Source organism: Helianthus annuus, chromosome 15, assembly GCF_002127325.2.
Source record: "Helianthus annuus cultivar XRQ/B chromosome 15, HanXRQr2.0-SUNRISE, whole genome shotgun sequence".
Taxonomy (NCBI): Eukaryota; Viridiplantae; Streptophyta; class Magnoliopsida; order Asterales; family Asteraceae; genus Helianthus; species Helianthus annuus.
This window is the reverse complement of record NC_035447.2, coordinates 169,072,162-169,144,250: the sequence shown is the minus strand read 5'-3', so window position 1 is coordinate 169,144,250 and position 72,089 is coordinate 169,072,162. Positions and strand designations below refer to the sequence as shown.

The window sequence follows — 72,089 nt, the reverse complement described above, 5'->3', positions numbered from 1 at the left end:
TACATCCACTGTTTCATTTCATTACCGTTGTAACTACTGATGATTGTACCATCAGTAGTTGTCAAAACAACTGTCCTCCATTATTTACCATTTCATCAGGGGTTGGCACGTGGTCAGTTTAACCGCTCCCACATCAGCATTCACCTTTTTCCTAAATAAAACTCTGCCCTAACACCAAAACAGGGTTTTACTGTCGAATTGAATTCCAAAAGTTCTCTCCTCATAGCAGTTTCCCTCTCATAACTCCAAAAACCTTCTTCGATCTTCTTCATCTAAAATGACGAAACCAAAATCGAAAACAAAATCAAAACCATCATCTTCCTCCACAACAGCAGATGCCACTCAAATGGCCGCTGAAACCACAGAGATTCGCTACAAAGCTCCACACAACTATGTGGGTATACTCACAAAACCTACCGATAACCACACCTTCGACTCCATCATTGACATCCTTTCTGCGTCAAAGTACAAAACTTTAATAACAGCAGACGCTCCCATTTACCTTGATACCCAGAGAGAGTTCTGGAAAAATGCCACCCTTGAAAAACAAGGAGACATCATCACCACCATCAACTCCTCGATACAGGGTAAGAAGGTTCAAATCTCTCCAAAATCCATTTCTGAAATCTTTAAACTCGATGATTTGAAAGGAAAAACCTCATTTACTAAAGACGAGTTGAAAAAGGATTTCCTGAACAGGGGCTATGCAGAACAACCGAATAGGGATACCCTACAAAAGGGTTATTTCCCTTCTGCACCCAGATTTTTATTTCACACACTACTAATGTGTGTTTCTAATAAAACAACGTCTTTTAATGAAATACCAACGAAAATTCAATGCCTGGGGTATGCAATTTTAATCAAAGTAAACTTTAATTACTCCCAGGAAATTTTTGATGATTTGGTAAAAAACGTTGATAATAAAGCATTTCTGCTCTTTCCAAGATTTCTAAGCTACTATTTTGAACAAATATTTGTAGAGAAAGATGCAGATTTGCCCAAACAAGGTGTCTCTTTCAAAATAAACTGCTTAACAATTGAAACATTTTCAAGAATGATGGCACCAATAAAATTAAAAGCAAAGGTGCCTGAGCAGGTTTTAGAAACTGCCTCTGATCCTCAGGCAACCTCTGTTGAGCCCACTGCTCCAGGTGATCAAAGCAGCACACCCACTGTTTTGAAACCCACACCTGCCACCAAAAAGACAAAAAGAAAATTATCCAGAAAACCCACCAAACCCGCACCAAAGGCAACTCTGGAAGATGAGATCCCAGAGTCAATGCCAGTGATAACACAAAAGTCACAAGTAACCACTGCTGCTACTTCCTCACAGCAGTTGGAAGAAAGATCTCAACCCCAGCCTAAAACTCCTCCTGCATCCTCACAAATGGATCAGGTTGTAAGCACAGGGACACCACAATATGAAGCTCTGGACCCACTCGGATCCATCTTCCACAGTCCTGATCCCAAGGACATGTCTCTTTCAACACCCATACCCTCACCAATCATATTGCCACAATCAATAATACCCCTGTTGCGTGCAGTTGATATGGCACAGACACAAACCAGTTCCTCTCTATCACCTATTACTGAGAGTATACCTCCACAAGTGACTGAGTCAGATGCTTATACCTCTGTTATCCCAGCAACAGCTGAGGAGGTTACACCCCCTGAGCTACAAGTAACTCTCGGTGGTAGTTCAACTGGAGCAGCAACTACAACTGATGGATCAACAGATCTTCAGTTGGACAGTTGTTACATTACTAAGACTCCCTTGAAGGCAATTTCTTCCATGGCAACATCGGTAACCACTGGTTAGTTAATTTTAACCACCGGTACCATCAAAGGTTTATCGATTGCTGAAGAAAGAAGTCCCCAGTACCAAGAAAAAGGGGCATCAATGGATGATTTTTGGGACTCAGCTCCTAAGTCACACATTGATACAACCACCACTGGTGGGGACTCAGATGATCCTACCAATGTAGGTGATGATTCAAATTATCAGGAATTGACGAATTGTCACACCCTGGCTTTGCGGAAGCGTGGTTAATTTTTGGTGTGACTTCTTAATACCATAGCTTAATCATAACAAGCTATATGAAATAAAAAAAAAAAAAAAAAAAAACCATGCAAGATCATCCATTTAATTAAGTTTGAAAAATAAAGAACCACAACATTGTCTTAACGGATATTACATCCTAACAAACATAAACAGTGTTCAAACGACACAACACCAACATGAAATAAACACGGTTTAAGAACTGTGACTCGTCCAGGAAAAAGTCACATCCCTTAAACTCGGATGACCTCGAAACTAGTGCAGCGGGAAAACGTGTCATACCGCGCCAGATCCTTTAATTCCCTGAAATACATGTAAGTTGAAAAATCAACAATAATATTGAGCGAGTTCATGTGTAAGTGAGTAAATAAACCTTTGTATGTATAAAATCCTGGTATGTAGCAAATAAGGAAAAAGAGATCACCAATGGTTTGCAAGGCCATTGATATGTGTGAAGTGTAAGTAGGAAGACTCAAATCTAGCGGATTTATGCGTTGGGCACAAAGTCACCCCGAGGTCCGTTATGCTGGGCCTGGGGCTGGGCTCGCTACACCCAGATAGATCTACCGCTCCTGTCCCTCGGTCCTACCCTGAGGATTAATGGCCTCAAGTTTCCGCCTACCCACTCACATGATCTAAGTAGTAAACCTCCTTACGCTAACCATACCATGTATAAAGTATTCCAAATCAAAGTAACATGTATTTCACCCCCGCAGTTTAGAAAACTGAAAACAGTTAAGAGAAAAGGGGGACATGAACTCACAGTGGTGCGTCTCTACCAAGTATACCTCCTGATCAAGCAGCTGTGCGACGACCTACACGTACTAACTCTATTAGACGGACGGTCGTGCCTTAGCTGCATGGTTTATGTTTTTGGGAAATAGTTAGACAACTATTTCGTGTTTACATTTTGTAAATACTTGGTAATTATTTTCCTTCCCAAGGATGGGGGATTTAATACATGTGCGTTCGGATAACTTTGAAATATATTATTAAGTCTCACTTAAAATATATTTTAATCCTTTATCCAAAATATAAATATTTTTCCCAAAAATATTATATCTTAATACATATGATTTTCCCAAAATAATATCTTGACAAAAATACGCGTTCATAAATATTTTCTTTAAAATGCGTAAGTTACGTTTTAAAGGTCGGGTGGTATTAACCATACCATTGTAACTTAAGTATTTGTTAGTATTATTTTGGAATCGTTAACATTCGGTAATATTATTTTTACCCTAAAAATAATATTTGTATAGTTCACAAAATAATCATAAAAATTCACAAGTGTTGTTACGGAAAATATATACTAAATATATTTATCGAGCTTTTATTTTGTGAAAATCCCACCTCCGTCATTTAGAAATTTTGTAAATAAAGTCGTGGCGAACTCTATAATTTGAAAACAAGTCAAAATGTATTTCTAACACTTACAGTGAAAATATTTCTAAGTGTTAGGTTTTTGGAAAAATTTCGCCAGAGTTTCCCCTGTAACTGGAGGTGGCCACGCTTTCAAGCGTATTATTTTCTTTTAAAAATTCAATTCAACAATTTTCTCATTCAATCAAAACAATATCCAAAGCATCAAACTAGTCAAAATATATGTAATTCGCAAAAATCACATGAACTTGTAGTTTATCCAAAAATATGAAGTAAATCCCATTACTTTTAGTGGATCTTTGTATAAATCAATCCGGTTTCGTAAAAGCCTCGCTTTTAAAGAAATTCCATCTTTACAACTTCTTGTAAAATTTGACAAAACTAGTTCTTTGTCGAAACTTAGTGTTACACAAGTGTTTACACACTTGTGTGTTTTAAAAAAATCATTCTTGTTCATGTAAGATCCGGCTTTAGAAAATATGATTTCTTTGACACTTGGTTCTTTGTAAATACCACTTGTAGATCCGTAGATCTACTAGTTTTAAACACTATTTCATAAGTAAAGTCGATTTTACACAAGTTCATGTTTAGTGTGTGGTAGAGTTTCATCACTTAACCTTTTTTACACTTAAACAAACTCTATGTCATGATCCATGATCATGACCAATCCGGGTTAGACGATGATCCGAGCTACCACAACATAGATCGGCCTCAAATAATTACACAAAACAAATCTTACAAGATTTACACAACAACCTAGCTTTTAACCATCATCTTTAGCATTTTTAGTAGACTTTTACATATCATCTTGTATGTTCACGAGTTTTAACCGTCATATTTCATTTTAACCATTTTAAAATAGATCGAGAGGGTGTTTATAGTAACTTACTACTAGCTCGAGGCTAGGGAAGATTCGAGTCGAAGAATGAGTGGATAAAAGAAATGAGATGAGGTCCTTCGCCTTCCGAATGCACCAAGCCTCCTCGTATGTGATCCTTAGCACTTGTATACACTTGGAATGAGATGATCAAAGCTCGAAAGATGGATGGATGGTGAAGGGGGGTTCGGCCGAGAGCTTGTAAAGAGAGAGGGAGAGAGTGTGTTGTGATGTTTAAGTGGTGAAGTGATTAGTGTGTCAAGGCTTGTTCTTATAGGCAATGTTATAGTTCATTAACCAATGGTCACCATGTCTAATAGATATTAGACGCATTAGATTATTTTAATCAAAATAGGACAAGGGGTGTCCCCCTTGGGGACGGTTTGGTTTGGGGGGGGGGGGTAACTTAGTTAGGTTTCAACCATTTAGTTAAGTATTAGTTAAGTATTAGGAGGTTAACTCGGTTATTAATGCGTTATGTGTTATAGCGGGTGTTAGGGTATTCAGGGACCCTAACTGGCTCAGAAAAAGATAAACAATATTAATGGCAATATTTTTATGTTCCGGGTATAGTCCGGTTGTTCGGTTGGATAGTGATCCGTTAAAGTGCTTAACAAAGCTTTAAAGTGTCGTTATTACCATTTTTAGTGACACAACTTATTCCCGACACTTTAGAAAGTGTCTAGTAATATTTTTCTCATGTTTTGGCACTTTACTAGTTAACCAAATGCTGAATTTTTAGTTAGAGTGCTGAATTTTGTACTTAGAGTACATTTTAGGCACATCCGGTCACTATAACTTATATCTAGTGACGCAGTTCTACAACCCTTGTATCCCTACACTCACTACTAGTGTAGCAACTATCTCTGGCTCATACAGGCCTTAGAGGCAGTGTCTGCCTGATGCTGGCTATATCAGCACGTTCAATAGGTTATCCGTTCATTGTGCTACTGTGCTTTTGTGCATCAAGATTGTCACTAGAGTCCAACATGTAATAATGGAGTGACAGCAATAGAGTATGATGCAAGTATGTACATGTATCAGTATTACAAGTAGTAGTTATTCACAAGTTCAAGTAAGCACAGTAATTAAGCAGTAATTAATTGTTAATTTAGTCGTACGGATACCTGGTTTAATGAGGGTTGTCACATTCTCCCCCCGTTAGAAAAATTTCGTCCCGAAATTTTAAGTTCTGCTTCTAGATGCAGGGTTCTTGGGAAATAAGTGGGGGTATTTCTCTTTCATCCGGTCCTCACGCTCCCAGGTGTATTCAGGACCATGTCTGGCATTCCAACGAACTTTGACGAGTTTGACACTGCTCCGGCGGGTCTTGTTGACTTTCCAATCCGTAACCTCAACAGGTTCTTCAACGAAGTGGAGCGTGTCGTCAATATGAATTTCGTCGGTAGGAATGACAACTGTTGGGATTGAACCCTACCAGAGGAACAGATGATGTAAAGCCAAAACTGGTTTAGAACAGTGGATTCATCATAAGCAGCGGTTTACACTAAACTTTCCCCTTGACAGTGGCTCCAACATCTGATGCAACTCAAAGTACTGATATTCTACAACAAATGTTGACCTACAACAACTGCTGATTCCTAAAGACTGCTGGAGACTAAACACTGATGTCCAATCTACTGATGTCTCAAAATACTGCTGAGGACCAAAGCCCTGTTGAAGACAAGCACTGTTGAACCAAAGGCCTGATCAACCAAAGGTGAACCACTGCTCAACCACAACAATGGCTTAGTATCAACAGCAGATTCAACAGCAGCAGTTTAACTTATATCTTGTAATCAGTTGTTTAGTAAGCAGGGCTTGTACTAGTCAGTAGTTACAGGTTGTTAGGTTGTTAGATGTCACTTTCATGGTGACGTCAGCTTTGATTCTCAGTGGTTTGATCTGCACTATAAATAGAGCAGTACCTGTACTGTTCTATTTGAGCTTCGAGCTTTTTGCTCATCTCCTTTCATCTTGTACGATCAACCAGGGAGTATCAGGCTGAGGGGGAGTTTAGTTATGTAAGCATGCTTGTAATCTTTTGATTTGCTTTGTAACCATTCAACTTGATGAAAAGCAATTGTTTATCACACTATTCTCTTTTTTGATTGTGTTTACAAAGTTTGTATCCATTTCCGCTGCACTTTATATCATTTCATATATTCTGAATGTTCAAATTATACAAACAAACACAATCACAGACAGCCACAGATCCTAACAATTGGTATCAGAGTTTGGACAGTCAAATTCGACTAACAATCAATTTGACATAACAGTTCAGCTCAAAATTCATTGATACTAAGGTTGATTGTACTCAGTTGAAAAACAGAGCAACGAGAAATCATGTTCAAAATGATGGATCTGATACTCTGTAAAACAACCAAGATGTCATATGACACACAAACTTCATATAACAAGTGATATCATGCATAGAACACATATAGTGCTCAGATCTGAAAATATGTCTGATAACTATGGTATAATCTATTTAGTTTACAAATTGATTTCAATTGTTTCTATGAAGGTTGTGATGTTTTTATCATGACTGCTTCTAAAGTGTTTGCCTCATGTTAACAAAAATCTATGTTCGAATGATAACATTAGTGTTTTTGTTAGCATAAAAAGAGGGAAATTAAAACTTTAGCTATTTAGATCTTATGTATTGAAAAACAGGTTGAGGTTTCTCTAAAAGGACCAAAATCAACTATGTTAAGAATACATTAAGAAAATCAGCAGTTAAAATATCCAGATCATGAGTAATGTGGAATTTGGCATAAGCAAGTGCAAAAATGTCCAAATCTCTCAAAACGTTGCTGAAAATGATTTCGGATTGAGTATTCTTTCCTTGAAAACCTTCCAGTAAAAAGTTTCAATACTTTTCTATGGAAAGGGCAAAAAGGGAAAGAAGAAAAATTACAAAAACTCAAAAGTGTGTTTATCTCAAAACTTTTGAATTCAAAAGAAAAGAGTATAAACCCAAAATACTTAAGAGTCCACCGGTTAATCCTACAAAAGGAAAACCAAAAATAGATCTGCATTTTTGGTCAAACATAATGTCATCAATCATCCATGCACAATCATTGTTTCAGGGAAGTTCAGGTAACAAAAGTATCTCCAGATATCTTTCAATAAAGAGGAATAGGCCAAATTTTTCAAAAATTATTCACATGGTAATAAGGTTCACAAAGAACTTTCAAAACCCCTGTGAACTGGCTCCTCATGGTAACAATCAACTGACAAGGAAATGGTACCAAACAGTGGTTACAGGACTTTGGTTCAAACCACTGACCATTGTCCTAAGCTTGAGAATGAAGTGATTTTGACCTTATTCAAAGTTATTTTAACTCTTGAGACACACCAGATCTAATTGACTTTATTTTCAGAAAACTTTTACTTTTTTTGTAAAGTTTTCTCAAAATAAAACAGGATATATTATTCTTTTTTTTTTTGGAATGATATATTTTGTACTCTACTTGTTTTTTATAGCAAAAGTTCAAACACCTGTCAGGATGTAGACCCTTATTTTTTTTGGTGATACTATCCTTGAAAATAGATCAAAAGGAAATGGTGCAAGTGTCAAGGTCATGTCAAACTCAAGTTTGTTTTAACACTGATCAAAGATTGGTTGCTAACAGACCTTAAAATACTTGGATGCTCATGTTCTAATGACACAAAATGAGTAGCCATAGTAAAAAGGTTTCCATCATATGGGGTACTAAACCACTGTCAGGAATCTATAAAGTGTTCAAAACTTGAAATAGATAAACATGTGGTAACACCTTGAATGCTGAAACAAGTAAATTTGCTGCATTAAAAATCCCTGTAAACCCTGCTGTTATGATTAATTCTGATAAACTTGCATTTAAAATGTGTTTGTCAAGTATTTGGTTCTGCAGGTGACCCACATTCATCATCAACAGATCTTGGACATGATACCAAAATCGTTTCCATCATCAGAGCAGCAGATGTACAAAACAACTGTTAAAGCTCATCCACTGATGTACAAATAGTGTTTGATCTAAGTTGCTTTCTAATTCTCTACCACCACTTCACCAAACCACTGTTGATAAATATTCATCAAAAGTGGATAAAAAATCTTCAGTGTGCCAAACCCCTCCTTCAAATCCTTTCACATCCATTTCAAGCTACTGCTGGATCATCAAAGTCACCAGCAGTGGTTAGCTCAGATGATTCACATCTGCAGCTCCACCTGTTAAAACATCAATCCTCCTTAAAACTCAACCATTTCACCATTCTCTTGGCAACATCAATGAAAAGGATTCTTTTAAAAAGACTATCCTAAAACATGTGTCTTCTTGCTGACTCTCTACCACTCCATCAACAAGTCAAAGTGCCATAAAGCATTGAAAAACAGAAAGTTGGGTAGTTGTCTCCTAAGAAGAGCTTCAGCAGTTCAGTGACAACAAGCTTGAAAAACTTGTGCCACAGCCAAAGGATGAGAATCCTTAGGCAAATAGTGGGTCCTCAAAGAACATTGCATATGCTAGGAGCATGTTTGTCAAGATTTATCGTACTCAAACAAGTACAGACACCAAGAGTGTGAAAAGACTACATCAGGGGGATATCAATTCCTAGGCAATAAGCTTAGTATTTTGACTGTACACATGCAGCAGATGTTTCCACAACACTGATTGAAGAATATTATGATGCTGTTGTTGTTGCTGAAAAGTCCAACTGTTTGTAACGTCAAAATATGTTATTGGATTTTGATATAAATTGCTCAAAAGACTTCTTTTATGCAGGGATGTCAAGTAGCTGAAATATATCATCAAAAATCCAGTATCTCATTCATCCATCATCACTGGACATCAGACACCACTGTGTGGGGGATTACTATGAAGAAGGTTTGATTTCTTTGCATCATGTCCATCCTAAAGATCAGTTGGCAAATGTACAAACCTAAGAATTTGATACATCTACCTTTGAAAACTTCATCTCTAGGATTGGAATGCTAAACATGGATCAAAGCAAGCATTCTTGTGTTTCATGTGTAAATAACATCAAAATGTTTTCAGAAAATCAAAATAAAACCTTAAAAATCGTTTAAAATTGAATTTTTCAATAAATCCTCAAAGTCTGTTTCCAAAACACAAGCAGAGGTTCCTGAGCAGACTTTAGCAGCTACCACTGCTCCTTAGGCACCTGCTGCTGAGCCCACTGCTCAAGGTGATCACAGCAGCAAAACAACTGTTGTGAAACCCACACCTAAACCCACCAAAACAAAAAGAAAATTCAAAAGCCCCCCAAACCTACAATAAAGGCAACTCTGGAAGATGAGATCCCAGAGCAACTGCCAGTGACAACACAAAAGTCACTAGAAACCACTGCTGCTACTTCCTCACAGCAGATGGTCGAAAGATCTCAACCCATGCCTCAAACTCCTCCTGCTTCTTCTCAAAAAGAACAGGTTGTAAGAACAGGGACACCAAATTATGATGCTCTGGAATCACTTGATTTCATCATCCACAGTCCACTGCCCGGGGCAAATTCACTTTCAACTCCCATCATCATTTCACAAATACCACCATCAATAATAACCTTGTTGCATGCTTTGGATATAACTCAGACATAAATCAGTTCCTCTCAAACACCTATCACTGAGAGTACACTCCAACAAGTGACTGGGTTTGATGCTTATACCTCTGCTATCCCAGCAACAACTGAGGAGGTTATACCCCTTGAGTTATAAGTAACTCTTGGTGGTAATTCAAGTGAAGCAGCTACTACAAGTGCTGAACCCACTGGTTTGCATTTGGACAGTAGTTTCATCAATAAGACTTCCTTGAAGGCAATTTCTTCACTGGGAACTCGTGTGTATCCAGTCTTCACTGGTTCACTAAAAGGTGTTTCTCATTATGAAGAAAGAAGTCCCCAGTACCAAGAAAAAGGGGCATCAGTGGTTAATGTTTGGAGTACACTCCCTACCTCAACTACTGATAAAACCACGGCTAGTGGGAAATCAGATGATCTCATTAATTTGGGTGATGGTTTAAAGTACCTAGAATTGACGGAACATGTCGAAAAACTGGATACTTCTGTTGCAGAGATCAAAGAAACACCGCAACAGTTGTTAACAGTACAAATGGTGCAACCCACTGCTGTTCCAACTCAAGCACTTGTTCCACCACAAGCACCTGCGGCAAATGAGTTATGGAATTTATTTCAAACCCTGCACATATCTTCGAAAGAGTTGATGATGCCAAAAAGGGAAAATGACTCTGAGGAAAATCTCTCAGTAACTTCTGCTGAAACATCTGTCAAAGAAAAGGAAAAAGGGAGGTGATGAAACCCTGAAAATTCAAGCAGATGATGAAGATACACAAATGAGGATCGTTCAAGTCAAATTAATTCAGCTGGTCCTAAAACCACTGCTGATGTTAAAAGGGTAAGGGATGCGAGCAGAGCTTTGGTTGAGAAAAAGATAGTTCTGCAAAAAGGAAAAGAAGAGGTTGGTACTTCATTAAAGAAGAGTCCTGTTAGAAAAACAAGGCAATCAACCACCACAGCTTCTAAAACTAAGCCAGTTACTACTTCAACCACAACTTCTGTTCTCACAAAATCACTTACTCCTCCACCATTAACAACATCTGTCACCCAAACAACTGCCACCAATACCACATCAACACACACCACAACCACTGCCACCCCCACTAAATCAACCACTGTCATCCTTTATCAAAAAGGGAAACAAAGCAGATGGATGCTGAAATACCAAAAGAAGACCAAGCTTCAGAGAATATATCATAAAGATGGTTCTTCAGACACTTAGAGCAGAACTACAAGAAACAGCAAAATCTCAAATTACTGCTCAAAGTTGTCATTACTAGGCCTCAATCTCAAAACTCATCGATCAAATAAACCTCTCCCAAGAAACCCATTGGAGGTGATGAAACCCTGAAAATTCAAGCAGATGATGAAGATACACAAATGAGGATCGTTCAAGTCAAATTAATTCAGCTGGTCCTAAAACCACTGCTGATGTTAAAAGGGTAAGGGATGCGAGCAGAGCTTTGGTTGAGAAAAAGATAGTTCTGCAAAAAGGAAAAGAAGAGGTTGGTACTTCATTAAAGAAGAGTCCTGTTAGAAAAACAAGGCAATCAACCACCACAGCTTCTAAAACTAAGCCAGTTACTACTTCAACCACAACTTCTGTTCTCACAAAATCACTTACTCCTCCACCATTAACAACATCTGTCACCCAAACAACTGCCACCAATACCACATCAACACACACCACAACCACTGCCACCCCCACTAAATCAACCACTGCCATCCTTTATCAAAAAGGGAAACAAAGCAGATGGATGCTGAAATACCAAAAGAAGACCAAGCTTCAGAGAATATATCATGAAGATGGTTCTTCAGACACTTAGAGCAGAACTACAAGAAACAGCAAAATCTCAAATTACTGCTCAAAGTTGTCATTACTAGGCCTCAATCTCAAAACTCATCGATCAAATAAACCTCTCCCAAGAAACCCATTGGATTCAAAGATACTAAAGTGAAAGTCTGATCAAAAGACCCATGTATCGACTTTGCTCAGATCCAATGGTGAGGTGAAGCGTATATCAAGGGAAACAACATTTGGCCTGGGTGTTGAAGATTTGCAAGATCTCCTTGAGCTTACACTGTGCAGGGATGAGGGTGATAAGGATTCCATGAACTTTAAATTATAAATCAAAGATCAAGTAAGGGAACTCCTGATGAGACAATAAAGATCCTGAATAATGAAGTGTTTTGGCATCATCTGTTCCAGGGGGAGATTGTTGGGATTGAACCCTACCAGAGGAACAGATGATGTAAAGCCAAAACTGGTTCAGAACAGTGGATTCATCATAAGCAGTGGTTTACACTAAACTTTCCCCTTGACAGTGGCTCCAACATCTGATGCAACTCAAAGTACTGATATTCTACAACAAATGTTGACCTACAACAACTGCTGATTCCTAAAGACTGCTGGAGACTAAGCACTGATGTCCAATCTACTGATGTCTCAAAATACTGCTGAGGACCAAAGCCCTGTTGAAGACAAGCACTGTTGAACCAAAGGCCTGATCAACCAAAGGTGAACCACTGCTCAACCACAACAATGGCTTAGTATCAACAGCAGATTCAACAGCAGCAGTTTAACTTATATTTTGTACTCAGTTGTTTAGTAAGCAGGGCTTGTACTAGTCAGTAGTTACAGGTTGTTAGGTTGTTAGATGTCACTTTCATGGTGACGTCAGCTTTGATTCTCAGTGGTTTGATCTGCACTATAAATAGAGCAGTACCTGTACTGTTCTATTTGAGCTTCGAGCTTTTTGCTCATCTCCTTTCATCTTGTACGATCAACCAGGGAGTATCAGGCTGAGGGGGAGTTTAGTTATGTAAGCATGCTTGTAATCCGTTGATTTGCTTTGTAACCATTCAACTTGATGAAAAGCAATTGTTTATCACACTATTCTCTTCTTTGATTGTGTTTACAAAGTTTGTATCCATTTCCGCTGCACTTTATAGCATTTCATATATTCTGAATGTTCAAATTATACAAACAAACACAATCACAGACAGCCACAGATCCTAACAACAACGGTATCTTGAGTTGGACTTTTCTTCAAGTTGGATACATGAAATGTATCGTGAACCCCATTCAGTTCAGCAGGTAAGTCCAGCTTGTATGCTACTAGCCCAATTCTTTCCAAAATTCTGAACGGACCAATATACCGCGGGTTCAACTTTCCACGCTTCCCGAAGCATGCCACACCCTTCCAGGGTGATACTTTCAACAAAACCATATCACCTACCTCAAACTCTAGAGGTTTCCTTCTTTGATCCGCGTAACACTTTTGACGATCACGAGCCGCCTTGATGCGATCTCGGATCTGTGCGATCTTATCCGTGGTTTCCTGGACCATATCAGGACCAACCAATTGTCTATCACCTGCATCAGACCAACAAAGCGGTGATCTGCACTTGCGGCCATATAGAGCTTCAAATGGCGCAACACCAATACTGGTGTGGTAGCTGTTGTTGTATGAAAATTCAACCAATGGAAAATGCTTATCCCAGCTACCGCCCAATTCCATAACACATGCTCTCAGCATATCTTCCAAAGTCTGAATAGTCCGCTCGCTTTGACCGTCGGTCTGTGGGTGAAACGCAGTGCTCAGATTTAATTGTGAGCCAAAAGCTTCTTGGAAGGATTGCCAAATCCTTGATACGAACCTTCCGTCTCTATCAGAGATGATTGAGAGAGGTACTCCATGGCGCGTAACGATTTTTCTCATGTAAATTTCAGCCAACTTTCTCGTGTTATCCTTCTCTCTGATAGGTAAGTAATGCCCAGATTTCGTTAATCGGTCCACTATTACCCAAATAGTGTCGTGACCTCTTGGTGTTCTTGGCAACTTTGTAATAAAATCCATGGAGATTTGTTCCCATTTCCACTTGGGAATTTCTGGTTGTTGCAGAAGTCCTGAAGGCTTCTGGTATTCCGCTTTCACCTTAGCGCACGTTAGACACTGGCTCACAAAAACAGCAACATCGCCTTTCATCTTAGGCCACCAATAGTAATCTTTAAGATCCTGGTACATCTTATCCGCTCCTGGATGGATAGAGTACCGTGATTTGTGAGCTTCATCAAAAATAACTTTCCTCAAACCACCAAACAGAGGAACCCAAATCCTTTTCTCAAAACATAACGTTCCTTCCTCGTTTGGCACCAATTGCTTCTCCATCCCACGGAGATATTCTTCTTCAAGGTTCCTTTCCTTAAGAGCTTCTTTCTGCGCGGCATGAATGCGCAAGGAAAGATCGGTTTGGATAATCATCTCTAAAGCCCTAACCATTATGGGCTTGATCCTTTCTTTTCGACTTAGGGCGTCGGCGACCACATTCGCCTTCCCTGGATGATACTTTATCTCGCAGTCGTAATCATTCAACAACTCAACCCATCGTCTTTGTCTCATATTCAACTCATTCTGGTTGAATATGTGTTGTAGGCTCTTATGATCTGTGAAGATTGTACATTTCGTACCATATAGGTAGTGTCTCCAGATCTTTAAAGCAAATACCACTGCGCCAAGTTCCAAGTCATGTGTGGTATAGTTCTTTTCGTGCACTTTCAGCTGACGCGACGCGTAAGCAATAACCTTTTGGCGTTGCATCAACACACAACCCAATCCTTGACGCGAGGCGTCGCAGTATACCACAAAATCATCTGTACCTTCCGGTAGTGCTAAGATTAGCGCATTGCAAAGCTTATCCTTTAATAGCTGAAACGCTTCTTCCTGTTTGATTCCCCAATCAAACTTCTTATCTTTCTGGGTGAGGAGCGTCAATGGTTGAGCGATCTTTGAAAAATCCTCAATAAACCTTCGATAGTAACCAGCTAAACCCAAGAATTGTCGAATCTCGGTTGGCGTCTTTGGCGTTTCCCAATTCTTAATTGCTTCGATCTTGGTGGGATCCACGTGGATTCCATCTCCATTCACCACGTGTCCAAGAAATTGGACTTCGCGTAGCCAAAACTCGCACTTAGAGAATTTGGCGTACAGCTGTTCTTTCTTCAGCAACTCCAAAATGGCTCTTAGATGCTGTTCGTGCTCAGCCTTTGTCTTTGAGTAAATCAAAATATCGTCGATAAACACAATCACGAACTTGTCGAGATATGGCTTGCAAACTCTGTTCATCAGGCCCATAAAAACTGCAGGTGCGTTTGTCAACCCAAACGCCATAACTAGGAGCTCGCAGTGTCCATAACGAGTTCTGAAGGCTGTCTTCGGGATACTCTCCTCTTGTATCCTTAGCTGATGGTATCCAGATCGAAGATCGATCTTAGAGTAAAAGCTTGAACCTTGCAGTTGGTCGAATAAATCATCGATTCTTGGCAAAGGATATCTATTCTTGATCGTCAGCTTATTCAACTCCCGGTAGTCGATACACATTCGAAAACTACCGTCCTTCTTCTTGACAAACAAAACTGGAGCTCCCCAAGGCGAGAAGCTTGGTCGGATAAATCCCTTGTCTAACAACTCTTGAAGTTGTGTCGACAGTTCCTGCATCTCAGACGGGGCGAGTCTATAAGGTGCCTTAGCCACAGGAGCGGCGCCTGGAACTAAGTCGATGCGGAACTCCACTTGCCTCTGAGGTGGTAATCTAGGCAAGTCCTCTGGGAAGACTTCTGGATATTCCCTCACGACAGGGATGTCTTCGATTCTTGGTTCTGCAGCTTTCTTGTCTACAATGTGTCCCAGGAAGGCAGCACATCCCTTCTGTAAACACTTTCGCGCTTTCAAGCAGCTGATAATTCTCAAAGGCGTATCACGCTTCTCTCCATGAACCACAATGGTCTCACCATCTTCGGTTGGGATACGAACGACCTTTTCATGACAAACTATTTCTGCCTTGTTGCCTGATAACCAATCCATTCCTACTACCACGTCGAAGCTTCCCAGCTGGACTGGTAGTAGATCCAAAGCAAACTCACACTCTCCCAATTCGATTACACAACCTCTGACAACTTCATTGGCTTCTACCAACTTTCCATTAGCCAATTCGATCGAGTACGGAATATCTAACTTACTAGCGGCTAAACCAAGCATATTCTTAAACTCTAACGATACGAAGCTATAATCGGCACCAGTATCAAATAAAACGAATGCATAGCGTTGATTTACAGGGAACGTACCAGTAACGACATTGGGATCCTGGCGCGCTTCTCTTGCTTCGATATTGAACACTCTTCCACGAGCTTGGTTCAATTCTGGGCAGTTTCTCTTGTAGTGCCCAACATCACCACAGTTAAAGCATCCAGGTCTTTGCCCGTTTCCACCACCATTTCCAGCTTGATTATTCCTTTGGTTATGATTCACAACGCCCGCTTGATTTGCATTGTTGCCTCGATTCCCATTACCTTCATCGTTTCCTTGTGGGCGATTTCCATTTCCACCCCGGTTATTGTTTCTGTTTCCAAATCCTCCTTGGCCTCCCTGGCCAACAGTTGCCCAACAAGAATCCTTCAAGTGGCCAGGTTTCCCACACGCTTCACATACCTTTAAACCACACTGGCCAGAATGGTGACGCTGGCAGGTGTTGCACTTGGGCTGAGTGCCCATATACCCCTTTCCTTTCTTCCCACTACCAGCTGTAACCTGAGCCGGCGCGCTTGACTCTCCTTTCTTGACAACTCCACTGGTGCCTTGCTTGAAGTTCGAGAACTTCCGTTTATTACCTCCGGATGACTCGACGTGAGTCTCTTTCTTCTTTGCCTCGATCTCATCGAACTTGTTCAGGCGGATAGCCTCCTCAGTGAGAGCCACGCTCAGATCAATTGCCTTAGTGATTGTTGCAGGCTTGGAGGAGGTCACCATGCTTATGATTTGTGGAGCTAATCCCCAAATGAAGCGCTCAATCCGCTTGAATTCTGGAGTGACCATATAAGGTACCACATGAGATAAGTAGTGAAACCTCTGAACATACTCCGCGATCTTCGGACCTTCCATCTTCAAATGCCAGAACTCAGTTTCCAATCTCTGGATTTCAGCGCGAGAGCAATACTTTTTGCGCATAAGTTCCTTCAGTTCGGTCCAGGTTAGTGTGTAGGCAGCAGCTTCACCAAGTGTCTGCACTTGCAAATTCCACCAAGACAGGGCTCCATCCAAAAATAGCCCAGAAATGTAGGTGACTTGCTGGTCTGGTGCACATTTGCTCATGCGGAGAACAGATTCAGTCTTCTCGGCCCAACGAACAAAGGCGACAGCACCTCCGGTGCCATCAAAGTTGACTGGCTTGCAGTCTAGAAACTGCTTGTAGGTGCACCCTATACGTTACAACATATGAATGGCATTAGCATCTTGCTGGAGATATCCAATTAGATCATGGTATGTCTTAATGACTTAGTATTACCATGAGGTGGATTGTTGTTGCCAGTATTGCCAGAATTACTTCCACTAGTCCCTCCTTGAGAGGCGGCGTATTGCGCGATGGCAGCTGGAGTTCTGCCTCATTGGTAGTCATCGGCGTTTGACGTCTCGGCATCTTCTAAAAGATGTGTTCACGTGGGTCAGGTCGTATATAATGATAGTAGTAGTACATAACATCTCATGTTATAAATAGACTAATCACATAACATCCCATGTCACAATTATATCAATCACACAACATCCCATGTCATAAAACATAAATAATCAATCAAAACATCATATATGATGAGAATACTGCGATTGCCATATATCGAGACCACATAGTAAAGTGTACAGGTACATAATAGTGTCATACATCATCAATGACTAAGGGCTACATCACCCCAGTCCAAAACTATATCAAATCAGTGTCAATACATCCATATACATGTCAACAAAAGTCAGAATCAGAATATAGTCTCCAAAAATGTTGTGTGGTCAAAGCAATCGCCGTCTTCTCAACAACGTCTACCCATGCTGTACTAAAGATGCCCTAAACTGATGGCGGTGGAGGAGGGGGAAAATGGGTGTAGAACAAACGACGCAAATGGAGCCAGGCCTCCTCCATGGCTCTCTGGGTACGCAACCAAGAAGCAACCTGCTGCTCTAGTGCCAAAAGGCGTGCAGCATAGTCAGGTAACAACGGTCGAGGGTGCTGCGAAGAAGCAGGGTGGGTCTGACCCTGACACTGGCGGTGGCTGCGCTCTCTCAAGCTCCTGAATGCGCCATGTGTGTGCCTCGTGCTGGACAACAAATGACATCAAAACGTCCTCAATGGAATGCCCCATGTGGAAAGGATGGTAGGGGTCGGTCGGTGGCATAACAGGCGGTGATGTCCAAAGGAATGGCTCACTGGCTGGATCAAAAGGTGATACAGGAAATGGAGGAACAGGGGGAATAGCAGGTGTAAACTGTGGCATAACTGGTACGGATGTCGGCACATGTCCAAAGGGATGAGCCGAGGAACCCTCTCCAGGTCGAACTGGAGGTGTGTACTGTGCAAACGAAAAAGAGAAATCCACGTGACGTGCATCGGTGGCATGAGGGGGAATAGGTGGAATCTCATCATCAGCAGGAATCCACCCATGCTGGGCGTGCTCATCTCGTGGGTCAATCTGTGCCTCAAAAAGTGCTCGATCAAACTGCACAGGCATAGGGTCAAGATGGGGTGCAACAAGAGGGTCAACGGGTACATCATCGATAAGTGGGGGATCAACATGATCAGCAGCAACAACATGGTCACCCTCCAGTAGTGGAGCATCAACAGGGTGATCATCAATGGGTGGGTCAGCAATCACAGGATCAATAATGGGTGCGCCAGCATGAACAGGGTCATGCTCAAACACTGGGTCAGGAGCAGCTACCGGCTCGAGGGCCACGGCAGGCTCGGGGTCAACGAACTCCATGTCAAAATCTGCATCTTCAGCGAATGCAGGGTCAACTGGGTCTACTGGGTCAACCATAGGCTGATCCAAGAGGATGAACTCTATCTCCTGGTCTGGGTCGAATCCTGGTGGAAAGACAGGATCGGAATCCTCCTCAACATCGTGATCGAAAGCAAAGCTAGGAGCAGGGGCAACAGAGGATGCCCTATCAGGATCTGAACCGTGAGAGAAGTGCTGCGCACTCTGAGTGTGTGATGGTGCGGAGGCCACAGACTCGAAAGAGTCTGGGACCGGTGAGTGTGCAGGTGACTCCCCAGCTGGAGCATCTGCGAGTAACAAAAGACCATCGTCAGCTAGAGGGCCTCGCCCTCGTCATCGTCCTCCAGGGTCTCATCATCAAACAGATCGACGTCGTCGTCAGCGTCGGCATCGAGGAGCATATCGTAGGCAGGATAAACGGCCAAAGGTATGGGAGCAGGGATCTCTACGAGCGGTAGGTACCCAGCAAAAGGGCCATCAGCGGGCTCATCGACAGCGTCGGGCAGCGCAAAGGGCTGGAAGTCATCCTCGTCTATGCTGGTAACATCTGATGTGTGGACCTCGTGCTCTGAAGACTCTAGGTCGTCTGATACTATGGGTCTAGGGCCCGTGGTGTCCGAATCACCAGTGCTGGACGAGTCCATGGTGTCTGTAACACAAACACAAATATGCACAAATAATCAGTCATACAATCAGGTAAACACATTAGTCACCAATTAAGCAATCAAATAACTCTCCTAGTCCCACTAGCTTCCCAGCCTCCCAGACTGCTCTTCCTAGTCCCACTAGCCTCCCAGCCTCCCAGACTGCTCTTCCTAGTCCCACTAGCCAAATTCTCCCAGCCTCTCAGACTGCTCTTCCTAGTCCCACTAGCCAATTCTCCCAGCCTCTCAGACTGACTCCCTAGTCCCACTAGACAACTACCTCGGCCTCCCAGACCGAGCCTCGGCCTCCCAGACCGAGCCTCAGCCTCCGAGACTGAGCCTATAAATAATAAATAAAATGTGCTCAACATTTGTTTATAAAAACGTTTTGGATCTCGACTTAAGTGGTATGCAGTAAAAATGTTTTCGTGAGAGCCCTAGTGATCATAGTCTAGACTCGAGAAGGAATCCTAGTTCGCTATGATCAGAGCTCTGATACCAAGCTGTCACACCCTGGCTTTGCGGAAGCGTGGTTAATTTTTGGTGTGACTTCTTAATACCATAGCTTAATCATAACAAGCTATATGAAATAAAAAAAAAACCATGCAAGATCATCCATTTAATTAAGTTTGAAATGTAAAGAACCACAACATTGTCTTAACGGATATTACATCCTAACAAACATAAACAGTGTTCAAACGACACAACACCAACATGAAATAAACACGGTTTAAGAACTGTGACTCGTCCAGGAAAAAGTCACATCCCTTAAACTCGGATGACCTCGAAACTAGTGCAGCGGAAAAACGTGTCATACCGCGCCAGATCCTTTAATTCCCTGAAATACATGTAAGTTGAAAAATCAACAATAATGTTGAGCGAGTTCATGTGTAAGTGAGTAAATAAACCTTTGTATGTATAAAATCCTGGTATGTAGCAAATAAGGAAAAAGAGATCACCAATGGTTTGCAAGGCCATTGATATGTGTGAAGTGTAAGTAGGAAGACTCAAACCTAGCGGATTTATGCGTTGGGCACAAAGTCACCCCAAGGTCCGTTATGCTGGGCCTGGGGCTGGGCTCGCTACACCCAAATAGATCTACCGCTCCTGTCCCTCGGTCCTACCCTGAGGATTAATGGCCTCAAGTTTCCGCCTACCCACTCACATGATCTAAGTAGTAAACCTCCTTACGCTAACCATACCATGTATAAAGTATTCGTAATCAAAGTAACATGTATTTCACCCCCGCAGTTTAGAAAACTGAAAACAGTTAAGAGAAAAGGGGGACATGAACTCACAGTGGTGCGTCTCTACCAAGTATACCTCCTGATCAAGCAGCTGTGCGACGACCTACACGTACTAACTCTATTAGACGGACGGTCGTGCCTTAGCTTCATGGTTTATGTTTTTGGGAAATAGTTAGACAACTATTTTGTGTTTACATTTTGTAAATACTTGGTAATTATTTTCCTTCCCAATGATGGGGGATTTAATACATGTGCATTCAGATAACTTTGAAATATATTATTAAGTCTCACTTAAAATATATTTTAATCCTTTATCCAAAATATAAATATTTTTCCCAAAAATATTATATCTTAATACATATGATTTTCCAAAAATAATATCTTGACAAAAATACGCGTTCATAAATATTTTCTTTAAAATGCGTAAGTTACGTTTTAAAGGTCGGATGGTATTAACCATACCGTTGTAACTTAAGTATTTGTTAGTATTATTTTGGAATCGTTAACATTCGGTAATATTATTTTTACCCTAAAAATAATATTTGTATAGTTCACAAAATAATCATAAAAATTCACAAGTGTTGTTACGGAAAATATATACTAAATATATATTTATCGAGCTTTTATTTTGTGAAAATCCCACCTCCGTCATTTAGAAATTTTGTAAATAAAGTCGTGGCGAACTCTATAATTTGAAAACAAGTCAAAATGTATTTCTAACACTTACAGTGAAAATATTTCTAAGTGTTAGGTTTTTGGAAAAATTTCGCCAGAGTTTCCCCTGTAACTGGAGGTGGCCACGCTTTCAAGCGTATTATTTTCTTTTAAAAATTCAATTCAACAATTTTCTCATTCAATCAAAACAATATCCAAAGCATCAAACTAGTCAAAATATATGTAATTCGCAAAAATCACATGAACTTGTAGTTTATCCAAAAATATGAAGTAAATCCCATTACTTTTAGTGGATCTTTGTATAAATCAATCCGATTTCGTAAAAGCCTCGCTTTTAAAGAAATTCCATCTTTACAACTTCTTGTAAAATTTGACAAAACTAGTTCTTTGTCGAAACTTAGTGTTACACAAGTGTTTACACATTTGTGTGTTTTAAAAAAAATCATTCTTGTTCATGTAAGATCCGGCTTTAGAAAATATGATTTCTTTGACACTTGGTTCTGTAACAACTCTCACTAAAATTAATACCTAGTGTGTTAATTATCTATTAAGGAAACCCTAATTGAGGAACCCAAGTAATTCCGCATAAACCTTAAAATTTTTAGAACAATCGGAAACAGGATTAGGGCCCCTAAAACTCAGGGGGGGTAAACCCTAATTGATAATTATCATCAAAAAATCGTTGTCTAAATTGAATTTATCAAAACTGTCGACTCACCTGAGCTAGTTGGACACGTACCTACCCTACCCTAAAAATGACACCCCAGGCGATACGCGGGAGGTGCCACGAATTCTTCCGCGACACGCGGGAGATGCCAATTTTGGGTATAAATAGAGGGCCTTGGGACTTGAATTCTGACACTGAAACGACGTTAAAATTCGAATTATGCTTTGAGATATCATAGAAATCGTTCACAAACACACACGATTCACGAAGTGCTGCCGCAATCAGGGTAATAACTCAATCGCTATTACGATTCATTTTCCGACTGATCAATATATCCAATGGATGTTTAAGTGCCGCCCACATAGGGTTATACTTTGTCGTTCGTCGTTAAATCGATGGATGTTTAAGTATCGCACTTTGTCGTTCGTTGTGAGAATTTGATCTCGTGAGTTATCGTAAAATGCTGTATTGATCACTAACCCGGTTGTGTGTGTGCATTATTATTTAAATTAGGTTAATCACAGGCAAATCAGTAAGGCTTATACTCTGCTCGTTAAATCTGCAATGTGAGTCATTCTCTTTTTATCAACTGTTTTACAATACCTCAAATTATTTTCAAAGTGTTATAATTACAGGGACTAAGTCGTGGATATCTTGATTTATTGGTTAGTGGGGTATTGTGCACATTACTATTTCTCCCAGTTAGGTTCATTGACCTACTAGGGAGGAACGTCACTATTAGAGTTCATTGACCTAATAGTGGTATGACCATCGTCACCATTGTGACTTGTCACCATTGTGACAGAAGGCCGGATAAAGATAGGATAGGAACCATTGTAATCGCTCTTATGCTGTAATTTATAACTATGGGTCATTTCCTAAAAACTGAATGAACTCACTCAGTATTTCCCCGCTGACAAAACCTTTTTCAAACATGTTTCAGGTGATCTGTTGTGAGCAAAGAAAAGTGCCAGGAAGCACTACCAGCTTAGAAAAGTGGCTCATTGTAAATAAATAAAAGAAACATATTTTGAAAATAAAGATTTCCCGGAGAAATCACATTATTGTAAATTATGGGATTTATCCCCCATTTATAAAACGGGCAGTTTGAATTATTAAAAGATCCTGTTTAAAAAAAAAAAAAAAACTTCCGCTGTCGCCTAAAATTTAAATACCGCAGGATTTCTGTCCCGCGGCTCCTGAAACGGGTCAAACCGGGTCGGGGGCCGTGACAGGTTCTTTGTAAATACCACTTGTAGATCCGTAGATCTACTAGTTTTAAACACTATTTCATAAGTAAAGTCGATTTTACACAAGTTCATGTTTAGTGTGTGGTAGAGTTTCATCACTTAACCCTTTTTACACTTAAACAAACTCTATGTCATGATCCATGATCGTGACCAATCCGGGTTAGACGATGATCCGAGCTACCACAACATAGATCGGCCTCAAATAATTACACAAAACAAATCTTACAAGATTTACACAACAACCTAGCTTTTAACCATCATCTTTAGCATTTTTAGTAGACTTTTACATATCATCTTGTATGTTCACGAGTTTTAACCGTCATATTTCATTTTAACCATTTTAAAATAGATCGAGAGGGTGTTTATAGTAACTTACTACTAGCTCGAGGCTAGGGAAGATTCGAGTCGAAGAATGAGTGGATAAAAGAAATGAGATGAGGTCCTTCGCCTTCCGAATGCACCAAGCCTCCTCGTATGTGATCCTTAGCACTTGTATACACTTGGAATGAGATTATCAAAGCTCGAAAGATGGATGGATGGTGAAAGGGGGGTTCGGCCGAGAGCTTGTAAGGAGAGAGGGAGAGAGTGTGTTGTGATGTTTAAGTGGTGAAGTGATTAGTGTGTCAAGGCTTGTTCTTATAGGCAATGTTATAGTTCATTAACCAATGGTCACCATGTCTAATAGATATTAGACACATTAGATTATTTTAATCAAAATAGGACAAGGGGTGTCCCCCTTGGGGACGGTTTGGTTAGGGGGGGGGGGTAACTTAGTTAGGTTTCAACCATTTAGTTAAGTATTAGTTAAGTATTAGGAGGTTAACTCGGTTATTAATGCGTTATGCGTTATAGCGGGTGTTAGGGTATTCAGGGACCCTAACTGGCTCAGAAAAAGATAAACAATATTAATGGCAATATTTTTATGTTCCGGGTATAGTCTGGTTGTTCGGTTGGATAGTGATCCGTTAAAGTGCTTAACAAAGCTGTAAAGTGTCGTTATTACCATTTTTAGTGACACAACTTATTCCCAACACTTTAGAAAGTGTCTAGTAATATTTTTCTCATGTTTTGGCACTTTACTAGTTAACCAAATGCTGAATTTTTAGTTAGAGTGCTGAATTTTATACTTAGAGTACATTTTAGGCACATCCGGTCACTATAACTTATATCTAGTGACGCAGTTCTACAACCCTTGTATCCCTACACTCACTACTAGTGTAGCAACTATCTCTGGCTCATACAGGCCTTAGAGGCAGTGTCTGCCTGATGCTGGCTATATCAGCACGTTCAATAGGTTATCCGTTCATTGTGCTACTGTGCTTTTGTGCATCAAGATTGTCACTAGAGTTCAGCATGTAATAATGGAGTGACAGCAATAGAGTATGATGCAAGTATGTACATGTATCAGTATTACAAGTAGCAGTTATTCACAAGTTCAAGTAAGCACAGTAATTAAGCAGTAATTAATTATTAATTTAGTCGTACGGATACCTGGTTTAATGAGGGTTGTCACACGAATAGAGTTGAAAAACTTGAAGATTCAGTTGCTGAAATTAAAGAAATGGTGCAAGAGATCTTAAAATCTCAAAAAGCACAAGCTACTGCAGTTCCTGCTCAAGCATCTGCTCCACAAGCATTTGCTGCAAATGAGCTATGGAATATTTTCCAACCCATGCTTGAAAAACAGCAACAAATGGCTGATCAAAAACATGCCATACAAGTTCAAATGCTGACCAACATGGTGGAATCTAGGTTCAAAGACACTCAAGCAGATATCAAGGCTATAAAGGCTAGCATACAAAAGACTGCCCAGAGTGAAAAAGTTCCATCTACCATCTTCTTCATGGATACACCCCTGGCAGATAATGCCAAAAAAGGGAGAAAATCAAGTTGAAAAAGAAAGGAATAGAAGATGAGATGTATATTGAACCAAAAGAAGAAAAATCCAAAACTTCAAATCAAACAGCTGATACATCAGTGGTTACAAAAACTGCTGACTGTAGCCAAACAGCTGCCATATCATCAACACACACACCTCCAACACACACCACCTCATCACACACCATCACAACTACTGTTCCACCACCACCACCTGTGTCCACAGCACAAAAACCACCATCAAAACCAAAAACTACCAAACCATCATCACCCCCTGCCAAAAAGCAGAAGACAACAGGTGTCACAACATCTGTTGTAATGGCAACAGTGGTTGAAACACAAGTTATTTCAACTACTGCTAGTCAACCACTGATCACCACCCAAACAACTGCCACAATAACCCCTGCTCAAAAGCAGAAGACATCTGCTGATACATCAGTAGTTGTAATGACAACAGCAGTTGAGACACCAGTTGTTTCAACAGTTGTTAGTCAGCCATCCACCACTGCTCTATCCTTTCCTATATCACAACCACAGCTCTTTAGCAGAAAAAGAAAGCCAATCATTGCCAATGAAGGGATACATGATCCAAATGCTGCAAAGTATCCATTGGAACTTGAAGCCATCAAAAATGAGATGAGGCAATTCTATACAGAAGAAGATCCTTCAAAAAGAAAGTTTTCCTCACTTATAGGCTACATGGCACCAGAAGATATGAATGATTATCTCAAAATAAAGGCAAGACAAGCTAAAGTAAAAGCTAAGGTTGACAGTGAAAATGAAAGTCTAAGCGAAGAAGGCATTGCTAAAAGACTGGAGTTCTACCTTTCAAAGGTAAAGCAGATAGAAGAATTTGCACAAGAGTTAAACAAAGAAAAGGCTGATCAAAAGAAGAAGTTAAGAGAACAATTCTTAGCCTTCATCATGAAAGAGAAGTTCTATCCTGCTGGAGAACAACAGTTTAAAGAATGGCCATTAGTAGCTTTAAAGCATGAGGCTGAAAGGATCCAAAGAATCAAGAATGATCCTTCAAAGAAGAAAAATGCTCCAAACTGGAGCAAATACAAAAAGCTCATTGCTGACCTCACTGCTGAATACAAAGGAAAGAAAAAGGAGCTGGTGGATGCTAAGATGGACACTGCTGAAGCCATATCAAAATGGTCTAGGCAGCAGATTGATAAAGCCTATGAGAGTCTAAAGAAAAGAAAGAAAACTGTTTCAGATGCTTCAAAGAAAAGAGAACAGATGATGAAGCTTGAACAGAAAATTGAAAACCTCAAGACAATGTTAAAATCAGCAGACAGTCCTACTCTTGTGTCAAACCAAGTTAAAGGCAAACAGCTGACTGAAGAAGAGGTCATAGAAAAAGAAGCAGAGTATCTCAAGGACACCATCTTAAAAATGGGTCTGAATGAAGACAGCTCATCAAAGCTTCAAAACCTTTTTAAGAAGGTACTAAACAAACCTGCATCTCCAAACACTGCAAAAGACAAGACTGAAGTTGAAAGACAAGAACTTATTGAACAAGAAACTGCAGAAGATATAGCTGCAGCAGACAAAGTCATTGAAGAAGCTTTCAAAAGAATGTCTGAAAGTCTGCAGGTGTTTTCAAGGCCATCATCCCTCAACTCATCTGCAAATAAGTCTCTCCCAAGAAACCCACTTGGCTTAAAAATACTAAAGTGGATGTCTGATCAAAAGACCCACGTATTGACCCTGGTCAGAGCCAATGGCAAAGTGAAGTACATATCAAGGAAAGAAGCACTAGGCCTTAGTGTTGAAGATTTGCAGGATCTCCTTGAACTTTCACTGTGTAGGGATGAGGATGACCAGAGTGCAAAGGAATTTGAAGCTGAATTCAAAGAACAAGCTAAGGCACTCTTGATAAGTAATAAAGGTCCTGAATAATGAAGGGTTTTGGCATTATCTGTTCCAGTGGGAGATTGTTGGGATTGAACCCTACCAGAGGAACAGATAATGTAAAGCCAAAACCGGATCACAGCAGTGGACTATCAATAAGCAGCAGTTTACTTTTTGCTCTCCCCTTGACAGTGGTATTCTAACAGCTGATGGACCTTAAGTGCTGCTCAACTACAACAACTGATGAACCATACACTTATGATACTCTTAAAGACTGCTGAAGACAAACACTGAGCTCTATCTACTGCTGTCTCATAAGTACTGCTGAAGATTCAAGCACTGCTCATTCAAAGACTGATCACCTTTTGAAGAAAGCACTGATGTTCAAGTAATCAGTGCTTAGGCTACAACAGTGGAACGTGAACAGTGTTAGACTTGTTTTGTATTGTATTATCAATCAGTTGTTTAGACATCAGTAGTTTGTATAGGTCAGTGTTTATAGTTTGTTAGGTCGTTAGATGTCACTATCATGGTGACGTCAGCTGAGGTACATCAGTAGTTTGGTTTGCTTATAAATATGACAGCACTCTGTACTGTGATATTTGATTCGTTTTGAGTGAGTTCTCCTCCTCAATTCAATCCTTTCATCTTGTGCAACCAACTCTGGAGTATCAGGCTGAGGGGGAGTTTAGTTTGTAAGCTTGCTGTAATCATTTGCTTTGTATTGTAATCATTTGACTTAATGTGAAACAATTGTTTATCAAACTATATTCTCCTTTGATTGTGTTTACAAAGTTTGTATCCATTTCCGCTGCACTTTACATTGTTTTACATTCATTGATATGTCAAGTTCATACAAACAAACACAATCATGAGAGCCTCGGATCCTAACAATTGGTATCAGAGCTCAGACAGTCAAATTTGATCTAACAATCAATTTGACATAACAGTTCAGCTCAAAAATTCATTGATACTAAGGGATGGTTGTATTCAGTTGAAAAACAGAGTAACGAGTGAATCATGATCAAAATGGTTATTCAGAAACTCTGTATATCAACCAAGATGTCATATGACACACAAATCTCACACAACAAGTGATATCATGCGCATGTGACTCATAGTTTTCAGATCTGTAAAATATCTGATAAATTATGGGTTCGTTCGATATTTTTCAAAAATTGATTTCAATTGTTGTTTTGATATTTGTGATGTTTAGTCAAAATCTCTCATGTGCTCAAAGGCAGGTTGAGAACCTTCAAAAATGACCAAATCAACCTTGTCCAAAACACATTGAGAAAATAAGGTGTCAAAAGAGTCCTAATCATATGTAATGTAAGATCTGTAATAAAACATGCACAAATGTGGTCAGATCTCTCAAAACATTACCTCAAAGTGATTATGGACATAGTATATTCAAATTAATTTCATACCTGGTCTGTACCTGGGTTTTCAGTGTACCCAGGTTTCCATAAAACTCGTACCCGGGTTTTCGTAAAACCTGTAACCGGGTTTTCATAATACCCGAACCCGGGTTTTCGTAATACCCGGACCCGTTGTGTACAACAACTATTTTTGAACGTTTAGAGCTTGCGTGAGGTTTTTTTGGGCATATGTCAAGGCATATAATATGTATAAATAAAGGTTTCCATTATATTTCTATGTTTTATGTCAAATAAATGAATCAAAAAACCCGATCTATACCCGACCAATACCCGAACCATACCCGAACCCTACCCGGACCCGAAAATAGAGTATTCTAATACTCGGGTATTGAAAACCGAACCCAAACCCTACCCGAACCCGAGTACACAGGGTATAGATTTTCTAGCCAATACCCGAACCCGACCCGGGTATGACCAATACCTGAAAAGTCAAAACCCAATCATACCCGTACCCGAATATATACCCGAACCCGGGTATTAAAAAACCCGGTTTGTGCACATCTAATCTAATCTAAAATATATAAGTAAAAAAAAGAGTTAATTACACAAACGGGTCCTGTGGTTTATACATAATTTCGCCTTTGGGTACTAACTTTTTATTTTATCAGATTTAGGTTCTATGGTTTCAATTTTGTAACACCTTTGGGTACTAACACCAAAATTAGTTAATTAATGACTAAAATACCCTTGCATTTTTTTAAGTTTATCAATGTAACACATTTGGGTACTAACACCTAATTTTATTTAAGTTTAAATCAATTTTACAAAATCTATTTATTTTTTATTTTCATTATTTTATTATATCTCTTAATTAACATAAACTCTATTTATTTTTTTTATTTTCATATTTTTATTAAATTTCTTATTTAACATAAAATCTACTTGTTACACCAGTATTTTTTTAAATAGATTTTTTAAATAAAATCTACTACCTATATAGTTTTATGTAAATTAAATTTTCGTTTTCAATTTTGGATTGAAATGATAGATAATAATAAATATCTTTCATGTAAAAAAATTTAAGCCTTTTTTAATTCGTTTTTTTGTTCATTTACATTTTTACTATTTTAGAAAGATATTTAATTTACATAAAACTATATAGCTAGGTATTTTAGATAAAACTATATAGCTAGGTATTTTAGATAAAACTAAAAAAATTAAACCTTTTTTAACTCGGTTTTTTTTTTTTTTTTTTTGTAAAATAGATTTTTAATTTACATAAACTATATAGCTAGTAGATTTTACTGGTGCAACTAGTAGATTTTATGTGAATTAAATATCTTTCTAAAATAGTAAAATGTAAATAAACAAAAAACGAGTTAAAAATGGCTTAATTTTTTTACATGAAAGATATTTATTAGAGTTAATTACATAGTTAGTCCCTGTGGTTTGCACAAGGTAACATACTTAGGTACTAATAGTTTAGAATCACATTCTAGGGTATTAACTTTTCATTTTGTAACGTTTGAAGGTATTAACGTTATTTTTAGGCTTAAAATCACATTCTATTAGTACCTAAATATGTTATTTTTTGCAAACCACAGGGACTAACTCTGTTAATACCCAAGAAGTTAATACCTCCAAACGTTACAAAATGAAAAGTTAATACCCTAGAAGGTGATTTTAAACTATTAGTACCTAAGTATGTTATTTTGTGCAAACCACAGGGACTAACTATGTAATTAACTCTATTTATTATTATTATTATTATTATTATCAATGATATATATCCAAAATTCAAAACGAGTAAGGTTTACATTATTTAAAACTAGTAAGAAATTAAATTTACATAAAACTATATAGCTACTAGATTTTATTTAAAAAATCTATTTAAAAAAAATACTGGTGTAACAAGTAGATTTTATGTTAAATAAGAAATTTAATAAAAATATGAAAAAAATAGACTTTATGTTAATTAAGAGATATAATAAAAAGATGAAAATAAAAAAATAAATAGATTTTGTAAAATTGATTTAAACTTAAATAAAATTAGGTGTTAGTACCCAAATGTGTTACATTGATAAACTTAAAAAATGCAAGGGTATTTTAGTCATTAATTAACTAATTTTGGTGTTAGTACCCAAAGGTGTTACAAAATTGAAATCATAGAACCTAAATCTGTTAAAATAAAAAGTTAGTACCTAAAGCCGAAATTAGGTATAAACCAGAGGACCTATTTGTGTAATTAACTCTAAAAAAAATTAAGAAAACTTGGTTTGTGCACATCTAATCTAATAAAATATAGAAGTAAAAAAAAAAAAAAAGAAGCCCGAAACAAGCTAATGGGCTTCAACGGCCCATCTACAAGACCAGTCTATATTAATCAAAGGCCACCAGCCCTAGGGTTTCATCATCGTCTTCTTCTTCTTCCTGCTGCTGCTGCTGCTGCTGCTGCTGCTGCTAACCCTAATTTCAAGCAGCAATCATGGTATGTCACGTTATCTCTGTTCATTATTATAACAACAATTAAATTATCCAAATCTCTCAATTTCGTGATTTTTCAGATTATTCCGGACAAGAACCGTAAGGCCATTTCCAAATACCTCTTTCAAGGTATCATTCTCTCTGTATTCATCTATTCAACACTTATTTCCATCAATTTGTTACTTATTACTGTAATTAATCGTTAAATATGTGTGAATTTTGTTACAGAGGGTGTTTGTTTCGCCAAAAAGGACTACAACCTTGCGAAGCACCCGGAAATCGATGTACCGAACTTGCAGGTGATTAAGCTCATGCAGAGCTTCAAATCGAAAGAGTATGTGAAGGAGACTTTTGCTTGGATGCATTACTATTGGTATTTGACCAATGATGGGATTGAGTTTCTTAGAACTTATTTGAATCTTCCATCGGATATTGTTCCTGCTACTTTGAAAAAATCTGCTAAGCCGCTTGGTCGTCCCATGGGTGGACCGCCCGGTGACCGCCCTCGGTAATGATGTAGTGGATTTTGATTTTGATTTGGTTCTGATTGATAATTGTTTGTTAATGTTTGGTTTGGTTTGGTGTGTAGTGGGCCGCCTAGGTTTGAAGGGGATAGACCGAGGTTTGGTGATCGCGATGGGTATCGTGGCGGTCCGAGAGGGCCTCCCGGGGAGTTTGGTGGTGAGAAGGGTGGAGCTCCAGCTGACTACCAGCCTGCTTTCAACAGGGTAATGTCTTGCAACTGTCTGTTTGTTTTTGGTTTATAATTATGTGTTTGATTGATTGCTTTCGGTCTATTACTCAAAATTTGTTTTAATTATAATTTAGCTTATTGAGAAATGGAACGTGACGTTGATCTTTTGAGTTAACATCAATGTTCAGCATTTTAAGGATTAATGCACTCATATGACTACTTTCAAAGTTTGGTTTTGTATGCGGATGGACGGCTTCATGCCATTCACAACCAAATTTCGGAAATATTGTTATAGTTGGTTGTTAACTCGAAAGTTCAAAAAAATTAATGTTGTAATATATTGATACAGTTGGTTGCTTAAGGCTTCCAGTTGTTGAATGTCGATGTTAATTGTTAACTCGAAAGCTACCCTTGATTAAAGAATGATTTTATGCTATCTACATTTTAGTTGTAGACTGTATGTGTGCCTGTTGGTCGATACGTGCACTAGTTGGGCTCTTCTCTTTGTTTGTTCGTGTCATAGTTATTAAAGGCGCATAGGCCTCGCATATGGGGCCTAGGCGCAAAATGCAAAAATGTGAGGGCCTGAGAAGAATAAGTGTATAATGGAAAATAATTAAAAATATAGTGTATTAGAAAAGGAATACTACTCTTCAAATAAAATAAATAAAATCTATTATATAACACTTTATATCATCTATTTAGTACAAAAAGTTCTAAAATATTAGTGCAGAAAAGTAGTTTTCCTTAGATAAAAGTAGAAATCTGGCTAGAATCTTTTCAAAATTTAGAGAATTTAGCTTGGAACTCTCTGGATTTTAGAAATCTAGCCAGAATATGTGCCTGAACAATGACTTAGAGAATAAAAGCACAATTTCCTAGACTTAAAGCGCAACTGCCTCGCCTCGCCTAAAAAAATGGGCCTAGGTGTAAGAGGCGGTGGCTTTTAACAACTATGGTTCATGTGAACCACTAGCAAAAGCTGGTAGTTGATCTGCTGTATAATTTTGTTGATTGTTTTTCAAATGGGTTATTGCTGCAGGGTGCTGGCGGAAGGCCCAGCTTTGGCCGTGGAGGTGGTGGTTTCGGTGGTGGCGCACCACCAAGCTCAAGCTTCTCTTAAACATTAGTAGTTTTTGCCGGTTGAGTTTGAGATTGTCAGGATTATTAGCTTAATGCTACTGTTATAGTACTTGAGTTGTGTTATCCAGTAATTTTGTTAAATCAAGGATGCTGTTCTTTCTTGTTCATCATCATATTATTCGTCATTTGAATTATGTGTTTTTGGTGTTTTCGTATTTTGATTTAAGCATACACATTTTGTTAGTGTATTATTTGCTTTGATGAAAATAATTCAAATGAAAATTTTCTTTTTCCAATTTTTAACACGGTTAATTTTTTTTTTTTTTTTTTTTAAAACGGATCCGATTGTTAATTCGTAAAGGAGCAAACGGCCTTTTTGGCAAATAGGAGTTATCCTAAATGGGCCGTTTGTTCTAAATGAAGTAATCGCTTAGATGAAAAGAGTTGTAAGAAGCAAGGCGTGATATTTAAGGTGGATATTGGAAAAGCTTACGATTCTTTAAGTTGGGAGTTTCTTGAGTCGGTAATGGAACAAATGGGGTTCCCATGTTTATAGAGAGTAGATCAGGGCTGTGGTGACATTGGCAAAAACATCGGTTTTGGTTAATGGAGCGCCAACGCAAGAGTTCAAGTGTTTCTGGGGTTTGAGACAAGGTGACCCCGTGTCTCTGTTTTTGTTCTTAATAGTTATGGAGGCTTTACCCTAAGTTGTGGAAAAGGCGTGTGAATTCAGTGTTAGAATAATGGTCCGTTATTGTCACATTTTTTATGCGCGGATGATGTGGTCTTTTTTAGGGTTGGCATATCGTGTATACCGGTACACGATAAGACACGACACGATAAGACACGATACACGAAATCACATACACGAACACGACACGATAACTTATCGTGTCCTTTTTTTCAAACACGAACACGAACACGACACGATTACACGAAAATTACCTGTTAATACCTGTTAACACGTCTATTCGACTGTTATACACGAAAATTACCTGTTAATACCTGTTAACACGAACACGACATGCTATCTGAGAGTTACAGAGGGAGTTTAGGGTTTTATTTATTTTTTTAATTGAATGAGGAATGAAATAGAAAGGAATTAAGGAACCCACACGCACATGGCTGATGAGTTTTATTTAATTTAATTTCTTATCGTGTACTAACGGGTATTAACAGGTAAACAGGTATTTAACCTGTTAATACACGAAAATTAACAGGTAATCTCGTGTCTACCTGTTTGGTACACTATACCTGTTAAGGTCATACACGATACCTGTTAACTTCGTGTAGGTTCGTGTCGTGTATTCGTGTAAAATTGCCAGCCCTAGTCTTTTTGAGGGAGTGGCCTTCGTTGAACACGCAGAGTTTAAATCGAATTCTTCGATGCTTTTACCTAGCTTCCGGCCTCCGGGTTAATCTCGAAAAGAGTAGTGTGGGGTTGGTGTGGACGTGGGTGAGGTACAAAACATAGCTGGAACTTTTAGATGCAAGGCGAGGGCTGGAACGGATTGGGTGTTGTGGAGTCTAGAGGATGGCATTTTCACAGCTAAAAGTATGAAAAAGGAGCTGGAACAGAGAGGTTCGATGAACGATGGGCACGTGGTTGCATGGAACAATTTAGTCACCATTAAGGTTAACTTCTTACTTTGGAGGGTCTCGTTGGGTCGCCTTTCGATCATGACCGAACTTGCAAAGAGGAATGTTCACTTTGGGTCCTTAAGTGTAAAACTCTGTGGCGAGGCACAGGGGCGGACCTACGTTACGAGGAACGGGGTCCCCGGACCCCAATCTTTTTTTTTAAAGTAGTAGAAACGGTATATAAAATTGTCTATGGACCCCATAAAATAATTTAGTTGGACCCCATAACAATGAAAGTCAACCTAGTGCAGTGGTAAAACCCCCCTTGTTTGCACATAAAAGGTCATGGGTTCGATACCTATTTCTCCGTTTTTTTGTGTTTTATTTTTTTTGGACCCCATTGTCCAAAAATCCTGGGTCCGCCACTGGCGAGGCAGACGAATCATTGGAGCATTTACCGGTTGAAAATAATTCAAATAAAAATTTCTCGAGTCATTTTCCAATTTTGAATACAGTTAAAACGACATTGGTTTTACTTACTAATTGTTACTTACTCGTAATATTACCTGAGAGAATATTCATAAAACATTGGTTTTACTTACTAATCGCTACGAAAATAACAAAAGCATCCTAACATAATAATAACTTGATATTGACAATTTCGGTGTGAGGAATCTCTAATCAAATGCCCATTCATTCTCATGGCGGACTTGTTCTTCTTCCTCGGGGGTGAAGTCATTCTTGATGTTGAACATCTTGCGAATCTCTTTGGTAGTCTTGCCCTTGACCATGTCAGCAACCGTTTTACATGTCAGATCGAGTAAGCTTTTGATGTTGAGATAGTTTGCAGCCTGATTAAAAAAAAAACACACAAACAAAACATTAGCATATCAAAAGAAGACCAAATGGGACGTGTTTTAAAGATATATCAAACAATAATAATAAATCATCATACTCAAAAGTGAATTAACTTTTTGGGTTACATTGTGTGGGGTTGGGGCTTCTCTTGTTGGGCCACTCTTAAGGCCGACGAAGGTGCATTTCATGGTATTTCCCTTAACGGTGTAAATTGTTTTATTGGTTTCTAATATACTTTTGCCGGGGATGCCCTTTATCCAAAATAAAAAAAATAATAATAATAATAAGTGAATAAAAATATAACCTCTAAAAAACTGCATATCCAAACACCCGCTTACACAATATCCTTAACAACCATGGTTATCATCAATCATCAATCTCAAAATTTGTAATTCTATGAATCTTGATTACCCCAAAATAGGGCTGTCCAAAAAGCTCGTGTCTCGGAGCTTGTTCGGATTTAGCTTAGAAAAAGTTTGCTCAGTATGGCTTGTTTGAAACTGATAGTTAGAAAGTGAGACTAGCTCAGCTCGTAACGAGCTGGATTAGCTCAGCTCGTAACGAGCTGGATTGGCTCACTCGTTAGCTTGGTTCGGATTATTCCACTTTTGATATTTTTTTATTTTTATATAAATATACTATTTTGTATCAAAATTGGAGTTGATTAGGATGCTAATGAACTTTTATTGTATTTCATTAAAATTTGACACTTATTTTGTATTTCGTTAAATTTTATTTTGGCTTGTAATGTATTATGCTGAACTAATTAGTTTTGAAAAAGATGTATCAAATATCCTAGCTTAACCAAGCCGAGCTTAAGCTTAGATTTCAGCTCGGTTTTGAATCTGAACCGAGCCAAGCCAAGCCAAGCCGAACCCAAAACCAATGTTTTAAAAACCTGTTCAAACCGGTCGGTTGAACCACCTGGTACATCCGGTCAACAACCCGATACATTTAATTTAACCGGTTCTGAGCCAAATCCGATACACCTAGATTTTAAAACATTGCCCAAAACCCTAGGCAATGTTTTAAAAACCGGTTAAACCGTTTCTGAGCCTAGATACGGTATCACAAACTAATAATCAAGAAACCCAAATGGAAAAACAAGACACTCACCAGAATTAGATCAAAGAGAGTGTCTTGATCGACATTGACAAACTCAGAATCAAAGGCTTTGAGATCGTCATCAACAACAGTCTTCCCCTTGGTATTCGTCGACTGGACATGCTTCTTACAGTACTCAACAACCATGGACATGATCTTACCGGTGACATTAGGTAAAGGGATGGTGGTGTTCGCACAGTCATCTTCGATCATGTGTTTGATCGTTTGCGATTCCAACGCCACCACCTCTTCTATCTCGAACGTTTCTCCGTCGGAGCTCTTCAACATGATGGTCTTTTCCGACGACATGGTGGGTTGATCGGCCGAAAATTAGGTAGGAATTTGGAGGTGAAGTGAACGATAAAGGGGTGCTGCTGCTGGTGCACCTCGTTTTATATATAGGGTTACAAGAGGAGGTGATTAATGTTGTGTTATTTAATAATATTAAATTATTATTATTATTAATATTAATTATCCCTGACTTGTTGCGAAAGTTTTTAACATATTTTAATAACTAGTTTAAGAACCCGCGAGGTTCGCGGGTGAACTAAAACACAAATGAATAAGTTTAATTTATTGAAGTAATCGTTTGAATTAAATAACCGTTGAAGTAATAATAAATTAGTAAACTACAATGAGACAAAGGCATTGTTTAGGACCTCGGTTTGGATTCCCTACGAAATCTACCTGCTTCTGTTGGGTGATTGTCCAACAAAAAGATACAGCACCCGTAAGCTACCAACTACCTTGTCCCTTGGTGTGGTGGTAAAGTACGAATCTTCTATCTAAACGTGGAGATGATTTAAATCCTGCAAGGTGCATATATAAGGACATAGGTTATCACCCGCGAACTTCGCGGGTCGGAAAATTTAATCTACATTATCACAAAGTGTATAAATAATAGTGGGAATGCCCGCACGTTGCCGCGGATAGCGATGCGGCAGCATAAAAAATACGTATCAATTATTTTTGTGATATGTACCGAGAAAATCTCTTTTGTTAATTGATGCCAAAAGTTTATGTTCCCTATAATGATAACCAACATGATGAACAAAGCTAAAAATGCTTCTATTATCCATCATGCCACCATGAACCTTAAATGTACATGTAAGGTGTATACTTTTAGGTAAAATTAATGTACATGACTCCTCAAGTTTTCAAAACGGCTCAATTAAAAAAATTGCTAATTAAAAAAAAGGTTGTAGTAGACTTGGCAAACGGGTCGGGTCATGGGTCAAAACGGCTAAATTAAAAAAACAGGTTGTTTTGGTCAGGTCGAAACGGGTTCGGGCCAAAACGGGTTTTGGGGCGGGTTGGTTAAAAATGTTTTTTTTTTAAAGAAGATTATACATCAAGGGGCAATTTTTCGTGTTGAAACGGGCCCGGGTTGGTTCTGGTTGAGTACGGGTCAATACTTTTTGACACCCAATCCATGCTTATTGGCCGTGATTATAAAATTCCATACCCATGGCTATTTTATTTACCTATGTGGCTATTATGTGAAAATGGGCCAATTCGGATTGAAACTGCAACCAATGTACTGAAACTGCATATGTCATACATCTTCTCCAATTCATATATGCACAAGATCATGTTGCACAATGTTCAGAACTTGAACCTATATAATTAAAAATAACTCCTTTATAGGCCTTAAAGTTGCTATGACATCAGAACCACTATCTATTGCAGATGAAATCATAGCAAAAATGTAAAAAATTAAACCAGAACCATATATCTTTTTTAACGGTAACGGTGTAACCACGGAAACAAAACTAAAGATAACAGAATTCAGGTTACAAGTTACACGTCTAAAGAGTATAAATTAGAGTTAAAAAAACTTAACACATCAGGAGACATAATTACTAACCTGCACAAAATTAAAACGGGCAGCAAATTTGAACCTAACTGACATGAAATGGACCGATATCACCGGTCAGAATCGAACCAGCGATCTCATCAGTAACAGTTAAGCAAGAAATAACCCAATCACTAATCGCCATCCACACCATATCACCATCCACTGTGACACACTCCACGACACTGCCATAATCCTTTGTCCCCTTTTTCATTAGTGAGCCAGAAATGTACTTGTTGGATCTGCATGAGAAAGGCACTTGTGGTCGACTGATTTGTTTCGGTTCCTTGCTATGCCTCAAGCACTTGGTTTAGACCAGTTTTATTTTGTTGGACCAACCAGACCAGTCTTAATACCAACACATAGACCGTATGAACAGGTTATGGTTGGGCCAGCTGTTCTGGTTTTTAGTTCTTAACCATGTAACCTGTAGTCAGAAACTCAGAATCTTCACAGGACCAAATGCGTAACAAAAATGAATAACAGCAAATATTTTGGAAAACATGTTTATTTGATTTAAGAATAACAGTCAATACTTTGATATTTTAAGAAAAATATCAAAGATTACCTTGAAAAGTAGGAGGCAACAACCATAAGGTAAGATGCTCAAACTGAACCGAATCAATTTTGAACTTTGGAATTTGTTCAGCAATAATGGGCTTTGCAATCTCCTTTGCAGTCTTGCATATTGCCTACGAATACAAACGGGTTACTAAAGAAACAGCAAAAACGATCATAATTAGCGTTACTACTTACTAATATACCTTGTCAAGGCCACATGTACTCGATGAACTTGTTAAGCCAATCAACCTACATTGATCCACGAAAACACCATACAGGATTATAAAATGCAGCCATCAGTTAATGTAGGATAGCTTTTAAAGGTGATATACTGATATGCATTCCAACAAAAAAAGCCCATTTGTTAGTTTAATTTAAATGGGTTCAGCTCAGTTTGGATCAGACCCGCAGGTTTGCAAGCTCACTGTTTAACCTCTTTAAATGAATAGTTTAGTTTTTGGAAAACTTTTATAACATAAGTAAAACTAATAAAGTATTTTATGCCAAAATTTACCAGATATAAAAAAAAAGAGTTTCAATATTATAGTTTAGACTTGATTCTTTTATATACCTTACATTTCTAGTTTTAGTTGTAAAATTATAGTTTAAAATTTTGATAGAAGTAAAGTTAAAAGATAAATTCCTTTATACCTCCGGTGCTTCAACCCCACCATCTTTTGACTACCCTTCAATGCAAGCCCAAGTTCCTTCTTAACATGTTTAATAACCAGTTCCTATAAAAGTACTAAATATTAGCAACTGCTCAATTTAAAAAAAAAAAAAAAGAAAAAAAAAACATCACAAGGACAATATTTACATCCACTTCTTTTAACTCTGCAAAATATCTCTTGGGCTACAAGAGCTACACCACTTTTGTCCTAAAAAACAAATGTATTAACATAAACGAAAAACATGTCTAAATGAATAAATTCAAATACATAAAAATAAGCGAATGCGAGGAACAAAACACCTACAGTGGGTGCACGCAGGTCATATGTGGATATGTCAGCAATCCCAACACACTCGGTCCAACCAGTCCTCCATAAGAAGACTCGATTTCAGCATCCCAACAGCCTGCAGCGTAGTGAGCCATCTCATTTGGAAGACACTGCTTGAACCGCAATCATTCTTTATCTATCCCTTATCGTGTCAAAAATAGATATTTGTTGCTTTCTTTCCTTCTAAGCATATAGTAAGAAATGCATCATTTTCTTGAACCATTTCAGAGTCATTAGATGGTTCATGAACAATCTCTGTTTCTAACATTACTCAGAACAGTGAGTCAACAGCTAGAGACACACATCTCTGCACTTCGAGCTTGACCACCGGGCAAACGCCTAAAGATTTCATAAAGAATCTCATCGGGAAGGACTTCAATAGATGGACTCTTTTCTTCTTCAAGATATAGAAATCATGAATCACTGCTTCTTTGACGTTTGCAAGGAGAACAGTAAATGGAAAGAAAACGGGGCGAACCTTTTGAGCATAGTGATCCACCTGTAGGATAGTCGTCATCCCCTGTAAATTAGAGAAAGAAATTATTAGAAAACAGTATTTTCCTGATTCTCATAAGCCGTAGAACCGAATGCATCTATATGCCTTAACTCAAACTCTAGTAATTTGTTAATACAATTTTTAAAATTTACCAGTTAGTAAGAAATCATGTGTGTTTTCCTATAAGATTAATCTTTCAACAGAAATATAACCATAATTTACGGCTTCAAAATCATGATCCAAACCTCAAGTATCATCTCTTATGTATTATTTCCTTTTTAAATCCAATTATACTTGCAAAACTTCCTAATTCCATTCCATTCCATTCCATGAAAATTATAACAACAAACATTAAACTGGAAGAAGTAGAAAACTCCAGCGAATCCCAAATATCACCTAATTTGTTAGCAAATAGATTGTAAATCATACTAAGTTGAAAAGATATTTAAACCCTAACAACCAAAATCTGTAATATGAGGTAACTGAATGGTTATAAACTAAGTTGAGAAAATTATATGTCCCATGTTATAATGAAAAATACTACCTGAAGGGAAAGATCAATTTGATTTGCTAAATAACTTTACAACTTGAAATGGAGATAAACCTAAATCATGTGAATTAACCTAAATCCACAACGAACAATGCTAAAATGCCATCTTTTACATGTGCAAACATAATAAATATCTAATATTTTTTTTTCAAGGATAATTAGTAAGAATCAGTCAAATCTCCGAAGAATTACATAACCAGTTGAACAAAGCCTATCATACAAAGAGCCCCTAAAATCAGCAAAGATGCATACCTGGATGAGAGTTCACCTGGTTCCAATTTAGGGTTTCTGAAAGGAAACGAAAAAAACCCTAATCAAAGAAAGTTACATATAGAGATCGACTTTAGAAATTGGGTGAGAGGAGAAATTGGATGAGAGGTCAAAGGTTCTTTGATACCTGGAGATTTAAACAAAAAAAACCCTAATAAAAGAAAGTTACATTTAGAGTACTAAATATCAAGGGTTCTTGAATACCTGTTGCTTACTTGATTCAACTCGCCATGTAAGGTTACCTGAGGATAAAAATTTCCATCGATGTGATTAGAGATCGAAGGCGGAGAATGTTGTGTTGCTTGAAAGATTTATAGGGTTAGTTTATAGTGAAATAGGAAAGGAGATCGAAGGAGAAGGAATTTCATTCTGAGTGTGAGACCGATGAAAGACATTGGCGAAAAAAAGGAATGTAGAAGAAGCAGCAACAGTGTAAAGAGGAGAGGAAGAAAGAATGTGTGGCATTTAGGGTTTGGAACGGAGAAGGAAAAAGAGCGGAGGTGTGTGGTTTTGCCGCTCATATTGATTCAAGAAGGAGCGATAAGATGCCAGGTGGCAATAAGTGGTTTAAGCAAATGCCAAGTGGCCAAAATTGTTTTGTTTTAATATAAGTAATAGATTTATTTTTAAAACTTATGCGATTTTAAATAGAGTTTTTTTTCCAAAGTGGTGTTATGGGAAAAAAATATTTACCATTTTAGTGTTCCTTCAAAACTATTTACCAAAATAGTGTTTTCTCTTATTTTTTATTTACTTTCTTATTAAGTCATTATTATTAGATAAAAAAAATTTGAAAAAATGGCAAATTTACTCACGTGAAGAATTCAACATTTCGGTGAGTCATTTTTGTTCTTTTATGATATTTTTTTTTATCTTCTTATTATATTTACCATTTATTTGTTTTTTATTTTATTTTTTTCAATCGTGAGTTTTATTTTTCTAAATTTATATTATCAGCTTAACCATATTTCATTTAACAACAACCATGAATAATCTAAAATAAATCTAAACAATGAAATAAAAAACATGATAAAGCTAATCAAATATTAAACTTGACGCATTACCGTTTTCAATATCAAATACAAACAAAACTAAAAATGCCAAATAAAGTCGAGTCACAACCGATCTTAATTTCAAACAGATTAAAAGAAAAAATGTCAAAAAAAGACAACCAACTTAGTGATCGTTATTCGTTCTTCTAGGCTTAGCAGGACATCTTGCCCGGTTATGGCCAGATCGTCTACAAATACCACAAAGCACAATTCTTTTCTTCTCTTTAATATCCATTCCATTCCGTAGCCTTGTTGAGCGAGGACGACCCCTTTTATCTCGTTTTAGATCTGAATTGGGAAGTAATTCTCTAATAGATGATGGTTGTGGCCAATATGCTTCATGAGGGAGTGGCGAAAACTCATACGACCAAGTAGCACAATAATCAACAATTGAGTAGCATTTATGAACATATTGCCAAGTGTTTAAAGAAAGATTGGCACAGGCACTCAAAACATGAGAACAAGGATACTTGAATATCTCCCACTTACCACATGTGCAAGTTTTTTGTTCCAAATTAACTATTTGAACATTTTTTCCCTTTTGAGTTATCACCTCAAGTATTCCTTTTTGTCGGTTAAATTATCTTAAAGAATGTGCACTAGCTTTTGACATCAAAGCTGCCTGTTTTGCAGCAACATGAGGAGTATACACATCTCCGTTAGCTTGAGCACTAGATCCCATAGGACGCCTTACATCAAAATAGTTAACCAATCTATAAAATGTAAGTTGAACACATGTTGTGATTGGTAAAAAACGAGCACCTTTAAGTACACTGTTGAATATCTCTGACAAGTTTGTAGTAAGTAGCCCATATCGCTTACCACCATCATGTGCAAGTGTCCATTTATCAAGTGCATGACTCTCAAGCCATTGACGAGCTTGTCGATTTATTTTCCCAATTTCTTCCATAACGGAGTTGAACTTTCGAATTTGATTTTGACTCCCAGCACGGTAAGCTAAAGTTTTCAGTTGTGAGTTGCAAAACTTATCATTAAAGTTGTTGATAAAATGCCTTAAGCAATACCTATAGACAAGCTTTAAAGTGTGAGTTGTAAAATCAATACGATGAAGGTTACAAAAAAAAATACCTGTGAAAACCACGTGGCTCCAACCAAGGAGATCCTTGCTCATTAACTGCCTTTAAGATTCCCGCATGACGGTCGGATATTAGACATATCCCTTCACGATCTTTCACCACATGTTTCTTGACATGAGCAGTAATACTAATAGAAGGTTGCTCTTTTATTTTATTAGGTGTTGGATCTCTTGAGCAATGAAGCTTGCATCTAGATTTGGATGGTCTTGGGTAATCTTATAATGTAAACAAGTATGCGGACCGGTATACTTTACAATTTGAAAAGTTCCGTTTGCTTGTTTACTTGCACGAAGTTTCCATTTACAACCAGATTGTGAGTGCAATGTACATCTTATGCACCAAGTACCTGGGCGTGATTCCACCACCATAAAATGCTTATGTGCCTTGATACAATAGAGCTTGATAGCTCTAATAAGTTCTTCCTTGTCGCTGAAAGAATCTTTTCCCAACTCACGAGTCAAATCAGTTTTACTCTCAGAGCCTGATACCATCCAGTTGTCATCCGCATTCACATTTATTTCTTCTAAATTGGTGTAAGTTGAAGGGACTTGAATGTTATCATCTAATGTTTCATCTTCAATCTCATCCTCTTCTAACAAATCATCCACATCGGTTTCAGTTTCATCCACATCGGCATTGTTCACAACCGCAATTTGAGAAATTGTGTTAAAATCCTCATTTTGAATCATATGAGATACAACATTAACTTGGTTCATTCTGAAAAAAAAAATAATTATAAAAATTAACTATGAAATAAAGGATTCAAGAAATTTTAATATCTTTCAAAGTGATACAACATTAACTGGCATTCTGTACAACATAGATGAGTTTAACATAATAAATTATGGGTGGTATATTCACAAACAAACAAAATTTACACATGTACTGATCAATCAATCGATGGCAATGTTGTTATTAAAATATAATCAAACTTGGTGGTATATTCACAAACAAACAAAATTTTCACATGTCAGATCAATCGATGGATATATTTATTATTAAAAAACAATCAAACTTTGTGGTATATTCACAAACAAACAAATTTTTCAATGGTAAAAAAATATAAACAAGGAATCATATTAAAATAAACGACTAAAAATTGTGGTTTCAACTAAACCATAATGCAATATTGTTTCATATGAGATGATTATGGAGATACCCGTTTCGCGATCGATCTATGCTCTCGTAAGGACGATTTAGTTGGCTGTGATGGAGTTCAGCCATGGGGAAGAGAACATGGAGGGGTCAATAGTAGATGGAGGTATGGAAGTGATAACTGAAACGTTGGAGGGAGTTTGCCCCTTTTCTAACTTTTTATTCTAATAAATAAATGAGTTATAATAAAAAAATAGATGGAAACACTATTTTGGTAAATAGTTTTGAAGGAACACTAAAATGGTAAATATTTTTTCCCATAACACCACTTTGGGAAAAAACTCTTTTGAATATTTGAATCAAGTTTTAAATAAATAATATACTAGTATTAAGCCCATGCGTTGCAGCGGTTGTTATAAAACTGCGTTAAATAGTAGCAATATTATACCATTGTCAACGACCACCAACACCGGAAAACCTCGCAAAAACAAAATAAATAAAAACGGGAAAAAATAACGCCGAGCGAAAAGCAGACGTAAAATCTTTGAATCACGCACGCCCGTTGCTGAGAAATTAAACCGAAACGTAAAACATAGAAAAAAAATAACCAGGTCCATCCAGGACCCACGTGTTGGACGAACTTGACAAACACAAAAAAACAAAAAATAGATGTGACGCGACAGGCCAGTCAAACGGGAAAAAAATATACAAAAAAATGTTGAACACCACACGCACGCACATTGCGGCGCGTTAACTCACAAAATTTAGAATGGAACGAAAAACTTGGGAAATATGAAAAGCACGGTTGACCAAAATTGAAAATAAAAAAGAGTTGGGATTAAATTGCAAAAGATGAAAAATTTTGGATTAAAAGTAAAAAAACCAAAAGGTTTAATTTGCAAAATTGAAGTTATTTATTAATTTTAGATAAAGATAAAGATAAGGATAAAATAAGTGATATTTATATATTGGTTATTAATTAATATTAATATTAAAAGAATTTTATTAAACAAATATAAATAAAACTAGGTTAGAACCCCGTGTATTACACGGGTTGAATAAATGTAATTTTATATATTAAATAATAAAAAGTTATATCTTTATGAACCTCGTATATTGTACGGGTTAAATAAATGTAATTTTATATATCAAATAATAAAAAAAGGTTATATCTTTAAAAATCATGTGTATTATACGGGTTAAATAAATGTAATTTTGTATACTAAATACTAAAAACGTCGTATCTTTAAAAACCATGTGTATTACACATATTAAATAAATGTCATTTTGTATACTAAATACTAAAAACGTCGTATCTTTAAAAAACCCGTGTATAGTCGGGTTGAATAAATCTACCAAATAATAAAAAAATTACATTCTTAAAAACCTCGTATGTTACACGTGTTAAATAGATCTAAAAAAGAGTTATATCTTAAAAACCATGTGTATTACACATATTAAATAAATGTAATTTTGTATATTAAATACTAAAAACGTCGTATCTTTAAAAAAACCCGTGTATAGTTGGGTTGAAAAATATACCAAATAATAAAAAGAAATTATATCTTATAAACCCCGTGTATTATACGTGTTGAATAAATCTAATTTTACATAGCAAATGATAAAAAGTTAGATCTTTAAAAACTTCATGTATTACACAGGTTATATAAATGTAACTTTGTATAGTAAATAGTAAAAAAGTTATATTTTTCAAAACCCTGCATTTTACACGAGTTGAATAAATATAATTTTGTATACCAAATAATAAACAAAGTTATATTTTTAATAAATTAGGATAACATTTAATATTAATATATTATTTATATATTTAATATGAGATAAGTAGGAAAGAGAGATATTTGTTTTAAAAATATAGTAAATTAACAATTTAGATTTGAAGATAATATTTTATTAAAGGATGGTAAGATTTAATATTAATTTAGTTAATATAAGATAATTATAAATTTGAGGATACCTTCAATGAATGACACATGTCCAAAACTTTGTTTCTTGTATTATAGTAGTTACATATATGAGGTTGAAGGAGAGAATGTCATGTGGCATTATTTGGAGTCTTTTATTATAAGTTAGATTAGATATATTTTTAATAGCTTTTTGGAGAGTAAATTACTTTTTGAGTCCTTATGTTTTAGTGGTTTTAATCATTGAGTTCAAAATCAAAATGTTTAACGCCCTGATTCGTTAGACATTTTTTATTACCATTTGAGTCCTTTTGAGTCCAAATTTTAACCTTTTGAGTCTAATTTTTTTTAACAAAATTGGACTCAAACCATTATAAAATGAACAAAATTGAACTCAAAACGTTATAAAATGAACAATTAGGGACTCAGGACGTTAAACTTTTTGATTTTGAACTCAAGTGATTAAAATTACTAAAACACAGTGACTCAAAAAGTAATTTACTCATGATACTAACTCTCCTTTAGGTCTATGTAGTTTGAAACAAATATCCATTTCGGTTTATTTTTTGATTTTTTGTCCAAAAATTTGATTTTTATATCAGTTATAGTCCAATTTGAATGGTTTTCTGAAAAATATCGGTAAAATAGTTCTAAATGAGTATATTTTGATTTTTCAGGAAAAGCCAGGCCAAAAAGGACATACGAAGCAAAAAAGACGAAAAAAATTACGACATGTCAAAAAATTGACTAGACACGGGTCGTGCCAGGTTGTAATACCCCGAACCTTAATGTAATGGTTATAAACGTATGAAATATGTAATTTATATTTCATATATTGTTAAACGAGTAAGATGATTGTGTGAAAGGTGAAATATCTTGACAATCCTGGGCTAATATAGGAGATCGTTTAATATTAATAATAAAATATATTATTTTTGACCTTACTCCGTTTTTAATGAAACTTAGGTTAAAACGTAGATAAAAATATGCTCGTTCCAATGACATATTCGTCGTTTTATAAAACGTTATATTTTAAAAGTTATACGAGAAAAACGAGTGAAACAGCTGAATTAATATATATATATATAAGCAAGCAAGCTAGCAGGTGAAGCAGGCAGGTAGGCACGTCAGTTGATCCCACCTCAGAAATAATTTGAGGTGCCTGCTTGCTTCTTTTAAATAAAAGTCTCAGTAGTTTGTTTAGGTACCAGTTTCTTTAACGGAAACGCTCTAGTATAGAGAATCCCGAGTATACGATCCCCCGTTGGGTGTTATTAATAGTCGTTTTAGGAGAGCGAGTAGGAGCAGGAGTAGGGAAACTCTACATCAACGTACCGTAGATAGTTTTAAGGTATGCTCTTGTTTACGTTTATGTTTAGTTATTCATTATTTAATTTTAGTAGTTAATAGGAACCGTAGATAGTTTTAAGGTATGCTCTTGTTTACGTTTATGTTTAGTTATTTATTATTTAATTTTAGTAGTTAATAGGAGTATTATTATTATAGTAGTAATATTATTATTAGTAGTAGTAATGTTAGTATTATTTTTAGGTACTAGGGTTATTGTCAGGGGCGGGTATTGGGTAGCCTAGCCTTAGTTAAGCATAGACTGATCAACCATGCTTAAACAAGGCAGCGCTAACCAATATCCAACCATGATAATGACTAGTTAGGTGTACCATTACCTAACCTAGGATTATGTAATAGTGTCAGGACCTTGAGATATATCCCAATCGTACTAGCGGCTGTTAAACAATTGCTATTCAGGTGAGTCATCATACTTGTCTTTTAAACTGTGATAGTATACTCGTCCATAACTGGTAATAATGAGAATGTTGCAGTATGCATGTGTCAGTAGGGGTATATGGGATCCTATTATGCTTAATGAGGTGTGTCACTCTGGGAAGGGTAATAAAGTGTTGTACACTTGTACCCACAGGCACTTCGTGCTTATAAGGTCCAGCAGCACACACTCATACCTATGTGACAGCCGTATGGGGACACAGCTGGAGGACCAGTATGTCTCTTGTACGGTGGTTTGTGACAAGTCTAATGTGACCTATAAGGTTCAACGAGGTCCAATCTAACTATAATGTGGTCACATGCCCATATTGTGTATGCATATAATGTAAACTGTGGTATGTCTTTATAAAAATTGTATAGTATGAGCTCACCAGTATATATCTGACGTCGTTTTGAGTATACTAATCTCAGGTGAGTCATGAAGAAAGCAATAGGAACTACTTGACAGTTGTGGAGTTTTAGAAGATCAATGAGTTCTTAGTTGCCAAAAGATTGTAAATAAATAAGTGTTGTACTCAGATTATTATAAGTTTTTATGAAAGTTTAGTTTGTTTCCGCTGTAAGTGTATCAATTGTGCATAATCACCCGGGTTACGGGGTGGGTGTTACAGTTGGTATCAGAGCCCGAGGTTTTAGCGAATTAGGTATTGCAGGAATGCCTAAGCTTTAACCAGTAGTTCTCTAAAGATTAATAGCACACTCAGACTAGGCCGAATAACATGCTCTCATGAAAAGTACTTGCATAGTCAATTGAGTGACGCTAGAAGAAGTAAAATATGTTGTGCCTTTTTTATGTGCTATATATATATATATATGTGTGACATATATAGTTGTTATATTATAATGATGTATCATACATACCAGTAACTCTTTATACTCATATTCCTATAGGGAGGAGACAATGTCTGAACATAGAGATGAACAAGGGTCTAGAAATAATCAGAATAACAGTAGGGGAGAGGAAAGTTCTTATAGGACTCGAACTCCCTCTCATAGTGTCAGATCTCGGTCTAGTACAAGCATGCGTCTAAATACTGATGATATCCACAATATAGCCGTGGAAGTGGCTAAGGTAATAACAAATGCACAAACCGGTAATGTTAACCAATCTGGAGAACGACTTGAAGAAAGCTCAGCTGCCTCCACGCCAGTACAAAGGGAAAGAATGGGCGAAAAGAAAAACACTATTGCAACCATGCCACTAGAAGGAAAAGGTGAATATTCCAAATCAAAGGAATGTACTTATAAGCACTTTATGTCCTGTAAACCTCAGTCCTTCGACGGAAGAAAGGGAGCACTAGAAGCTCAAGACTGGCTCAACAGAATGGAGTCAGTATTAGACCTATGTGAGTGTGATGACCGCAACAAAGTACGGTTCGCCGTACATATGTTTGAAGCTGAAGCCCTTCACTGGTGGAACATTGTGGTCCGAACAGAGGGAAAAGAAAAGGTTAAGGAGATGAAGTGGGAAGAGTTTATTCATAAGTTTCTTGCTAAGTATTGTCCTCCCAGTGAGACTGAGCAACTGGAATGGAATTCTTTCAGTTAAAAAGGGGAAATAAAACCTATCGAGAGTATGTTTCTCGTTTCAATGACATATCTCGACTGGTTTCTTATTTAGCATTGACTGAGGAACAACTGATCAATAGGTTTATTTGGGGTCTACCCTCTGAAATGAGGGTGTTAATCAAATCCAAATCCCCCAAGACTTTTGCAGAAACTGTTGAGGCTGGCGCCGTCATGGCTGCCGAGATGATTCTACGGCAGGCTGAATCTCCCGCACCAAAAAGGAAGTGGGAAGAAAGAAAGGGGGACACCCGGAATAACAACTTTAAAAGGCCTAAAACACTTCCTCAATGTCAAATTTGCAAACGTTTTCATACGGGGGAATGTCGTTTTCCTTGTCCAAATTGTAAAAAGACGGGTCATGCTCTTCAAGAATGCAAGGAAAAGAAGAAGTGTTTCGAATGTGGAGACCCTAACCACATGATACCGAATGTCCCGAACTCAAATGAAATAATAAGACACAACCAAATCAGCCAAAAGGGCGTGCATTTGTACTCACCACGGAAGAAGCCAAGACCAATACAGACGTTATCCACGTTATCACGGGTACGTATCTCGTAAATGATGTATATGCGCGTGTGTTATTTGATACCGGTGCAAATAGAAGTCTAGTGTCGACTACCTTTAGACCTTACTTGAACCAGGCGTCCCAAAACCTAGATCATGCCTTTACAGTAGAAATGGCTTATGGAAGTCAAAGAGAGATAGTTGACATTGTTAAGAATTGTAAAATAAGCTTAAACAACCATGTTATCCCTATAGACCTAATGCCTATGGAACTTGGAGAATTCGACATAGTCATAGGAATGGACTGGTTGACACCATATCATGCGGAAGTTATATGTGACAAAAGGATCGTCCGACTCCGATTACCCAACGGCAAACAGCTAACTGTATCGGGAGACCGCACTGAGAAGACTAAGAACCTCATCACGGTAGCACAAGCACATAAATGCCTAAGGAAAGGGTATGTTGCCTTTTTAGCATATGTCGTAAACACTACAGAAAAGCAGAAGGTCGAGGACGTGCCAGTAGTACGAGAATACCCCGAAGTGTTTCCCGATGAGCTCCCGGGACTACCATCGGATAGACAGGTTGAGTTTCGCATTGACCTAGTTCCTGGTACATCACCGATTGCTAAGTCTCCGTATAGACTAGCCCCGACAGAAATGCAAGAACTCAAGAAGCAACTACAAGAGTTTCTTGACAAGGGGTTTATCCAACCTAGTTCGTCGCCATGGGGAGCACCCATCTTGTTTGTCAAGAAGAAAGATGGGACGATGCGCATGTGCATCGATTATAGAGACTTGAATAAAGCCACTATAAAGAATAAATACCCTTTACCCAGGATCGACGACTTGTTTGATCAATTACAAGGGGCAAGTTATTTCTCTAAAATAGACTTGAGGTCTGGATACCACCAAGTGAAAGTTACACTAGAAGACATACCTAAGACTGCCTTCAGGACTAGGTATGGTCATTATGAATTTTTGGTAATGCTATTTGGATTAACCAACGCACCTGCAGTGTTCATGGACCTCATGAACAGGGTTTGTAAACCTTACCTCGATAAGTTTGTGATCATTTTCATTGACGATATCCTTATCTACTCTAAGAATGAGGCAGAACATGAACAACACCTGAGAGCAGCCCTTGAATTGCTCAAGAAAGAAAAACTCTATGCAAAGTTCCCTAAGTGTGAATTTTGGATACGTGAGGTGCAATTCCTAGGCCACGTGATAAATGAACATGGAATACAAGTTGACCCTGCAAAGATCGAGGCCATCAAGAAGTGGGAAGTACCGAAGAATCCCACTGAAATCAGAAGATTTATGGGGTTAGCAGGATACTATAGAAGGTTTATTCAAGACTTCTCAAAGATTGCAACACCATTAACCACACTAACCCAGAAAGCCTCTAAGTTTAATTCGGGACCTAAACAAGAAGAAGCCTTTAACACGTTAAAGCATAAGTTATGTAGCGCCCCAATACTGTCACTTCCTGAAGGAACGGAAGATTTTGCCGTCTACTGTGATGCATCTCACTACGGTATGGGATGTGTACTCATGCAAAGAGGCAAAGTGATTGCCTACGCCTCTAGACAGTTGAAGATTCATGAACGGAACTACACAACCCATGATTTGGAACCTGGTGCCATAGTGTTTGCATTGAAAATTTTGAGGCACTATCTCTACAGTACAAAGCGCACTATCTATAGTGACCATAAAAGTTTAAAACATATATTTGAGCAGAAGGAGCTCAATATGCGTCAGAGGCGACGGATGGAGTTATTAAGTGATTACGACTGTGAGATCCAATACCATCCAGGTAAGGAAAACATAGTAGCAGATGCTCTAAGTAGAAAAGAGAAACCTCAACCAATAAGAATTCGTGCAACCAGAATAGAGGTTAAAACTAGTCTCTTAGATCAAGTTAAGAATATACAACAAGAAGCCTTAGAAGAGAATCATATTGCAAAAGAAAGAATGATTGGGAGACTGAAGCTACTGACAATGGGAAATGATAATATCCTTAGGTTCAACAATAGGATATGGGTTCCTAATTTTGGAGGACTGCAGGATACAATCTTAGAGGAAGCTCATAAGTCTAAGTATTCCATTCATCCAGGCAATGACAAGATGTATAAGGATTTAAGGAGAGCTTATTGGTGGCCGGGAATGAAGCGATCTATTGCCCATTATGTGGAAAAGTGTCTTACATGCCTTAAGGTGAAGGCAGAACATCAAAAACCCTCTGGATACTTGCAACAACCAGAGATTCCAGAATGGAAATAGGAGAAAATCACCATGGATTTTATCACGAAGCTCCCAAGGTCAAGTCACAGTTATGATACTATTTGGGTAATAGTGGACACACTGACCAAGTCTGCACACTTCGTGCCAATTCGTGAGGACTATAAGATGAACAAGCTAGCTCAAATTTACATCAAAGAAATAGTCTTGCGACATGGGGTGCCTGTATCGATCATATCAGACGATAGTCGTTTCACATCTAAATTCTGGCAAAGTTTCCAACAAGAGTTGGGAACCAAGCTTAATCTAAGCACTACATATCATCCTCAGACGGATGGGCAGAGTGAACGGACTATTCAGACATTAGAAGACATGCTCCGGGCTTGTGTAATTGATTTTGGTGGAAGTTGGGACACTCATCCACCACTCATCGAATTCGCCTACAATAATAGCTATCACGCCAGCATCAAAGCTGCACCTTATGAAGCTTTATATGGAAGAAAGTGCCGAACTCCTATCTGTTGGACGAAAGTAGGGGAAAGTCAACTAGCAGGACCAGAAATCATTGTGGATACCACAGAAAAGATCCAGCAAATAAAAGAAAGGATGAAAAGTGCTCAAGATCGACAAAAGAGTTATGCAGATCAGAGGCGTAAACCCCTAGAGTTCCAACTAGGGGATAAAGTAATGCTTAAGGTATCACCCCTGAAAGGAGTGATTTGGTTTGGAAAGAAGGGAAAGTTGAAACCCCGATACATTGGGCCGTTTGAAGTAACAAGCAAAGTAGGACCAGTGGCTTATCGGCTAAAACTTCCTTAACAGCTGGCAGGAATACATAATACTTTTCATGTATCAAATTTAAGGAAGTGCCTGGTGGACGAAGCCCAACAAATACCCCTGGAAGACGTAAAGGTTGACGAAAAACTCAACTTCATTGAAGAACCACTACAAATCGAAGATAGGAAGGTTAAAAAGTTACGCAAGAAGGAAATCCCTTTAGTCAAAGTCAAGTGGAACGCACGTCATAGACCCAACTTTACATGGGAATTAGAAAACATAATGAAAGATAAGTACCCTCATCTTTTTAAGTGATGGCAAATTTCGAGGACGAAATTTTTGTAAGGAGGGAAGGATGTAATACCCCGAACCTTAATGTACTGGTTCTAAACGTATGAAATATGTAATTTATATTTCATATATTGTTAAACGAGTAAGATGATGGTGTGAAAGGTGAAATATCTTGACAAGCTTGGGCCAATATAGGAGATCGTTTAATATTAATAATTAAATATATTATTTTTGACCTTACTCCGTTTTTAATGAAACTTAGGTTAAAACGTAGATAAAAATATGCTCCTTCCAATGACATATTCGCCGTTTTATAAAACGTCATATTTTAAAAGTTATACGAGAAAAACGAGTGAAGCAGCTGAATTAATATATATAAGCAAGCAAGCTAGCAGGTCAAGCAGACAGGTAGGCACGTCACTTGATCCCCTCATAAATAATTTGAGGTGCCTGCTTGCTTCCTTTAAATAAGAGTCTTAGTAGTTTGTTTAGGTACCAGTTTTTTTAACAGAAACGCTCTAGTATAGAGAATCCCGAGTATATGATACCCCGTTGGGTGTTATTAATAGTCGTTTTTGGAGAGCGAGTAGGAGCAGGAGTAGGGAAACTCTACATCAACGTACCGTAGATAGTTTTAAGGTATGCTTTTGTTTACGTTTATGTTTAGTTATTTATTATTTAATTTTAGTAGTTAATAGGAGTATTATTATTATTAGTAGTAATATTATTATTAGTAGTAGCAATTTTAGTATTATTTTTAGGTACTAGGGTTATTGTCAGGGGCGGGTATTGGGTGGCCTAGCCTTAGTTAAGCATAGACTGATCAACCATGCTTAAACAAGGCAGCGCTAACCAATATCCAACCATGATAATGACTAGTTAGGTGTACCATTACCTAACCTAGGATTATGTAATTGTGTCAGGACCTTGAGATATATCCCAATCGTACTAGCGGCTGTTAAGCAATTGCTAATCAGGTGAGTCATCATACTTGTCTTTTAACCTGTGATAGTATACTCGTCCATAACTGGTAATAATGAGAATGTTGCAGTGTGCATGTCTCAGTAGGGGTATATGGGATCCTATTAAGCTTAATGAGGTGTGTCACTCTGGGAAGGGTAAGAAGGTGTTGTACCCACAGGCACTTCGTGCTTATAAGGTCCAGCGACACACACTCATACCTATGTGACGGCCGTAGGGGGACACAGTTGGAGGACCAGTATGTCTCTTGTACGATGGTTTGTGACAAGTCAAATGTGACCTATAAGGTTCAACGAGGCCCAATCTGACTATAATGTGGTCACATGCCATATTGTGTATGCATATAATGTAAATTGTGGTCTGTCTTTATAAAAATTGTATAGTATGAGCTCACCAGTGTATATCTGACGTCGTTTTGAGTATACTTATCTCAGGTGAGTCATGAGGAAAGCAGTAGGAACTACTTGACAGTTGTGGAGTTTTAGAAGATCAAGGACTTCTTAGTTGCCAAAAGATTGTAAATAAATAAAGTGTTGTACTCAGATTATTATAAGTTTTAATGAAAGTTTAGTTTGTTTCCGCTGTAAGTGTATCCATTATGCATAATCACACGGGTTACGGGGTGGGTGTTACACAGGTAGTCACACCCGTACCCCATCTCAGAATAGACAAAAGTTTTGTAGACGACTTTTGATGATCTAACACTTTCTTCCTTCTTGATTTTTGATAGGGCACACCTAAGCTATGATACCCCGTTAGAATCAAAGGGGGGAAGAGCACTTCGGACACGGAGAATTACACAGGGATCATAAAAAAGTTAAATTTTTATTGCAGGAAGTTCCAATCGCGGGCAACAAAGGCCGCATACGTAACACACACTCCTGCCCCATGAACGAAAAATCACGCTTAATGGAAATGTAGAAGCCTGAGATGACCGGACTTGGTAGGACCTTAAACCTCCAAACCCAGGTAGGTAAACTTCTAATTAGGACAAGCCAAAAGAGAGAAAATGTTCAAAAATAAAAGAACAAAGAAAATGTGGAACTCTTAAAGTCACGCCTTTGTGCAAAAAATGAAAGAAGGAAACTGATCGATGCATTTTAGATACATCTAATAAGTTACATTTTAAATGTATTGGTATTATTAATAAAATAAATCATTTTGAATTCTTTTTGTATTTTTTAAGTCTCATAATAAAACAAGCTAAAGAGGTTTAAATAGCGATTTAATGTTATTAATATAATCGACACTAGATTTTAAAAACAAGCTAAAAGTGTTATGAATATCATAATAAAGGGTTAAAGGCAATTAAATTAGAAATTAAATCTGGATCTCAACCAAAAAAAAAAAAAGATTCATGTAAAGAAAATACATGATCTCAATTCTCATGTTGGGATTCACATTTGATGTGGGACAAGTCAAAACAGAGAAAATGTTCAAAAATAAAATAACAAAGAAAATGTGTAACTTTTAAAGTCACGCCTTTGAGCAAAAAATGAAAGAGGGAAACTGATCGGTGCATTAATACACGTTGTTGATATAAGTTACATTATAAAACCACCCGTAGTGGGGTATTATTTGCAAAAAAAACGCCCCCCCCCCCTTACATAGGGTGTTTTTGGGCAGTATTTTTGAAAAAAAATTTGGTTTAGCGTTATATATAAAACGCCTAAAATGGTTTGTGGAATGGTTGACTAAGTTTGACCCACCAATTAGAAACTAGTTTGTTTGTTTTTTTTAATGGTTGGAAGGGGCATTATTTGGGCATTATTCCCTCTACGCCACTTTTGCAATAACGCCCCATGCTGACTGGACTGTCACGTGTCGAATAATGCCCCATGGTGCGTGTATTATTTGGCTAAACCACTACACATGGTCTAAATGTATTGGTATTATTAATAAAATAAATCATTTTGATTTCTTTTTGTATTTTTTAAGTCTCATAATAAAACAAGCTAAAGAGGTTTAAATAGCTATTTAATGTTATTAATATAACGGATACTAGATTTTAAAAACAAACTAAAAGTGTTATGAATATCATAATAAAAGGGTTAAAGGCAATTAAATTAGAAATTAATTCTGGATCTCAACCAAAAAAAAAAAAGATTCATGTAAAGAAAATACATGATCTCAATTCTCATGTTGGGATTCACATTTAATTTGGGACAAGTCTCACATTTAATCGATCCTCCTTACCTTATGGGCCAACGTCCTTGTTGGTCACGACCATGTTGGTCACGGCTGGCTCTCTTCAGGCCACCACTCCGAGTTCTGGCTCTGATACCAATGTTACATACCAAACAAGAGAACTCAACCCAAAAGACTAGTCTGGTGGGTGAGAGAGCCTATTTGGTATATAAACCCTATATCAGTTGCCCATACAACCGATGTGAAACAAGTCTCATACCTTATAATGATATTAGTCCATAACAATCAACTTAAATTGTTGTACCTATAATTTATTCGTAGGAACTGATGAGCAAAAATGGACCTGAAGAAAGAAACTTGGACTTTGGATTCCGAAGGTCCACATGCAAAGTGTTGTACTTGTAGGCAGGTTGCAAAAATAAAAACATATTGTACGAATGGGTTGTATAACTAATATGGGCCATCAGAATGAAACTCGGGCTTGAAAATTGGCAGCATGTGGAGAGTGGTCGAACTTTATTTGATGGGGAAATACTTAAAAAAAAAATCAATATATTTTCTATTTTTTCTCAAAAAAGTCCCTCATTTTTTTATTTTTTTCATATAAAAGTCTCTTAACTTGTTAAATTTGAATATTATTATGAAATGACTTATAATAACTATTTATTGCTGATGTGACATATAAGTAAAATATAAAAAGTTGACATGGACAATCTACGTGTAAAAAAAAAAAAAAAAAAAAAAACACGAAAGCAAATTATTTAGACATTTGGTTTTTTCCACTTTATTATGTGGTTATTATTGGATTTTTTTCTCAGTTTTTAGGCCTTTCATAAAAATATATTTTTGCGAACAAATTATAAGACAAAAACGTCAATTGCAATCAAAATATTGGTTCGGCTATTTTAATAGCGATACAGTTTTTAAGAAAAACAAAAAACAATACGAAATAAAATAAAATAAAACAAAACAAATAAAATACACGACAGCCATTACTTTCTAATATATGTGAAAGGGTGGATTACTTGGCTTTCTTGTTCGAAAACTTCCACATCTTGACTAGGTTCGGCTTCTTCATGGAATATTTAACTTTCTTGTTCAACACATCGTCCTCTCCCACCTGTTCCGCCTCTCCTACCTCTTCCGCCTCTCCCGCCTATTCTAATAATATCTTCTCTTGTCACCCTTGTCATAGGCCTTCCTTTTCTCTTAGGTTCTTTGGGCGGTGATTATGCTCTTTCTCTAAACAGTCGCTGTAAGTCATTTATCTTCCGGTAAATGATACTTTTTTATACTTCAATTGCTTTTCAGTTTCATGTCTTTTTCTCTTAGTTGATGGTCTACCCGACGTTCTTCTCTCTTTTGGAGGAAGGGGTTTAATGTAAGATGTTACCTTCCACATTTTGCAAATCTGGTTATTTGCATCTCGACCTGTTGCTGTTAAAAGTTCCCCTTTACATAACCCTTTTAAAAATGTTCCATCTAAGCCTATTACCTTCCTGCATGCAACCCAACCTTCTTTTAAAGCTTTAAAACATATATAAATCCTACTGAACACATTACTTCCATCTGGCATACCATTTACTTCCACTTTCACAGAACTTTCGGGATTAGATCTTAAATTCTCATGTGCATAATCCCATATCCGCGCATAGTGTTCTTTCAGTCCACCCTCTATTTCGAACATTGCCATAGATTTTGCTCGACAACACTGACCTCTACTTACTTTAACCATGTAGTCACGCAATATATCCGCTTGCATGTCTCTTATTCTAACAATCCATGAGGCTGTCACTAGGGACCCTAAACTGTAATTTCATGAGGCTGTAATCCATGAGGCTGTCACTAGGGACCCTAAACTGTAATTTCTACTACAGTTGTGATTATTATTAAGGCTTTTAATCTGAAAACTATTTCTCAGTTTGCATCCAAGATGCCCATAATCTAAACGGACAAGAATAACCAACATCTTTGTTACAACATACAACTAAGAGCCTTTTTGTTTCATTTTTTTATAACTTAACATATATCCATTTACTATTCCATAACAACATATAACAAACTTCAATTGTGTAGGACTTTCATACCTATCTCCAAGAATCGGTTGCCTGGCACACGTTCATTTGTCATGAAAAATTATAATTTTGTCTCCAGTTTAAAATTATAGTATTTCCATTATTTTAGTTTTTTTAGCAAAAGTATGGTAATGTTTTGTTTTAATTGGTTGAATCTATGTAATTTTTTTGAGATGGTGTTATGAGTAGTCAAACCACACAAGTAACCAAAATACAGATGTATATATTATGAGAGAGAAATATTCGGTTTAATGCCCCACAACACGAGCGGGCAAAAAGCTAGTTCATAACAAATAATGATATTAAAGTATTGTATTCTAAATAAAGGTCAAAATGAGAGGTCATTAACAAGTCAACCATCTGAATGGTAAAAAAGAAAATTTCATATGTTTTTTTAACTACATTCAATGTTCATATTATACGTATACAAGAAGGACGTGAACAATTGTAATTCGCTATTGGCGGGTTTTGACGATGGCAGCACGTGGCATGAGATGGTTGGTCTGTTGGTTTTCTGTTGTATTAACACTAAATGAGAATTTCAACACCGCTGCGAAGCGCAAGGTTAAATACTAGTTAAACCAACAAGTCATGATTGGATGTCTGGATATATGGAATATGATAGATATCTATTATTAATGTTTTTAACAATTGTCGATTTCTGTTATAATATGTGTAACGATGTATGTGTGGTACACCTCTTTATGTGAGAACATAGACGGGTCAAAGATTAGAAGAATGATGATCTATTTGTTTTCATGGGAGTGTCATCCAGTGGGAACCTACGTCTAGGGGTTGCAATTAGGGATATTTTATTTAGCTCTGACAATTTTTATAATTACATAGATATGGATATATATAGAGACTATCTAGGGTTTTAGGCTGGTGAAAAAAAAACCAAGGACTTCATACTCAACACATACAAACAAGATGAGTGCTCATCGGGCCAAATATACATCTTCCATTACCGTCTTTGATTCTTTGTGTTGTTATGGGCCAGTAGAGGGTCCAGCCTCCGGGTCATGAAATTTATTGGGCTTGTGTTTAGGAGGGGCCTATTGGGCTAATCGAAGCTTAATAATCACAATCTAGAGAAACTAAGCAATTTCCATGATCATCCTCATGAATCATGATACACATGGTTTTGTTACTGTTCTTTAGAAATAAATTTGTTTTGTTTTCAACCTTTTCGAGTTGACAAAATGAAATCTATATAGTGTGTTAAGATCGTACATAGATACATATGGAAAGTAGGGGTGGTTATCTTGTTCTCCTATTTTTTTAAGGTTCTTTAGCCATTTCACTCTGTGTGTCTGAAGGATAAAATACAAACTATATTTCTTCTTGAAATATTTGAAAGAAACAACATAGTTGCTTGCTTAAATTAATTTAATGGTTAAAATAAATTCGGTGAAAGGTTTGTAAGTAAGGCCTTTGTCACACCCCGATTTTCACGTGTCTCACCGGTGGGCCCAGTGGGGGATTACCGTGACGTAGTTGGCAACATTATAGTCAAACCACACAATATAAATGAATGCACAGCGGAAGCATAAAGATAAATATATTTCAACTTTATTTGTAATATCAAAGTATCACCATTTGTTGAAATAAAATCCACAGGGGATCAATAATAATAATAAAGTATTGTTCAACAGACTTCAGGCATCTTAAGCTTGCGAGACTTCTAATGATGCTAAGGAGAAATCCCAGCCAATTACGCATAGTACCTGCATTTAGTCTTTTTGGGAAAATACGTCAGTTTACACTGGTAAATACATTCAACTGACACTTTTGTAAAATGTTTAATAAAATTGGTTTAAATGCACCAGGCACAAACTCTTTATAACTTGGGATAATTTATAATTAAATCTTGTAAAGAATTACATGTTTGCTATGCGTTGGTCGCCCGGGTCGTGCCGGGTTAAAGTTTAATAGACACGCCACATAGCATAAAACCGTGGCGGGTAAACCAACGGCTACACTTTTATAGTCATGGACATAATGCCGGGTGTACGCCTACACCCGGATGTCGAGGTCGTGGCCATTCGTAAATGCTGCCAAGGATATCCGGGACATGGTCATTAAGCCCCCAAAGGCGTAAAGCCAACAAAACAAGTTTTTAAACGGGTCACATTGATAATACCCAACTACTAATGAGTTGGGGTCAATTTCCCGACCAAGCGGTATTTTAAATACCGTAACCCAAGCCCGTATAACGGAAAATAAGTTAAAAGTATTTACCTTTGCAAGTATAATTCCTTAATTGAAATAAATTGCAGATAGCTTTTACTGGTCCCCTAATCTGGAACGAAGGTTTAAATTAACCTATTAGAAGAATACTAACGGGTCTTTAATTTAGCCGTAGCCTATACCGGTCAGTTTCGAAGGATAGCTACGGTTTAATCGCGTGAAAGGCGAAAACCGTGAATGGAGTGTGATTTTGACCCAACAAGCTTGAAGACTTGTTTTATATGGGTATAATAATCATACTCTGGATTTTGGGGTCAAAACAACATGGTTTGACCCGTTTCGGCTAATTTATGTAAACTAGTTACATAAGCCGAACCGTGCGCGCAAAAGGCGCAACGGGTAACCGTAAGAGTCCTACACTGTTTTCCTAAGTCAACATGCTTTAAAGAGGTTGTGGTATCAGTATGATACCTTCCATAATGCCCGTAACGAGTTTAAGTTCATAATATGCCCCGTAGGGGTATTTCGGTCTTTTTAAAGATTATAAAAGAGGTTTCTGAGTTCTACAGGAAATCTGAGTTTCCCGAACAGTTTATAAAGTATAAAATACTTTATTTATTATTTAAAATCAGTAGCAACTGGAATCGGGTTAAAAGACCTTATAGAACTCTAGTTATGGCCGAAAAGGGTATATTTGGTATTTACCGAACCGTTGCCATAACCGCAGGTTATGAGCAGGTTAAAAATAATTAAAAATCTTTAAAAATCCCAAAATATTATTTTACATCAGTGAGTAAAAGGTTTGGTGTCGAAATCTGGGTTTAGATAGGCGTTATGCTAATTGCGCTATTATATTACTAAAGTTTCCGTAATTTGCGCTATTTAGCATAACTCCTATTCTGGACCTCGGATTGACGTGAAATTTTAGGGACATGTTTAGAAATCATTAACCAAGGTTATGATCCTTTCACATGTCCGAAATTCTCGTTTTAAATTAAAAAGGGCGTTACGGTCAACTTTTAAACATTTAACGGAAATGTGTAAAAGACTCGGACAAACAACGAACCGGTCACAGAGGGTTATACCATCATGTAACATGGTCCTAAGAGAGTCCTAAGGCATATCTAAATCATACTTTAACGGGTCAGAACCAAAGTCAAAGCAAAAGTCAAAGCTTTTGCGACTTTCGGCTCCGAACCGGGTCAAAACAGAAAATGGTCGGATCAAACAAGCTTAGACTAGTTAATATACTTATTATCATGTTTTATGAGTGTTTAAACAGGTTACATATCATCTACATTACAGATTATGCATGAAATCGCAAAATGACATTTCTGTTGACTTTTTCTAAGCACGTTTGACTCGACATTTAGACTAGTTAGAGTGGGAATCAGAGGGTGCCCTTTTAGGGGTTTAATGCCCACATGATTACCATCATATAACTATCTTTGATTCGACAAATCACTGGACCATTCGTGATTTATCGCAAAGTCAATCGTTAATTACGACGGATTGACTTTTAGGCTAAAACTATGGAAAAATGAAACCACAAAGGGTTAGGCAACTTACAGAAGCTTGGTGCACGACTAAGGATGATAGAAGAATGCTTGGAAGCTCCAGAGATGATCAAGAGAGCAGGTTTTGAGGTGTGTTTCACTTATGCACAATGCCTTGCCTTTTATAGTGAAAAATGGGGCTTAGGATCATTACACATCAACCTACAAGGCATCATGGATGTTCAGCAGGTGGCCTTGGGTGCTAGGGGCATGTAGAGGGCGCCCATGCTTTATTAATTGCTCAAATGATCGTTCACAAGCTCAAACAGCAAGTCTGTCCAAGTATTCTGCATCTGGGACTCGTACGCGGCCCGCATTAGATTCAGGCTACATGCACGCGGGCCGCCTGAATCTTCATGTCAGGAAACGTATCCACAGGTGGCTCGCGGCCCGCATTAACTTGCTTGTTTCACTCAGGCGGGCCGCCTGAGGCCTGAATTTCAAGATTTTCAAATATTTTGTAATGATTAACTTGACCTTTTGGTTTCGAAGGGGTAACTTTGCGATTTGGCCCTCGATTATTTACAATGAAGGGCCTCGTGCCTTTTACCCGTATTGTTAAGTCCTCGGTTAGTTTAATTACTATTCGAAAAGCCTTAACTTTTATTGTTGACGCTTTTAACCCCTCTCATACGAATTTGATCATAACTTTCTCGTTTTAAAATGGAACTTCGCGAAATTTATCTCGTATATTCTAGTGAGCGTATTTTACTGTTACAAAGCCTCGGGTTCGTCAAAGGGTCACTCAGAGGTATAATTAAACATGTTGACACAGTTAACCCCTGTAGCTTGTAATCTCTCACTTTCTTCCGCGTTTCGCTCCGTACGATCCATGATTTATTCGTTTGAAGGTACGAGCATCGTTTAGGGTTACTATACAGTATATTTACCCTTTGTTGACATTTATAACCCTCGCATTTACATACTTTCAAGGTTTGTCAACTTTAGTCCTTTATTTAATATTTAATGCCACGTGTAAACTCATGACACGTGTTAACACATTATTGGACACAAAATTTCGAGGTGTTACATCCTCACCCCCTTAAAATAAATCTCGACCCGAGATTTACTCAAACAAATAAGGGTATTTTTCTTTCATCGTGGATTCAACCTCCCACGTGAATTCGGGACCTCTACGGGCATCCCACTTGACCTTAACAATCGGTACATGCTTCCTTCGAAGCTTCTTCACCTGTCGATCTTCAATCGACAAAGGTTTTTCCACAAATTTTAAGCTCTCATCTATATGCACATCTGTGTGTGGTATCACCAGTGATTCGTCAGGGAAGCACTTTTTCAGATTGCAGATGTGGAACACATTGTGAATTCCATTGAGCTCCTCCGTAAGTTTAACTTATAGGCAACTGACCCGACACGTTCAATAACCTCGAAAGGTCCTATGTATCTCGGGCTTAGTTTGCCTTTCTTACCGAAACGCATCACCCCCTTCCAGGGTGATACTTACGCTTTGGGTGTGCGTAACTCTTCTGCCTATCTCGGGCAGCTTTGAGACGGTCTCGAATCTGGACAATCTTGTCCGTTGTTTCGAAGACTATCTCTGGTCCTGATAATTGGACATCTCCAACTTCCGCCCAACAAACAGGCGATCTACACTTTCTACCGTATAATGCCTCGAAAGGCGTAGCCTTAATGCTGGTATGGTAGCTATTGTTGTAGGAGAACTCGATTAATGGTAGGTTCTTATCCCAACTTCCACCCAAATCGATAGCACATGCACGTAGCATGTCTTCCAACGTGTGAATAGTACGCTCACTCTGACCGTCTGTCTGAGGATGGTAAGCCGTACTAAAATTCAAACGTGTGCCCAAAGATTGCTGGAAGCTTTTCCAGAAATGAGACGTGTATCTAGTATTTCGGTCTGAGATAATAGACACAGGTATGCCATGTAAGGCTACAATCTTATCAACGTATAACTGGGCTAACATGTCGGAGCTATAAGTCTCCTTGATGGGTAAGAAATGAGCTGACTTAGTCAGTCTATCGACTATAACCCATATTGTGTCATTTCCTTTTCTTGTCTTGGGTAACTTGGTAATAAAATCCATAGTTACACATTCCCACTTCCATTCTGGAAGTTCAGGCTGTTGTAGCAAGCCTGACGACTTTTGATGTTTAGCTTTGACTTGCACACAAGTCAAGCATTTGGCTACATAAGCGACTACAGACTTTTTCAAGCCTATCCACCAATAATTTGCCTTTAGATCCTGATACATCTTATCATCTCCCGGGTGAACAGAATATTTGGAACTATGGGCTTCCTGGAGGATGACATCTCGTAGTCCTCCATAAATTGGAACCCATATTCGTCCATTCAATCGTAAAATTCCGTCCTTGCTAAGAGTTAACTGCTCCTCAGTCACCCCTAGCTTTTCTTTAGGATAGTTAGCTTCCAACACAGCTTCTTGCTGTGCAGCTAACAACCTTTCAATCAAATTATTCTTCACTTCAATGCTCTTGGCATTGATTCGGATGGGTTTCACCATTTCCTTTCTACTCAGGGCATCAGCGACTACATTCGCCTTGCCGGGATGATATCTGATTTCACAATCATAATCATTTAAAGTCTCCATCCAACGACGTTGCCTCATGTTTAGCTCCTTCTGATTAAACAGATGTTGGAGGCTCTTATGATCCGAATAGATCACAAACTTGATACCATATAGATAATGCCTCCACAGTTTTAGTGCGAACACAACGGCACCCAGCTCCAAGTCATGGGTGGTGTAATTCTTCTCATGCACCTTTAACTGTCTCGAAGCATATGCAATAACCTTGCCTTTCTGCATGAGCACACATCCCATGCCAATGTGTGATGCGTCGCAGTAAACTACGAACTCTTCGGTACCTTCAGGTAATGTCAGCACAGGAGCGTTGCTCAATTTCTGCTTCAGAATATCAAAGGACTCTTGCTGCTTAGGGCCCCAAACAAATTTTATCTTCTTCTTGGTCAGGGAAGTTAAGGGCGCAGCAATCCTTGAAAAATTTTCAATGAAACGCCTGTAATATCCTGCTAACCCCAGGAAACTACGAATCTCTGTAGGCGTCTTTGGCTCTTGCCAATTCATGACAGCTTCAACTTTAGCGGGATCCACTTGGATACCACGCTCGCTGACAACATGACCTAAGAATTGGACTTCTCGAAGCCAAAATTCTCACTTAGAGAATTTGGCATAGAGTTTCTCATGATGTAGAAGTTTGAGAATACAGCGAAGGTGTTTCTCATGGTCAGCTCGGTTCATCGAGTAGATAAGAATGTCGTCGATGAAAACTATGACGAATTTGTCCAAGTACGGCTTGCAGACGCGATTCATGAGATCCATGAACGCAGCCGGTGCATTAGTGAGCCCAAAAGGCATCACTAGGAACTCGTAGTGACCGTAACGAGTCCTAAATGCGGTTTTATGTACGTCTTCATCTCTAACTTTCAGTTGATGGTAGCCTGACCTCAAATCGATCTTCGATAAATAACTTGCCCCTTGTAACTGATCGAACAAATCGTCGATCCTCGGCAAGGGATATCTATTCTTTATCATGACTTTATTAAGCTCGCGATAATCGATGCACAAACGCATCTGATGTGCGTGAAGTGTGTTATATTTTTGATGTATATTTAAGCCCCTTTTACACTTTTAGCCAAGTTTTAAATTTATAAAACACGATATTTACTAACACTAAACACACATATGGGCAAGTGCACCCATCGTAGACGTAGTATAGTGTTGGTAAGATACCGAGGTCGTCCAAGGACACAAGAGCTTTTAATACCGGTTTATCCTCAACGTCTAACCAAATCAAAAAGTGAGAAAAATGTTTAAACTAAGAAAAATAAAAACTAACTAAATGCTGAAAAATAAAATAAAAACATATAGACAAGATGAATCACTTGGATCCGACACGTGTATTAGTATAACCTTTGATTATTTTTGCACTTTTGCACTTGTTTAAGAGATTATCTTAGTTATTGTAGTAGGCCCCTCTTTTGAAGGCGACGTTACCCTCAACCCAGTAGTTTGAGTCAGCAAGGATACAATCCTAAAGGGTCGGATTATTGAAAGATAATGAATTAAGTTATTAATGCAAATTGTGGTAGGCCCCGCTTTTGGCGGTGACGTTACCCTCGGCTAAGTAGTCTGAGTCAGCAGGGATACAGTCCTAAATAGCCGGGTTATAGTATTAATAGTAGTTAACTTATGAGGGGGTCAAAGAGTTTGGATCCCCGCCATCCAATACCTATGGGCATTGAAGGAGATCCTACTAAATTTGACCCAGGTCCCAAGCAGGACCTCTAAACGCTGAACAAGGGCAAGACCCTTACCAAACCGTTCCCTTAACCCCCGACCAGGTAGCCAACATACCTCCATATAGACCGTGGAGATATGAATGGTGAAAATCTTTTATTTTATATAGACAGTAAAATAATGCCAAGACACCACGGACAAACGATAAGGAAAGATCACCTTCAACATAAGTAACTAGTTGTTAAAGTCATTAATACAAAACCAAATAAAAAGTGCAAAAGATTAAAAATAAAAAGTATTATACTAAACACTTGTCTTCACCAAGTGATGTAAGAGACTTAGGCAAACATGGCCTTGATTGTGTGGTGATAAGCTAGTAGGAACATGCTTAATAGAGGAAGGTGATTTTTGTGTGGTGATAAGCTAGTAGGAACATGCTTAATAGACTTGTACCTCGAACCTTAAATATGATGCCTACCAAGTGTTTGATGAAATGCGTGAAAGATGAATGTATATGAAAATAGTAGAAAGAATTGATAAACTAAGTGAAAGAATGAATGTTCTAATGTAGGCGTGAAAGAAGAAGGTACAAGCACTAAGCAAGCGGAAGGAGCACGAGATCGAGGTATGTTTCGTTTTATACGAATCTTTATTATATTTCCCATTTATATTAAATTTAATGTAAAGCTATCCTTGTATAACGAACGTGACAATGTAGTAAGTAAGCGACAAATCCCTTGTGGATTTGGGTATGTTAACGAAAGTAATGTTGAGTTATGCTAAACCCAATTTCACGGGTTGAAGGTGTATGCTTAACTCTCTACGAGAGTGTTTATGCTAAACCCAATTTCACGGGTTGAATGTGTATGCCTAACTCTCTACGAGAGTGTCTATGCTAAACCCAATTCTATGGGTCGAACGGTATGCTTAACTCTCTACGAGAGTGTTTATGCTAAACCCAATTACACGGGTCGAATGTGTATGTCAAACTCTCTACGAGAGTGGTTATGCCTAACCCAATTATTGGGTTGTTGTATGCTTAAGAGTAAGAAGGTTTTATATGGAAAAAGCTAAAACGTAAGGTTATGATTTTCTATGGCGATCACTAACTTTTTAAATTGTGGATGTCAATGTAGGTAAAGCACCTCTATAGGCGATATGGAGATATGGAACGAGCACATGTTCAAGCCTTATAATACCAAGCGCTTCCGCAACTTATATGCATGCTTTTGGGTTCTTGTTTTGTTACTTGGTTAAACTTTGTTGAATTGTTTTAGGTTTGAAAATTTGTTATTTTCGTTGGAATGGTTTTATGTAAAATGGGTCGTATGTAAACGTTGTATGTTATGTCAAAACAGGGGGTATGTCCGTTTTGCAAACGGGTCATGCCCAATTTTTGTAAAAATTTCTTTAAGTGTTTAAGTGGTATTTTAATTGTCCGAAAAATCTTGTTTATATAAGTAAACTATTATTTTGGAAAAAGCGGTCCTTACAACGATGGACAATGGATGATGGTGGTGGATGATGGTGTTATGGTGGTGGTGGGTGGTGGATGAGGTGTGAGAGAGGTGGTGTGCCAAGGGATGAGAGAGAATGAAGCCAAGCTCCTCTATTTATAGGCTGAACAGAAGGCTAGACACGGCCCCGTGTCCGCTGGACACGGCCCCGTGCCCGTCTGACATTCTCTCACTTCATTAATTGTAATTGCGAATTACAATTAATGCGCCTGCTGTACTTTCACCACGCCCCCGTGCTCGCTGGACACGGCCCCGTGGTGGGCAATGGAAGCTTCTACTGGTTTGTCTTTTCTACTGCTTCCTGGGCACGCCCCCGTGTTCGCTGGACACGGGGCGTGTTCAGACTCTGTTTCTTCTCCTTTGCCTTGGGAGGTGCCGTTGAGGGTCCGGGCAGTCCACTTTTGTTCCTTTTCTTGTATTTTATGGTAGAATTAGTTGTCTTTTTGCTTCTTTTGTGTTTTTGAGCTCATTTCATCCTGAAAATACAAAAGGAAGACAAAAACACTCTTTTTCCAACATTAGTACTTAAAAAGGGTTAGTTTTATGCCTTAATTGATGTGATTTATATGTTGCATTTTACACACATCAGCATCGATCCGTCCTTCTTCTTTACAAACAGGACAGGTGCTCCCCAGGGAGACGAACTAGGTTTGATGAAACCTTTAGCTAGCAGTTCATCCAGCTGGGTCCTCAACTCCTTCATTTCGGTTGGTGCTAGCCTGTAAGGTGCTCTAGCAATAGGTGCTGCTCCAGGGATGATATCGATCCTGAATTCCACTTGCCTATCTGGTGGCAAACCAGGTAGGTCTTCAGGGAAAACTTCTGGATATTCCGAAATGACGGGAATGTCTTCTATCTTCGGTTTAGGCTCTTCAATGATCACCTGTGCCATGTAGATGACACAACCCTTCTTTAGACATTTTGAAGCCTTGAGCATAGTCACTTGATCAGGCAATCCGTACTGGGTATCCCCCCGAATGGTAAGCGATTCACCAGACGGAGTCTTTATCACCACTTGCTTTCTGTTGCAGACGATTTGAGCCTGGTTGTGAGATAACCAGTCCATACCCAATACTAGGTCAAAACCGGCCAATTTAAAGGGAAGTAGAGATAGAGGAAAAGAGTGGTTCTTAATGGATATCACACATCCATCTAACACAGTGGAGACGGTTTCTATGGTGCCATCTGCTAGCTCTACCTCGTAATTCACATTTAAGGTTTTGACAGGCATATTCAGCAATTTGCAAAATTTATGATCTACGAAAGACTTATCAGCGCCCGAATCAAAAAGTACTCTTGCAAAGATATCATTTACGAGAAAAGTACCCGTGATCACGTTATCATCTAGCACTGCTTCTTTCGCCTCCATCCTGAAGACTCTTGCATTGGTCTTCTTGGCCTCTTCAGGCTTCTTGGCATATTTAGGGCAGTTGCTTTTAATGTGCCCCTTCTCGTTGCAGTTATAGCAAGTTGCATCCTTTATCTTTTTACAATCCACGGTCTTGTGGTCCTTGGATTTGCATAACCCGCAAGCATACGACTTCGATTGAGTCTGCGAGTTTGATTCGAGTCTACACTTTCCAAAGTGATGTCTCTTGCAGTTCTTGCACTTGGGCTTCTCACCAGACTGTTGCCCATCCTTCCTTGACTCCGACCCTCTCTTGTTATCACCGTTTCCACGGTGTTTCTTGCCCGACCTCCGTGAAGTATCATCTTCACGCTTTCTCTTCTCAGCTTCTTTGTTCCTCAGCGATCTTTGTCGGACCGCATCCAGAGTGAGGGACAAAGAAATGTCAGCTACAGATCTGAAGGTCGCTGGCCGAGAGGCCTTCACGCTTGCCTTTATTTTGGGGGCTAACCCACCGATAAAACGAGCTATTCTTTTTGGCTCCGGGGTTACCAGATACGGAACCAACCGGGACATCGTGTTGAAGCTCGTGAGGTAAGCTTGACAGTCAAGGTTCGTCATCACTAATGACAGGAAGTCAGTCTCTATCTTTTCAACCTCATGTTGAGGGCAGTAATTCTCTTTGATGAGAGAAATGAGCTCAGTCTCTATCTTTTCAGACTCTGTTTCTTCTCCTTTGCCTTGGGAGGTGCCGTTGAGGGTCCGGGCAGTCCACTTTTGTTCCTTTTCTTGTATTTTATGGTAGAATTAGTTGTCTTTTTGCTTCTTTTGTGTTTTTGAGCTCATTTCATCCTGAAAATACAAAAGGAAGACAAAAACACTCTTTTTCCAACATTAGTACTTAAAAAGGGTTAGTTTTATGCCTTAATTGATGTGATTTATATGTTGCATTTTACACACATCAAATACCCCCACACTTGAACTTTTGCTTGTCCTCAAGCAAAACTCTTTAAATGTGGCTTACACTCCCAAATGGAATAGGTAGAAGAGAAGTTTTTTAGCTTGTCCTAGAGTGTCGGGAATCCAAGGTTTTTATAGGTTTTATTTTTATTTATTTACAATCCTATTCGTTATGATTTATTTTGAACGTTTCATAAGATGAATTACTTATTTGGGCATAGCATGCCTTATTAAAATTCCATTTATATACAAGTTCACATACCTCACGGGAGATCACTCAACACTCGGCCGAAGGTGTATATTTTTAGTGAATCACTCGAGAGCGGCACGGAACTCACGTCTTCCATAGGCTTGCCAAGCAATCAATCCTCCTCCTTTTTAACTTTTTACCTTTGTAAATATCAAGAGGACTTTTTGGGTGAAGGCTTGGGTTTAAAGGTGGGTGGTTGGTTAGTGGTTAGTAAAAAGGGCGAAAATCGTAACAAGCATCGGTTTTCGTGAAGTACCTTGTTTTTAGTGACTTTTTATTTTGAAGTATTTCTCCAAACAAGCTTTTATAGCTTTTGTTTGTTTTTGACTTCATCATCATCATTTTTTTTTTCAATCGTCACATAAAAAGGTGAGTTTACGAAAAAACGAACTTGTTACTAAAAAAAAAAATAAAAAGGTTTTTTGGTGGGTAAAAAGGGTTTTGGGGTAATGAAATGAAAGGTTTAGGCTCAAAGGGGCTATCTAGGGGGATTTTGGGTAGGTAAAAAAAAATGAAAAATAATGGTTTTGAAAGAAAAAATGGTTAGTCCTAATGCCTCCATCATTTACTTACTTGGGTTTAAGTTGGTAAGGACCGGGAATGTATCGTCGTGGCAAGTTCTAGATTTGTAGGGACCGAGCGGCTATTCACACAAGAAACGAAAAATGAGCATTTAATCTAAATATGTGTATTTTTGTGCTCAATAAAGGCTCAAAACTCACTTTTGTGGGAATGGGTTTTTAATGTGACCAAGCATATATAATCGAATTTTTAACTAGACTTGTTATACCGTTTCATAATTTTCTTATGTTGGTTCTTTTTTTTATCACGACGCTATCGGTTGTAAACTTGTAAAAATATAACCTTTTTAGAACTTGTTATTCCCAACTTAAACTAAGACAAGTAAATAAAAAAAATGAAAAAGTTTTTGAAAAAATTTGGGGTGTTTAGCGGTTCCAATAGAGTTTTGTGTAAGGCTTGTGTTTAGGATTTTGCAAAATTTCAAGGGTTTTAGCATCCCCCCCCACACTTAAATTACACATTGTCCTCAATGTGTCCAAAAATAATGTTTTTGGTTGATTAGAATGTATAAAAGTGGGTTAAAAAGCAAAGATTTATGTTACTGGCATCCTTGACACGGCCCCGTGTTGACCGGGCACGGCCCCGTGGTCAAGTGCCAGTAACAAAAATTACAGAATTGAAACAGAAGCCTGGACACGGGGGCGTGTCCGCTGAACACGGCCCGTGTCTAGTTACCTGAACTGGGTGATTTTCTGCAGGGGCTCAGCACGGGGCCGTGTTGGTTGGGCACGGCCCGTGTTGAGCCTTCTGTGATGGAGATTTTTGTCGGGTTGCTCTGTTCTTCGTGCATGGTTCCATTTTTCTTGTTCCCTTTTTCATCCATTACCACCATGAGTGTGTTTTATTCTGCAAAAACTAAAAGATTAAACTAAACTAAACTAAGGATAGATCCGCGGAATGCCTCCGTGGTGCGCCACGTTTATAAGGGTCCTTGGCTAGACCCGATTCCTGGTTATATATCTTCTGAGTGGAGTGCCTTGCTTCCCAAGTTACACCGTCGGAGAGCGGCATCCAAGCTT

At 38.0% G+C, this 72,089-nt stretch overlaps 2 protein-coding genes and 2 long non-coding RNA genes across 4 annotated transcripts; 2 read left to right on the top strand and 2 right to left on the bottom strand.

Annotated features, from left to right (window-relative positions):
- Positions 1–30,661: 30,661 nt before the first annotated feature.
- On the top strand, positions 30,662–32,775 carry LOC110912814 (40S ribosomal protein S10-1). Its single transcript, XM_022157630.2, has 5 exons — positions 30,662–30,802; positions 30,879–30,927; positions 31,027–31,306; positions 31,388–31,526; positions 32,535–32,775. Exons 1-5 carry the CDS (start codon positions 30,800–30,802, stop codon positions 32,613–32,615), a joined length of 552 nt encoding a protein of 183 aa, XP_022013322.1. The 5' UTR covers positions 30,662–30,799; the 3' UTR covers positions 32,616–32,775.
- A 1,911-nt stretch (positions 32,776–34,686) lies between these two features.
- On the bottom strand, positions 34,687–36,507 carry LOC110912812 (SKP1-like protein 1B). Its single transcript, XM_022157629.2, has 2 exons — positions 36,131–36,507; positions 34,687–35,007 (listed from the first exon to the last, which is right to left on the bottom strand). The coding sequence occupies exons 1-2, from the start codon at positions 36,425–36,427 to the stop codon at positions 34,834–34,836; spliced, it is 471 nt and encodes a 156-aa protein (XP_022013321.1). The 5' UTR covers positions 36,428–36,507; the 3' UTR covers positions 34,687–34,833.
- Positions 36,508–39,507: 3,000 nt separating this feature from the next.
- On the bottom strand, positions 39,508–41,406 carry LOC110912813. Its single transcript, XR_002578168.2, has 3 exons — positions 41,053–41,406; positions 40,831–40,866; positions 39,508–40,052 (listed from the first exon to the last, which is right to left on the bottom strand). It is a non-coding gene; the product is annotated as an uncharacterized LOC110912813 (long non-coding RNA).
- Positions 41,407–66,924: 25,518 nt separating this feature from the next.
- Positions 66,925–67,832, top strand: LOC110910740. Its single transcript, XR_002576431.1, has 2 exons — positions 66,925–67,038; positions 67,550–67,832. It is a non-coding gene; the product is annotated as an uncharacterized LOC110910740 (long non-coding RNA).
- Positions 67,833–72,089: the final 4,257 nt, after the last annotated feature.

What these genes read in the sequence shown, in the direction of transcription:
- LOC110912814 (XM_022157630.2), top strand. An exon ending in TTCCAAATACCTCTTTCAAG is followed by an intron (nt 30,928 to 31,026) that starts GTATCATTCTCT and finishes ATTTTGTTACAG; the next exon opens with AGGGTGTTTGTTTCGCCAAA. An exon ending in CCGCCCGGTGACCGCCCTCG is followed by an intron (nt 31,307 to 31,387) that starts GTAATGATGTAG and finishes TTTGGTGTGTAG; the next exon opens with TGGGCCGCCTAGGTTTGAAG.
- LOC110912812 (XM_022157629.2), bottom strand. Translation starts at nt 36,427, where the DNA reads ATGTCGTCGGAAAAGACCATCATGTTGAAGAGCTCCGACGGAGAAACG. An exon ending in CTCTCTTTGATCTAATTCTG is followed by an intron (nt 35,008 to 36,130) that starts GTGAGTGTCTTG and finishes TTTTTTAATCAG; the next exon opens with GCTGCAAACTATCTCAACAT.